Source organism: Lycium barbarum, chromosome 3 (assembly GCF_019175385.1).
Source record: "Lycium barbarum isolate Lr01 chromosome 3, ASM1917538v2, whole genome shotgun sequence".
Classification (NCBI taxonomy): Eukaryota; Viridiplantae; Streptophyta; class Magnoliopsida; order Solanales; family Solanaceae; genus Lycium; species Lycium barbarum.
In genome coordinates this window covers 137,800,690-137,863,834 of record NC_083339.1, presented here as the reverse complement: position 1 = coordinate 137,863,834, position 63,145 = coordinate 137,800,690, and the positions used below count along the sequence as shown (strand labels likewise).

The following is a 63,145-nucleotide window of genomic DNA, read 5'->3' as shown; positions in this document are numbered from 1 at the left end:
TGCTTCGGGGAATTGTTAAGCCTGATGGTATGTGGGCTATCACAAAATTCCGCGAAAGACACACTTGTGATATGGAAGAAAATCGAGCAGATCATTACAATTTAGATACAAACATGATTGCTCAAGTATTACTTAAAGACGTTGCTGAAACGCCAAGGTAACTTATCCTACCTAGTACATTATACGTCTTATATCGATTAAAAGATCATTACTAAATGTTGTTTGTTTAAACTTGTGCAGGATCCCCATCAAAGATTGTATTCGAAACGTTCAAACCGTATATAGTAAAACTATAAGCAACAGAAAGGGATTTCTCGGGCGTAGACGCGCTTTTGAGATGGTCTTTGGAAATTGGCATACTTCTTTTCAATCGCTGCCAAGGTATATGGCAGCTCTACAACATTTTAATAATGGTACTGTTATAGAGTGATGACTTATAGAGGAAAAAATCTTCAACTTCGTATTTTGGACATTCAAAGCATGCATTGATGGTTTTGCTCACTGCCAACTAGTGATATCCATAGATGGTACGCATGTATATGGTGCCTACGACATCAAGCTCCTAATTGCAATAGGAATGGATGCCAATGGGTCAATATTTCCTCTTGCTTTTGCAATTGCCGCTAACGAGAGCAACGACACATAGGGGATCTTTTTGACCCATTTGAAAACTCATGTTATTAAGGATAGTACCGGCATATGCGTGTTGTCTGATCGTCATAAAAGGCATATTTCACAATATGGCTAATTTACCGGGGTGGCAGCCTCCCTTTGTTTACCATCGCTATTGTTTAAGGCACTTGAAGGCAAATTTGCAATCAACGTTTCACAATGGCACTCTAAACAAATTGATGTGTGTGTGTGTGTGGGGGGGGGGGGCTGCGATGGAGCATCAACAACGAAAATGGGCTGCAAAGATGGATCTGATCAGGGCAGTGAGTGAACCCGCATATGTTTGGTTGATGAAGCTCGAAGTTGAAAAATGGACGCTTCATGCTGATGGAGGCAAAAGATGGGGCATGCTCACAACAAACAGCTCAGAATCTTTCAATGGCTTGCTGAAATCTGCTTGAGGACTACCTGTCACCGCAATGGTGAGAATGACTTTCAAGCAGGTTGTGGAGCGATTTGTTGTTAGGACAAGGCAGGCTAGAGCGATATTAGCCGACGGCGGGACATGGATGTCAAAGCCCTTCAAAAAGATGGAGCATTATAGAAAAAAATGTGAGCATCACCAAATGACCGAGTATGACCCAATTCAACATGTGTATGAAGTTAGGACGGGTTATCACAACGGTAAGGGTGGAAACGTGCATACCGTTTATGAGGCAACAAGAACATGCACTTGCGGTAAGTGGCAAATGTATCACATGCCGTGTTCTCATGTTGTCAAGTGCTTCGAGAGAATGAGAAAAACGGTAACAAGTTATGTGGCGGGGGAATACAAGGTCCACAGTTACCTTAGAGAATATTCCGGCCAATTCTACCCACTTGGTAATGAAGCTTATTGGTCAAACGAGCCGTTTTCGATGGTTGCTAACAAGGATTACATCAGGAAATTGGGCATCAACTCACGGAGTCGTAGACCCAATCAAATGGATGTTAGTGAAAGAACTTATTCTCGCAAGTACTCTACCTGTAAGCAATATGGCCATGACAAGCGTTCGTGTGGGCAACAAGGTCGTGGTAGTACAAGCACGTCTCGAAGTAATAGAGTCTCTAGAACTTGAAGATTGTATTATTATTGTAATTTATTATTGTATTACTTTGAATTAGTATTGTAATTAGATGGAATGAATTATTTTTTAATTAGTATAAACCTCTCATATTGGATGAATTATTATTAAATCAAATATTTATATTTGTACATTCAAATATAGTAAAACACTGAAATCAAAACCCTATAAATATGACAAGTTTCAAAACTTACTTCGGGGCACTTTAGAACCCCTAAAACGGCGATCCAAACGTTTAGGTGGACTTGATGTAATGAGCCGACATTATTGTACGCAAAAAAAGATATTAAGTTTTATATAAAATATTGATATTTTGGGGGTTTGAAACATGACTAATCTTTGCCCAAAGTATGGAAAAAAATGTGATTTGAAAGGTAACACCAAAAAAAAAAAAAAAACTTTGTTGCTTCACGCACGAATTTCGTGCGTGAAAGGCTCAGAGTGCATTTTTGCAGTTTGGTCCTTTCACGCATGAATTTCGTGCATGAAACCTATTAATGTGCTTTTTTTTTTGTACCGGTTTGGTTTAACTTTTCTTTTTTTGTGCTACTTAAGTCACAGATTCTCTTGGTTCTGATTTCGGTTTTTAATGTGCTCCCTTTGAGATAGGTTAAACAGTGATGGGATGTACTACTTACTCCGTTCTCTTTCTTCCATGGAAAACAAATGGAAATATCACTATGCAATTACATATCTGAAGTATAAGATAGACGCATAGAGAGAGAATTAGAAGGTAAATTTTTTCTAGAGTTGTAACTATATGGCGGTAACGGTGGCAGTGATGGTGAAGGGATGGTAATTTTAGTCATGGAAAAGGGGAGGAGTAAAATGGATTAGGGGTGATGAGGTGGCAATGCCACGTGGCATTCACCTCATCAAATGTTACTGCCACGTAGGATAGGATTTCCAAGATGAACCACTTTAAGGGAGGAAAGGTGTATTTGAGCCAATAGTATAACGACAGGGGTATATTTGGACCCAAAATATAACGAGGGGTATATTTGGCCCTTTTCCAATAGTACAAGAATATATTTGGCCCTTTTCCGTATTTTCAATCTAGTTATAACCTAAAAGTGCAAAAACATAAGTTTTTACAAGATAATAATACATAGTGTTTCTAACTAAGTTCCAAGTTCAAAATTAAATTATCCCTATAATTTTTTTTAAAGGAGTACAACATATTGCAATTAAACACATTAAAAGTAGAAAATCCTCAAAAAAATTCAACCACACATACATCATATCTAAGAGCCTGTTTGGATGGGCTTAAAATAAGCAGCTTATAAGTTGGAAACAACTTATAAGCCAAAAAAAAATAAGTTGGGGTAGGCTAACTTTTTTTTTTTTTTTGGCTTATAAGCTGTTTTCAGCTAATAAGCTGCTTTAAATAAGCTAAGCCAAACGGGTCCAATTATTTTTTTGGGCTTATTTTATGCACAAAATGACTTTAAGCTGGCCAGCCAAACACTCAAAAAAGCTTAAAACAGCTTATAAGCAACTTATAAGCCAATCCAAACGGGCTCTAATACTATTACATCATCTCCTACATGCACATTATATTTCACTTGTGGTAAGATTATCTTAACATCTTCATTTTTATGCGTGTTAATTAGTTAAATGCTGAGGAATAACTAAATAATAATATGATGGGTTATGTTAGTAGAATTTGAATTTGAGCTATTGCTTCTATTATGTTTAGTTCCTTAATTCCTTTCAATTTTTATGTATTTAATTTATCATTTCTTAGGGAAATTAAGTTGAATGTACATTGAGGCATTTAGTTTGCCAATTTTGGCCCACCTCTCCATTTCTTACCCCCACTAACCATTTCGCAATTTGGTTAGCAAGTCTCCCACGTGACCTCTGTTTTTTGGATCTATCTCTCCCATCATCTCGTCACGCCCTCTCATCTTCCTTCGCTTTTGCTTTTTACACCTTTCCCCCCGTTTTCTCCCATTATCTCTCTTTCTCAAAACCCTTTTTTTTTTCGAACCTCTCTGTCTCTTTTCCCACAAGATTCTCCATCAAAATTAGGAAAAAACTTCTAGAGTTTTCTCTTCTCCGAAGATTATTTTTTTTATATCCATAAACATCAAATAGAAATATTTATATCTGTCTTTCTACTTCTCTTACAATAACCCATTTTGGTTTTGTTAACTATAAGCTTAATCTTTATTTGCTTTGATTTTGGGCGGAATTTTTTAGGTGGAATTTTTTTCCTCTCTCCCTTTTGCGATGCAGTCTGATCTTTATCACCGTCTCATTTGATGATTACTTTTTTATTAGTTAATGGCTCTACCTCTATCTTTCTTCTTCATATTTCATTTATTAGTCAGGTAGTGCTTATGAAATTCTGCACAAGTAATAATACGTTAATTTAACATAATAAAAAGTTATCTTACACTATTATTTATACATTATGTATGGTGTGTAAGAATGTATATGTAATATATAGGGATAAAGTACTATTACTCCCTGAACTATACCCTATGTTCCTACGACACACCTTTCCTTTCACTGGTCCTATTACCCCTCTAATCTATTTTTTTCCCTTAATTCTTTGCACCTTTAACGCTGACGTGGACCAGTGCATGCGAACAAATATGTTAAGCGCGTAAGGAGTAAAAAAAAAAGAGGTTATAGCGAATGGGAAGTGACCACGTGTCACTCCCAAAGTCCATTTGAAGACTACTTCGCCCAAAACACACTTAATTTCATCAACTCCATTACAAATTTTCACCCATTTGCAAGAGCTGATTTTGGTGGCAAATTTTGCCATTTTCGATCAGGTAAGTTAATTATTGTGTAAATTCTTAATCTTTTCTCCCTCTCATGTCGAATTTCAAGTTTAGGGTTTGAAATTTCTTCCCTAATTTTTGTGTATGAAATGTTAGGTTAGGAATGGCGAATAGCTTGTTGAATAAGTTGTGTATGGACGAAGAAGATGCAAATGCTCAATGCCGAAGTGCGATGCAAACATGGCATTTTGCTGAAAATGCATACTTCTTGGTCTGACCGCAATCCCGGGAGGAGATTTTGGTCTTGTCCTCACTAAGAGTTTTGTGTTCATGTTCTAATTTGGTTGATAAATTTTAGTGTTAGTGTTAATTTGAAGTGATTGTATTCTTTAAATTTCAGGCCACCAATAACAAGTTTTTCAAATGGAGAGAGATAAGCAAAGTGTTGATGAAGGATCAAAGTTTATTATTCCAAGATTGGTAAAAAAAAAAAATCAAGGAGTTAGAAGAAAATTACGAGCGTGTTAGGTTGCATTTGGCTGAGCTTGAAAGTTTTAAGATGCAGTATGATAATCCCAACATGAATTCACTTGAACTTGAAGATTCAAAAGAGGATGAAATTCAATTGGATGAGCTTGAAAGTCTTACTCTTCAATATGATAATCTCAACATCAATTCGGTTGAGCTTGAAGATTCAAAAGAGATAGGTGATTTGAATGAGGTTGAAGTTTCAAAAGAGGATAAGAATGATTTGGCTGAGCTTGGAGATTCAAAAGAGAAGAGTAATTTGAAAGAGAATGATATGAATGAAAAAAGAAAAGCAACTCGTGTAGGTTTAATAGAACAATCCTTTGGTGTTTGATGGTTTATGTATTTGTTGTGTATCTTAGTGGTTTAATCCAAATAGGCAACTTGAAAAAAAATCAAATGAAGTTTCCATAGTACTAATAGAACCTCATTTTGGTTGTTGTAATGGAACTTCAATGATCTCGGATAGGCTAAAGTTAGATTTGTTTTGTTGTAAAGTACATTTTGGTATTATAATGAAGCATTAGTTTGGAATTTTAATGGTGGTGTTGTAGCTAAACTTGTTTGGCTTATCCTACTTTTCTTGTTGGTATTAATTGAGTAAATTTTGGCAACTTTCTTTTGTTATTGTTTGAGTAAATTTTGGCAATTTTCTTTTGTTATTGATTGAGTCAATTATGACAGAATAAGATTACATATTGCAACAGATATTGTTTCAAAATGTTGAGATTTTGTCCACGTATTTTACATTAGATTTTGAGTCAAACATGCACCAGATTTTGTTTCAAAATGGACCAGATTTTGTCCAAGTATTTTACACTAGATGTTGAGTCAAACAAGCACCAGATTCTGCCCAAAAACTGCACCAGTTTTATTTCAAAATGGACCAGATTTTGTCCAAGAATTTTACACCAGATTTTGAGTCATAATGCACCATATTTTGTTCAAAACTGCACCAGATTTTGTGTCAAAATGGATTAGATTTTGTTCAAATATTTTACACCAAATTTTGAGTCAAAACTACACCACATTTTGAGCCAAAATTGCACCTGTTTTTAGCTAAAATTGCACCAGTTTTTGAGCCAAAACTGCACCAGTTTTAACATCAACTTTTGAGTCAAAATCTGAACATAAGCAACACTTAAACATCAGCTTCAATCATCAAACAGCCAATACATAGAACTCACATTCAAGATCACATAAAACTGATGAAAACAGGAATTCAACATTGCATATAAATACCAGAATTCAGTACCATTTCTTACAAGAAAATATAGTTTCATAAATAAATAAAAAATGGTACATCTGAATACCTTTTACCAACATGAACAAAACAGTTGCTTAAAGTCTTAAGTAGCTTTGACATTAACAAAATACAGTACTTCTAAATTAACAAAATCAACATTTAATATCAACATTATAGCTTGTACGGGTCTCTTGGCAATGAAGGAGTGGTACTTTGACTTGCATTGTTTGAACCATTAGCCCTTGCTTGATCTCTAATCTCTTGAAGCTTTCTAGTTGTGATTGATTTAGTTCCTTTCCACTTCAGTCCACTTGTTGGTTTGAAACCAATATCACTAGTTACATCAGCAGATCTTATTATCTTTCTAGGTCCAGTAGATACAATTCTCTGACTTGGCAATACAGGCTACAAAATAAGATTTAATAAGTTGAATTTATTATAAGAGAACAGTATATATAATGTAATGTAATGTATATGTACTTACATTAAAAGTTGTGAGCCCATTCTCAGCTTGAAACACACCTATTCCCATCACTCATGGCCTTTATATGGGGTTGTTGTTGCCACAATTTTTTCTTTCCTCTGTTTGCAGTAGCTGAACTAGGTGCATTAGATGAACTAGGAACAACAGATGTTTGAGAACCTCTAGTTCAAAAACCAAGTCTAAGTATTTTTGTTTTCATATTCCACTACTGCCCAAGCAAGTGGAAGCATTTGGTTATTCCAATCTTAGCAATAGCAACTAGTAATTGTCCCCTACTTATTCCTTACAAGAAATAACCATCTATGCCTATGCATTTCCTAACATGCATGAATTATTGCTTGAGTGCACCAAAACAGATGTAAAAAGCTTCAAAAACTGGCTGACCAAGTTCATTAGCATCACCAAGCTTTACAACAAAAGTACTCCCAATGTTTGTCCTTAACAACTCATCCCTATAATTAAGAATTTTCCCAAACTCAAGAATATGATCACCCATAATCTCCTTCAACACTCTAGCTCTTGCTCTCCTGGTTGTGGTCTTGCCAACATGTACTTTAAACTTCTTCCTAACCAACTCTTGCAACTTAAACACTCTTATGTTTGGTTGTTCAACTATTCTTTTTCTAAAGACAACAGCCAGAAACTTAGAATTGCACAAGTAATTTCTGGTGGACTTCTCACACTTGTGTAATGGAATATAAGTCCTGATGACAAAGTTATTAGTTTCATTATCAAGGCTTGCATACAAAAGCCATTTGCAATTCTTTTTGCAACACCTCACGCTTACTCTAGTTGGCTCATTAACATACTTTTCAATCTGCACTCTTCTCTGAACTGCACACTTAGTAACTGCATCTCTAAACTCATTCACACTCCCAAAAATCATACCTAACTGCCACACTATTTTCTTACAAGTTTTATTAAATCTATCACCCTTTGTATCAGTTTTGTATCTAGATTTTGATAGTTTTAGCTTCCTCCTTTCCACTTCTTCAAAACACCATTCACCATCATCAGATCCTAAGCTAGAATCATCAGAACATGGGTAATATCATTCATCACCCCTAGCCTCCCTTCTAAACATTTTTTTCTTGTTTCAGTCTCATCAAATCCCAAATTTGGTCCAGTTACACCACATGACACTTCTTCAGTATCTGCAGGAATTCTCTCCCTTCTTTTCCTCCTCAGTGCTTCCCTTTTCTCAGTCCTAAGCTCTATGTACTCCTCATGTACATCACTGAAGTAATCATCTTCTCCAAGTATGTCACCATTTTCAGAAATTGGACTATCATCAGTTGATTCATCAGATCCCTTTACTGAAAAATCACTAATTTTAGAATCTGATGGATCTAGTGGATCTTGAGTATTTGGATATACTACTTCTAATGGAGAAATAATGTTTGGGATAGTATTGGTAGATGAAGTTGCAGCATTGAAAGCATCCTCACCAACTTCAATATTTTGACTATCACTTCTTTCAATGGTCCCTACCCCTTTATTAAAAGTTGCATTAGATTCCCCCTCAAGCATATGCACATATACATCCAAAATCTGCCACTTTGCAAAAGTCTGACAACACTAGAAAGAACCCTATCATTGTCAATATCTCCTAAAATGCCATTGTTAGGTGGCCGAATACTATATTTGCAACTTGAGCTGTACCCTAGTTCTTTAATATAGTCTTTCAACTCAAAATAGGAAAGTGTATCCACTACAACATTAACATATTCACTTATTACCCCACCAACATATTTTGGTTCATCATCATCTCCAAACACTAAGTCCCCACCATGATACAATCTAATAGTTATGAATGTAAACCCACTAATAACTAACTGCAAACAAAGATAAATAACAACAAACTAAGTAATCAAAAATTTTGAAAATTCTATTTTCGATTCGGCAAACTCGCAAACCTTAAAAACCCTAAATTAACAAAACCCCAATTAAATGTAGTAAAACTAACCTTTGGACTAAATGCAAACTTAGCCTTCCAACTGACCTTGAATTTACAAATTGTAACACTGAAGAAATCACAACATTATTCTTGTTTTGAACTGGAGCGAAATTGACCCTTTTGGAATGAAGAACTTAAGATGCTAGATGTTTTTTTCCACTCTATAAATGCTGAATTTTAAGATTTTGGGATATAATCTTCAATGATCGAAGAGGGTTTTTTATCAATTGATTTTTTGGTTCGGGTGAATTTTTGATCGGCTAATATTTTGGGAAAAGTATGGATACGATTTAACCAAGGTAAATAAATTAAAAGGGAAAAGAAAGCTGACTTGGGGGCCCACAACACGTGATCACACAGCTGCAAATATAATTGGGATAGTGTATAATAAGCCTCCACGTCAGCGTTAAAGGTGCAAAGAATTAAGGGAAAAAAAAGTTTAGGGGGGGTAATAGGACCCAGGGAAGGGAAAGGTGTGTCGTGGAAACTTAGGGTATAGTTCAGGGGGGGGGGTAATAGTGCCTTATCCCTAATATATATGTAATGTATAACGGTGTATAAAGATGTATATGTGATGTATAATTGTAGAAAAATGAAGAGGGTTTTATGGTAGCTCAGAAAAGAAGGTAAACCACATATACATTATGCATATAGAGTATATGTAATGTTTATATATAGCCATACAGAATAGATACGTTATCTATACTCCTATGTTCCTTTCATTACGGTATTTCTGAACAAGTTCCTGGATAACAAGCCTAAAGGTTTTCTTCTTAATGAGATCAATATTGATGATAGTGACGATATTGATGATAATGACAATCTTGATGCTAGTGATGATATCGATCGTGACGTTGATATGGAGTTGGAACTGCTAACTAGGATGAATGGGCTAACTATGGATATGATGCCGGAAATAGATCGATTTTATATCACCCTTCAATTCGAATTAGCAAAAGCAATGTCTCCTTGCATAATATGAATTCCAAACATTCATGATCTGGATGTGAATGAGTCGAATGACTTATCCCTCGGTCTATTAATGAACCATCTCTTCGGGGATTATGAAAGATGTTCTACTAGAAATATTCTTGTTATTGCTTCTACTCATATTCCCCAAAAAGTGGATCCCGCTCTAATAGTTCCGAATAAATTAAATACGTGCATTAAAATACGAAGGCTTCTTATTCCACATCAACGAAAGCACTTTTTCACTCTTTCATATACCAGGAGATTTCACTTGGATACATCGATGATACAGTAGGCTATATCAGCTACAACCTAAATGCGTGGACCGTATTATATATATACATTATCTATACGTCGATGATACAATGAGTTACGTTGACTATAAATTAGATGCGTGGGCTGTATATATGGGTTATTTCCCCTTTTTTTTTTTTGTAAAATTTGAACCTCAACGCAACCCAACTTCACTCAAGGCCCGAGGTTTAAAGGTCAGCGAACTAACTTGGATCGAGCAAAAAGTCTTCGACGAGTTTGGAAAGAAGTGATTACACGGTTTGCCCTTCAAATGGACTGGTCATTAATTTTTTGTCCTTCAAATGGGTCGGTCTTTAGTTTTTGTCCTTAAATTAGACAACTTTTATTGCAACACCTGCTCGATGTTTTCAGCAAATAGATATTACTGATCTTTTCATTATTTTCGTAATATATTTATTTTGCCTTTATTTGTTTAGTTTTTAGTCTTCTCATCTGTTTGTCCTTTTTAAGTTTTATATTGTTGAGCATGGGATGCTCATTTGATGTTGTTGAATTAATATAACTAAAAAGTTCGAATATCTAGAAACATTTCTAACTTCGAGTATTTCATAATTTATACTAAGAGCCCGTTTGGATTGGCTTACAGCTTAAAGCTGTTTGCAGCTTATAAGCTGAAAAAAATAAATTGGGGTAGTCCAACTTATTTTTTTTGGCTTATAAGCTGTTTTCAGCTTATAAGCTGCTTTAGATAAACTAAGTCAAATGAGTCCAATTATTTTTTTGAGCTTATTTTAAGCATAAAATGACTTTAAGCTGGCCAGCCAAACACTCAAAAAAGCTGAAAACAGCTTATAAGCCAACTTATAAGCCAATCCAAACGGGCTCTAACATCTTGAACAATTGAAGGCAATTAACAATTACAAAGAAATTGGCATGATTTGGCTCTCTCAGTTGAATTAAAGTATTAGAGACTTCCTAATTGAAATAATAATACAAGTGCTAATTCTTTGATATTTCACCAATACCCACAACTGTATATGTATCATTTTTTCTTTAATTCAATCATTCGATTGAAAAAAATAAAAATTAAGACAAGGCAAGTTCTTTTTCCTCTTAATTATATGAAAGTAAAATGAATTTCATGTAATCTCTTTACCAGAGGAATTTAGATGTCTTGGCCTCTTACAATTTGAATTGAAGAAAATGACATTTTCAGATCTCTTATGTATAACAAATGTTCAGATCTCTTATGGTAACAAACGATCTCTTGTGATTTTTTTTATAAAACTATATAAAAAAAAGGTTTAGAAAAGGCTAACAACCATATTCCCTTTTTCCACTGATATTGACAATCTTATGCAATCATACCTTAAGATGCTTTAGTTGACCTCCTCTTTTTGTTTTTTTGGTTTAATTAGTCGTAATCACATTTCTGTAAATGATCTGATTATATTAATTTACAATCAATTACGTTAAAGACCCAAGATTAGAAAAAGAAAAAAAAGAGAAAGCTAGCTACTTATAATGCTAACCAATTACTTAAAATTTCTACTTATCCTACCTTTCTCATTAAAATACAATACAAATCAAGTAATTAACTCACCCCCATTTGTTTTAGCAAATTAAAACTGATGCAAATTGCTTATTTATGGCACTTAAATGCAAATTATAACTAATTGGGAAGACTAGCTGGCTATAGTAGCAATCTACAACAATTGCAAATTATTTTATTTATTGCATTAATGAACCAAAAGTAATTTCCTTATCTCCAATTCCAAATCATAACTACAGTTCTATCATGAATGTAATTTTCCCTTTTTTTCATGGCCTTATTTATTTTCCCTCTTAAGAGAACATGTTCATATTTAGTTTCATCTTGGGGTGTGGGCTATAAATATGATGTCAAAGCAATGTATTATCCAGGCAAATCAGCTAGTTTAAAAGAATTTTTTTTTAAAGCCAAAATGGCCAAACACCAAAGTTTCTTCATTTTGTTAATCACCATAATTGTTATTTTTTTAGTTGTAGCATTTGAAACCAAACTGGTAGAGGGAGATTTGGATGGCAATGGATGGAAAAATGCCCATGCTACATTTTATGGAGACATGAAGGGTGGCGAAACCATGAGTAAGTTATACTTGTACCTTAATTCTTATACATGTTGTCCCTCAGGCATGATATCGAGTGTGTGTGCGTGTTGTCCCTGTGTGTGTAAAGTAATATTTTACCTATATATTTAATAAAATTTTATATATGCACCGTACAAATTTTCAATGAAGCATATTCAACTGACAACCCTTCATTTTATATGATTATGCCACAGTATTGAGATACGGTACACTATATAGACCAAAAATAAATTTACCATCACGGGCAATCTATTATAACCCTCCTCCTTTATCCAGAATTAGGACCAATAAAATGAGCAAGCTCACACTGACAGAGGTTTTATTTTCATTTTTTTTTCATTTTTACTTCTATTTTAGTTTGTATAATATTGGTATGAATTTAAATGGGAAATATGGCCAGTAGATTTTATATAACCGATCTTACCTTGTTTGAAATTGAAAAATAATTATTATTGTGGGAATAAATTTACCATCCAAAAGAAAATAGAGGATCACGAGTGCCTTTTATCTCCACTTCCGCTAGTAGCATAGTGGTTTGGGTGATTGAGTCACTCACGAGAAAGTGAAGAGTTGGGTTTTAAAAAGAGAACTCAAATATATGTATAAAATTATTTACAACTTTTAGTTTTCCATAACATACATATTAACATTTGTAACAAATTCATTTGGATATTATTGCAGAGGGAGCTTGTGGTTATGGAAATTTGTTCCACCAAGGTTATGGCCTGGAAACAGCAGCACTAAGCACAGCACTATTTAACAATGGTGCAACCTGTGGAGCTTGCTTTCAAATAATGTGTGCCAATGCTCCTCAATGGTGCAATAGAGGCGTAGTCATAACTATAACCGCCACCAATTTCTGCCCTCCAAATTACACAAAAACTGTAGACATTTGGTGCAATCCTCCACAAGAACACTTTGATTTATCAATGCCTATGTTCTTGAAAATTGCCAAATATAAAGCCGGGATTGTCCCTGTAGTTTACAGAAAGGTCAATTGTCACAAAAAAGGAGGGCTCAAGTTTGAGATCAAAGGAAATCGTTATTGGATTCTCGTTCTTGTGTACAATGTGGGTGGTGCTGGAGATGTTGTCAATGCCAAAATCAAAGGATCTAAAACTAGATGGTTACCAATGTCACGAAATTGGGGCCAAAATTGGGAGACTTCCGAGAAGTTGCTAGGACAGAGCTTGTCTTTCCAAGTACAAACTAGTGATGGTCGATGGGTTCAATCTGATAATGTTGTTCCAGATAGTTGGCAATTTGGTCAGACATTCGAAGCCAAGAATAATTTTATTTTATGATGTATTGTAGAAAATAAGTCTTCTTGAATCAATGTAGTCTAAATTTCTTTTCTCCAATTAATTCTCAACGTTATTCATACGGTTGGTAGGGGAAAGAGTCCACCCATCACATTTTAATAATCAATCGGCTCTTTATCCACAGACACAATTAAATTAATAATTAAGCCTTATATCAAAAGTTGTATAATCAGTGAAACAGAAGATAATGAGTAACTCTGGAAAAAGAAACCATCATTGCTTTTTTTGAGATACAAGAAAATCCAAGTTTTTGGTTGAAGATCCTCCTATTTTGATGCTATTTCTAGCCATTTCCTTCATTTAAGTGTATTTGCTCTAATGCTGTCATCGGATAACAAATCCTCCACTTTTCGCGTAATTTCATATCTGGAAATAATCTCCTTCTCGTCTGCATTCAACGATAGACCTATTCTGCAACCATCACGTATACAAGTAAGTCTGTGTATAAAATTGATTTCCAAAATAAGTCCAAAGGGACTCCCCTGCTGACACTCCCCATTGTCGAATTCCAACCAAAATGAGTCTTGAAACAGGCAATTGAAGGGTGATCCAACACCAATTTCTCGAGCAAATATCATTTTTGCACAATGGTTAAACTTAGGATAAAATACTGCTTCCCCAACAATGAATGAGAAATGAAGGAACAAAAAAAGGAAGCCAAAGGTGTGTTCTAGTGGTAAATGAAGCAAACGAACCATGAGGTCTCATGTTTAAATTCCAGCGAAAGCTAGAAGTCTAAGCAATCAGTACTTGAATTGGTGGAGGTAGCAGGCCCAAGAGCTAGCCCGGACACCACCATCATTAAAGAAAGGAACTAAAAAGGTTACTCATAACCAATAAACAAATCGTAACTAGGGACACATATCCAGAACAAAAATTCATATCATCTTGGTATCACAGCGGAATAGGAAAACTATTCTGCCGTCTATAACTACTATCATCCCTTGGATCTTCATATAACCTTAGTCGTTCAATAAAATAAACTCAAAACTTTCAGCCACTTGAACATTCTATCTATTTGATCTTCCTAATTCTGCGATTCTTCAGAACTGAGGCAAAAACTAGCTGCAAAACACAAAAGGAACATCATAACCCTTTTCTAGTCGGAATTAGAGATAAGCTTCACCGGTTATTGCCAAATGCTTGAGCATGACTTCTGGCAAGAATAACCATCAGAGCACCAATTCCAGCAGCCATACCAGCTCCAAAGCAGAAAGAGGGCATGTGAACAACCGATCTTCCTTTGTTTTGCATCATTTCCCAATGCAATTGAACATCATCTAGGTGCCATAAGCTCATGTGTACAGCCAATGTCATTCTCACATCAGAATCAATTTGAGTGCTGATAACTTGTAAACACGCTGGACAAGAAGCTTTCAAAACCATTACGTCTTTCTATATACCGACTCTTCCAGCAACTGTTATCGCTTTATCTCGCAATGGCTTTCTGAAGGGCCTAGAAATCCACACGAGAATTTTGGCTTCAGAAGAAGGATAAATTGCAATAGTGCTAAACCTGCTAATAGGCAAGACTTAATGGCAGATGAAATCTCAATTACGGTAACTGGCTTACCATCATAAGCCTACGGAGCCGCCGCCACGACATACTCAGCTGCTTCCTCATCTTCTTTCTTCTAGGACTGAACTACTGTAAATAATTAAAAGGAAAGTTGATGTTGTCCGCAATGATACTTCACAAAAAGAAATAAATAGAAGCGGAGGTCTCAGTGGGATGAGAATCACGAGGTTTCAGGTTCAAATTTCAGCGGAGGCAAAAATATTATGTGATCTTTTCTCATCTGTTCACACCTTGGTGGACAGAGTTACCTAGTATCTATGCTGGTGGAAGATATCAGGTACTCACGGAATTAGTTGAGGTGCGTGTAAGCCACTGGACATCACAATCATAATAAATAAATAAATAATTTGAAGTAACGTATCACGAAAAAATATTAATTTGTGTTTCCAGACAGTTAAAGATAGCCCGATTCGTGATTCTAGTTCTGATAAGAAAATTTTTACATAGTTAAACACAAACCATAGAGAATCCTAGTCATAACGATAAACTAAACCAATGTTTCACGGTTAAATAAGGTTAAGAAGGATTTCGAATAATTTATTCATCATTCTGAACAATATCAACAACAGCAAAATATTGAAGCATTGGGTAAAAATTAATTAAGGATATTATACATTGCTCTTTCACTAAACTACGTCACGATTCTTCTGATAGCAACCCGACCCAATCGTCCGACTTCAACTTAGAAGTCTAGTTTCTCCATATTTCTCTCTTTTTCCATTTCTTGAGCCGAAAGTCTATCGAAAACGGTATTTTTACCTCTCAAGGTAGGATGTAGGTCCTGTGTACACTCTACTCTCCCCAGACTCCACTTGTGAGATTAAAAAAAGAAAAAAAAAAGAGGAAGTCATTCTCTTCCATCAGTTTGTGCTAACCAATTACAAAAAATTTCTACTTATCCTACTTTTCTCATTAAAACATAATATAAATGAAGTAATTAACTCACCCCCATTTGTTTTAGCAAATTAAAACTTATGCAGATACTATTAGCACTTAAATGTAAATTATAACTAATTGGGAAAACCAGCTGATATAGTAGAAATCTACTCCAATTGCAAATTATTTAATTTATTGCTTTAACGAGCAAAAATTAAGTAATTCCCTTATCTCCAAATCACGAAAACTGTTCTTATCATGAATGGATTTCCCCCTTTTTCTTCATGGCCTTAATTATTTTCCCTCTTAAGAGAATATGTTCCTATTCAGTTTCATCTTGGGTTGTTGCTATAAACAGAGGCGAATTTATGTATAAAATTTGGGTCACGTGAACACATTGTCACTCAACTAAACTCGATATATTGCGTGTATAATTCTGAAAATATATTTAATATTAACTGAAGGAACACATGGTCAAACTTGGCCGAGTGGATATATATATATATATATATATATATATATATATATATACACACACACACTTCTGTGTTAAGACTGTTATGATATATACCAAAATAAAAAAAATTATCATACCAAAATCCTCCTCTTTTACCCGGACTTGCGACAGGTAACAAGAGCAAGCTCACACAGGGTAATTTATTTATTTTTATTCTTATTTTTGTTTCAATACCCCCCCCCCCCCCCCGCCCCGAACTATACCCAAAGTTCCAGTTATACACCTTTTCTTTTCGGGGGTCCTATTACCCCTGAACTTTTTTAAAACGGACTAGTTACAATCCTAAAACTGAATATCTAAACTCTTATGCGAGAGTAACATACACTCTCCTTGCCACATGTATATTTTTTTTTCTTTTTCTTTTTTTAATTCTTTTAGCAAACGTGGCAATTTTTTAATTTTTTTTTGAAAAAACTAAATTTGTGTAAAAAAAATGGATTTGAAAATTTGATTTTTATAAAACCCATTTAAAAAAAAAACTGAAAAACTAGATTTTTTAATTAAAATATATGGAAAATGGATTTTTTTTAAATATGGAAAAAATATTTTTTTTTAAATATTGAAAACTGGAATTTTTTAAAAATGTCCTAAAAAATCTAGATTTTCATGATTTCATTTTTTTAGGACAATTTTTTTTTTCAAAAAAAATCTGGATTATTTTTTAAAAAATCTGGATTTTTTTTAAATGTGAAAAACTGGATTTTTATAAAAATCTGGAAAAACAATTTTTTTTTAAAATGTGGCAAACCCGTTTTTAACTAAATATGGAAAACTTTTTTTTTCATATATAGGAAAAAATAATCAGTTTTCCAGATTTAAAAAAGTTCAGATTTTTTAATAAGAAAACTCAGTTTTCCAAATTTATTTACTAAAAATGAATTTTCCACATATTTTTAAAAAATTACAATTTTCCATATTTTAAGAAAATACAGATTTTTTAATTAAAAAAATTAAGTTTTCCACCTTTAGAAAAAAATAGTTTAGAAAAAAACTTTAAACTTTAATGATAATTAATTAGGTCTAATTAAATGTGAAGTACCCAATTAAAAAATGACACGTGTATAAGTTAATCAAATTTTATACTTCTTACTCTCCCAAAGAGAGTGAAATACACTCTCTTTGCCACGTCAGCGCTTAGGGTGGTATTTATTATGTTTTAAAAAAGTTTAAGGGGGTAATAGGACCCCCGAAAAGAAAAGGTGTGGCGTTGGAACTTTGGGTATAGTTCAAGTGGGTATTGATGCCTTATCCCTTTTTATTTTGTATAATGTGTTGACACTCAATTTTGTCCCTCCTTTATTTAATTTTATTTACTCGGGTTTCTAAATTTATTGACGAGCTAAATACTTTATTTTCACTTTTTTTTTTTACTGCTACTACTATTAATATCACTACTTTTATTTTCAACATTACGAGTATTACTTTATCACAAATTTCAAAAGAGTTCGTCATCACTTTATTTTCATTAAATTAATTTATACTTTATCAAGTCCTTTATTTTCTACATATAAATCATTATCATAATATATTTTGTACTAGTTATTAAATTAGAAACCCAAAAATAATTTAAATTAAAGGAGGAAAAAGGGGCCAAATTCGGATAAAATAATTCAGCCCATTATCCTAACAATCTACCTAGCCCAACAATTCAACTCATTGGTCCAGCCCAACCAAACTCACCCGCGACCCGACCCGACCAGCCCGACCCATTTCCCCTTCACTTATTCATCATAACCTAAAACCCTTCAGCCGCCTCCTTCTTTCTCCTCTTCTCTCCCTTCTCCCACGTTCCTCTCCACCTTCATCTCTTCACCCGCCTCTGCCATCTCCATGCCTCTGCCACCTCCACCTCTCCTTGTCCCCCATGCCTGTCCCCCACGCCTATCTCTCCCACGCTCCCTCCACTCGCTACACCCCGCTCCTCTTCCTCTTCCATTTAAAAACCTAATCACAATCCTATAAAAGAGGGGGGGATGAGCAAGAAACAAAAAGGAACAGGGATCTGGAACCACAAAACCCCCTACAAAACACAAGTTTTAGTTATAAAAGAGAGCCTTACCCAAAAAATAACAGCTAACATATCACTCTATTTTTAGTTTGGTCTGAAGCCTTAATTACTATAATCGGTTTCGAGCTCGTCGTGTTCGAGTAGATTCGTGACCGTCGACACCCACTTCACTGCACCCACAGGTGATTTTTCTTCCATTAAGTTATTTGGTGTTGTTAGTTCATCATTTGTTGTCCATTGTTTGTGTTTAGCTTAAGTTTTGTGTCATTAGTTTGTTCTGTTATTATTAGTAGCAGTTTAGCATATCTGTTTAGGTTCTGCCTGTTAGTTAAAAGAATATGTGCTAACGTAGCCGTTAATATGATTTAGGGCTAGCTCAGATCGGTTTGGATTAATATTGACATATAGACATTTAATTCAAGCTTATTAAGGAAATTTCCCTATTTGATATTGGCCTCATTGATTGGGATATCTGCTGATTTGAAACTGTATTTTGTGGACTCTGCCATGTATTTGATTTTCCCATATCTTCATTTTTGAGTTCGCGTTAGTCCTACAACCCGTGGTGAATGTCATTCATGTTCTTCTCTTTACTTAATTGTTCACGGTCTGTTGAAAAGAAACGGGAATTCATATGCTAGTCTGAGTAAAAAAGAACAAATTATCGTTTCTGTGATATTTAGGATGCCTTAGTTCTCAGCATTAGATCGAACCAAGCCAATGGTCCTTAAAAGTGTAAATGATAGGTTAATGATGGTACGAGCATGAATTTGGTTTGGTTGTATACAGTTGCCTTAAGTGTTTACTGGTTTTATTTCTCCTTCCATTGTGTACAGTTTGAATTGGTTTTTATTGTCGAATGGAAACAAACTCCAAATCTGCCCTGTTCTTTCCTTATACTTTCAACTTTAGCAGAGAGGATTTAACTACCCTAGCCTATATGTGTATCATTTGAGATATGTAAAGGAGTTAATTCTGCCTATAGTCAATATCATTCAAATCCTATCACTAATGTGCTGCATAGAACCATAGGAAGGTCTGAAGCAATTTGTTCTGTATTGTTGGCTTTGGTCTTAGCTAGTTGAATCTGTAATTTCCTTAATTCTAAACACTATGGTTTGAACTCATATATTGTCCCCTGCTTGCTATGGGTATGTAGTGTATTATACATAATTTTAAGAGGGTCTATCCCTATTTGTCTTATTTTGTGTTGAAATTAGTTATGGCTATGAAACCTGTCTGATTAAGTCCAATGATTATCTATTATTTAAACTGTTACTCTATGGTTAAGCGTTGTATGACAAGTCCTTTATTTGATCAAAAGCATGTGATTACAACTCCCTATGGCTAAATCTATATCTGTCTGAACCTCCCAAAAATGCCCTTTAAGACCTTAAAGTAATATCCCCCCCCCCCCCCCCCCCCCCCCCCATGTTTAAAGTGATAGTTTGGCATGTAAGTGATGAGGAAGGCCAGAAACTTATGTGCATATGCTGTTACCCTTTATACCTGCTTTGATATTGCATGATTATGGTTATGTATGGCCTTGCATAAAAATAACATTGAAATAAACCTAGTGAACCAGACCTTTAATGTACCCCTGATGTCTGTTCTAAGTTGAAGGATTTGCATTCTATTGATGGTTCAATATCTAGAGTTTCGAAGTAAAAATGGTATGCATGAAAGGTTTGAGAAATCCTGAATTTAGCAACTGTGGATTTGGTAAATGATTTGGGAATCCTACTAGTTTCTTTGGAGTGCCGTATAGCGAAAATTTGCATTTTGTGCCTTACCTGACTCTGTTGTACATGCCTATTTCGTTTTTCATGACCTTAAATGACTGCTTGTCTATGTTAAAAAAATGTCAAAGTAGACCTAAGTATAATGTAAACTAGCAATGAATAAAGACCTAGATTGAAAGTGAGTGTGCTCTAGGACTTATGTGATTCATAATATTTTAACATGTCAAGCTATCTCTTTATGAATGCGTACACCTAAGATATACCAAAATATACATAGTATATACATAATCTATTAATTTATCTTGCGTTATATTTTGCATATTTAAACTTGTTTATTGTTCGTATACTAATCCTTTTCCTTCGTTTTTATGCATGATTACCGCATACGAGTCTGAGGGACTCGTTTTCTTCCACCTTTGGTGTTGGGCTAAAAGCCCAACATGATCTCCACCACATCAGCCCAATCCGCAGCCGTATATGAACAAAATTTGTTGGGCTGAAGCCCAACAGTCAACAGATCACAGCAATCCCGAATGAGCTGAACCCATTTGCATTATATCTACTCTACTTTTATTTTTGTGCGTATCCAATGTGTATTGTATGACTAACATTTTAACTTAGATGAACCTTAGCGTCATTAAGGGGTTTAGTTTAGTAAAGGGTAGTTAATTCCACAAACTATATTCACTTCTATTTATGTTCCAAACTATTTATAGTACCCATAACATTTATTTGAATGATTGATTTTTCAAAGTAGCACGACCACATCGAGTTAAAAGAATCAAGTTTTACTCTTTTTATCTTAGAACACTTGAAATACATATTTGTTAAAACATTAATATTAATCTTGCAATAACTTTACAAATACATTTTAATTTGCTAATTGGCGTAATTCATATTCCGAATACATATAAACATTACTCATTCTGTTTCTTTTGGTCTATTTATAACTAAATTCTTTTTTATTCAATCACTACTTTTCTACAAGTTTTACTTTAAACAACATTTTATTTCTATCTATAACTTTAGCAATACTTTCAGGATATTTTCTTAAATATTTAAAAATACTATATTTACACTTAAGTCTAACTAATCATAAGTCCGGTCGGTTAACCATTGTTAATGGGTCTTAAAGGATGCCTAATACCTTCCCTTTAGACTAATTGAACCCTTACCTAGAATCTTAAGTTTCGCAGACCTTAAACAGAGATAACTTTAGAAAATAACTTTGATAAACTTTAGGTGTCCTAATTCACCATAAATAATTAGGTGGTGACTCCTTAAAATAAAAAAAAATAGGAATCACCAATATGTTGTACTCTACTTTAATCCGGTTAAAATGGGGTATGACATAATGTAGCCTTTGATTATTTTAAACGGGAACATGGTCACATAATCGATCTCAACTTGTTTGGAATTGAGTACTAGTTATTGTTGTTGGAATAAATTTACCATCCCAAAGTAAATAGAGGATCACGGAACTTCCAGAGTTGATGAAATGTTTTTTATTTCAATTGGTTTTTACCACCGATTGGAAGGATTTTCCACTTTAAAATGTGTGATATGTTATAAAATAATAAAAACAAGAACAAGAATATTGTAGAGAAAGAGAGAAGAGAGGGGAATTCTTATTTCTTTTGATAGGGATTGATTTACAATGAAGGAGAACATCTATATTTATAGGGGAAAAGTGACTTGATTCCAAAGTCACTAACCCTAATATTTCTCCTAAAGATAGACATCCATAATTAAATAATATTTATAACACTCCCCCTTCGATGTCTATTTGGTAGATAATGTGCCTCGTTAAAACCTTATTAGAAAAAACCCAGTGGGAAAAAATCTAGTGAATGAAAAAGAGTATGCATTTCTAATAATACGCTATTTGGTTGCCTCATTAAAAACCTTATCAGGAAAACCCAATTGGGACAAAACCTTGGCTAAGGAAAAAAGAGTACAACGTGTATTAACTCCCCCTAATGGGTACATCACTCCAAAACTTGAATCTTCACATTCCAATCTTGTGCACCATCTTCTTGAAAGTTGTAGTTTGTAGAGACTTGGTGAATAAATCAGTCATATTATCGCTAGAACAAATCTCTTGCACGTTGATATCACCATTCTTCTGGAGCTTGTGTGTGAAGAACAACTTTTGTGAAATAAGCTTTGTGCTTTTATGAATCCTCTCTTTAGTTGGGTTATGTATGCTACTGCATCTTCAGTCTTTGAATAGAGTTGTATTGTTGAAATCACTCCAAGTGCATTCCTGACTTGCTTTATGAATAGATGTTGTCTTTATATAATTTGACTGTCATGTAGAACGACATCGTATGACTATAATCCCTCACAGTCATAGCAAAATATATAAATGCATCAATTGCATAAAGATATGGCACTTCAGGACCCAAAAATTCTGCAAGTTTCTCATTTCAACTTCTTTCAGCAGATAATCTATTTCTTTAGAAAACTCTTCAAGGGTTTCAATAATTCTCAAGTAATCAACTTGCACCAACAATATGACAGATTTTGATTTCCACAATGACGTAAGGATAAATAGAGTTATTTGTGCCCTTAGTCAGTAAATATTCATTAAGGTGATAAAATCGCGTTCACCTTGCTTAATTTAATTCATATAAGAATTATGAACAAAATTTTGCAACTTGTATATGCTTCAGGCATTTAAAATTCTTCAGGAATTTTCATATAATTTTGTCAAGTAATTCATATAGGATGTGACAACATCTATTTCTATTTAAATGATATGACATCTTCTGGTGTCTGGACAGCAGGTCAAATAAGTTTTATGCTAACCAAGATACGTCATTTCACTTGATAATAATTTCTACGTCAGCATACTTTAATAAACGTAGAATTTAGATCCTCACAATCTTTTACAATATTGCGCTATATTGTACCAAAGATATCGTCGACGATATATCATTTGTATCAGTTCTCAATGTGACATAACTTATTGAGATCTCATCACTTCCATTATTTTTAGGTACCTAGATCTCTCATGAGATTTCATGAAGTATTATGTCGTAGGCTCTTCAAGAGCACATTGCCTCCTTAGAATGATCATTGATCATTTGCTCCTTCTTCTTTTCAATGATTAATGCTTTTGGAATCGATTAGTCTACCACGCTTCATGCATGCTTTAGACTCTGTCCTTCAGGGACATGAATTTAATAGGAGCCTTTTGCAGCTGAAGTTAGAAATTAATTTTGGGTCAGCAAATGCTTCTAGAATTTGAGTTGAATTATCTTTTGAATGAGGATCATACTAATGACATATAATTCATAACATATTCCTCAGCTGCTTATTCTCTCCCCCTTATGTTAGAAGAACTAACATACATCCCATTTTCCTTGGGGGAATCCATCTTTATGCATCATGGTAGATTAATTAATCATATACCCAGTGGCGGATCCAGGATTTTCAATCAGGGTGTTCGAAAAAACAAATGAACCAATTTTTGCATTTGTTCAGGGTGTTCAAAAGTCAATATATGTAAATGAACACATAAAATTGACCCTAAATATACACTGTAATTTTTTGCCGAGGGTGTTCGGGTGAACACCCTGGGCCTTGACTGCATCCGCCCCTGCATATACCACACATAAAAAACTGTTAGATGGAAATATTTGGTTCCTAACCTTGAACCAATTATGAGGGGAGAATTTATCATAATTTATTGGTCTGAAACATACAAGTGGTGTTGTATGCAATATATCATATCTCAAACTAGCACATGAAACTTTGTTCTCATAAGCAATGGTTTAGCTATTTAGGGAGGCATTTAACGCCAAACCAGCTTGGATATAAACCAGCATTATAAAGATGGATTGTCTTGATTACATAATCTAAAAATTGTGCTCTTAACTCAATTATTTTAAGCAAGTAATTTTGTAAATGTCAAACTGCAGGTTGACTATAAATGCACATATGACCGTCTTTTCGATGCATCTATTTAAGACATCACATAACAGGTGAACGGCCCATATTCACCTTTTATATTTTTTTCAGAATTTAGGAAATTCAATCTCAACATTAGCCAGTGCAATCAACTTATCATGAGAACAAGCAACAAAAATAAATTCTTGAAGAATCTTCTAGTTCTTCAATATATGTCCAAATACTCAATCTACACATCATATTTGAATCGGGATGGCCAAAACGCTCATGCCGACTAATAAAATTTATTTGTACTGGTAAACTTTAAGTTTACCATGCCATGTTTGTTTTAGTAAACTTCTGGTTTACTATGACATGAACTCTTGTTTTGTATCAATAAACTTCTGGTTTATCATGGCATATGATTTCATCATGCTTATATTTGTGTAGTACAATTTAGAGAATAGAGAGGGTAACTTTTCACATACATATGGCTTACACACTATGATTTTGAAGATATTTAGTCCTCCAATCATTTATAGCTTCAATATAATAGCCATTTACTTTAGTAAACTTCGGGTTTACTACTTGTATTTCGATCATAAGAACTTTGTATATTACAATCTACAACGAATGACATAATACTATATAAGCTCATCAGGAGCCTTTAATTTATTCTCCATAATCACATATATTGGACACTACTAGTACCATGATCTTCTAGATAAATAACTACCTCTTCTGGAGCCCTTAATTAATTTTGTACGATCAAATATTGCTTAGACACTGCTGGTGCCATGAAAGAAAATTTGATTAGATCTTTCTGATGTCATATAAGAAATTAGTAAACGAATTTACATTTAAATATAATAAATTCATAAATAATGAAAAGTAAACATTATGTTCTAAACTTCAGTTTTTCAAACATCCCCTTCAGGAAGATTCGCTGTTAACATATGAATATTTTGTATCTTAGCAGTGACCACATAAATATTACATCCTTGGTCAAGAAAAATATATGAATTTGTTATTTCCTTCAGGGGAATCAATAACAATCAATCATGCTATATCAATGTGATTATAATAGACATTTTTCTACAAGATGTATTTTTATCTGCCTTGGAATGATTCATATTAAAAATATTTAATATATTTCGACATATGACAATAAAGTGCGGCAATGTCTTCATACCACAAAATAACATGTATATCTCTTGTGATTTGCTCTTAACAAAGTATGTGGGATAGTGGACTATTCAAGTAGGAATGCAGTTAATTTTTATGCATGACGGAACAACAAATATCAAAATATTTAGTGAAAAGCATAGTCCACTTTTAATTCATCTAAGATAAATTTTTATCCATTACAACAAAGACATAATAATCCGACTACAATTAGATGTAACTAGTAATTTATTAGAAAATTAATTGCAATTTGATCTGATCTATCATATTCGCTTACTAAACTAATAAAGATGTTAAATGCTACATGAATAGATGATTACTCAAACTATACTTTCAAAACCCATTCCAATTCGATATAGGTAAACATAATGCAAAGTCCTTCATCGAAAAGTAAAAGACCATATTAACATGCAGATATACCTATATAATATCATAAAGCAATTTGTAATGTTATCACCATAAGAGGACAAATCAATATACAACTACTCATTATATACCCATAATACTCAAAGAGATCATCGGCTCAAATTCGCATACTTTAAGGATATATTATCACTTGGGTCGTATAATGTTTTTCATTTCAACAGGATCAAGCTACTTGTTGTATGAAAAATGTCTTAATTGAAATACGGAACTGTTGGTTAATGACTTGAAAAGATATGCATCTTTTAATGATGTTGACAAATAGGTGCAAAAAAAATTAATGCTGATAACTGGTAAATATTTTCTCTTTTCACTTGGCAGAATGAAACTAGTAAAGTTCAAAACCTTACTACTTCGGGAGTAAAGTTTAAGGACTTACTACAAGAATAATTTCTAAAGTTTTACTACGGCAGGAGTGAATTTTAAAATTCTACTACATCAGGAGTAAACTTTAATCTTTTACTACTTCATGAGTAAATTTCAAATTCTTACTACTTCGGGAGTAAATTTTGATTATTACTACTTCAGGAGTAAATTTCAAAATTTACCTCTTCGGGAGAAAATGTAAAGGTTTACGTAAAATTCAAAAATTTACCTCTTCGGGAGAAAACGTAAAGGTTTACCTCTTCGGGAGTAAATCTCAAAGGTTACTACTTCAACAGTAAAGAATAACATATTCAGAATATTTCTTCTGAATTATTCTACCTCTTCTGGAGGTGAGACGTGATATTTTCACAACCAAGAGCACGTCTGTATTTATAATCTTTACTAAATATCATCACATTCACTTCAGGGAATGGATCTGTATTTGTAACGTTTATCAAACGTTCTCATTCTTCAAGAATGGAACATAATCATCAAAGTGTGCCTTAACCTTATAAAATTATGATTGCTTAAAACTTCTTTTAAGATATTGCTACTTCAGGAGCAAATTAAGGCACATATATAATGTAGAAATTTTTTTCTCCAACATATTTTTAATTGCAATCACAAGCCTATAAAAATATTACCACTTCCACGTGATTAACAAATTTGATTACAATAAAGCACATGTAATATGATCACTTCTGGTGTCATATTATTCTTTCAAATTTGAATTTACAAAATTCAAGATCTAATCCCTCCAGGATTTTTTTTGTCCTTTTCAAGTAATAGTTAATCCAATTTCCATAACAGTGGGTTGAAACCTATTTTGTAGAAACAGTAAACACGTTTGTCGGATAAAAGTTCATCCAAAACAACCACACAATTAAATAATTCTGTGTTGTACAGCTATTCTAAAATTGATAGTGTAATTTCATCGACCTAAAGTTACTAATGATTACTTATTTTCATATTTGATGCAAATCAATTAAGAAACAATTGGATGTAACCATCACATGCTTGCTCGTGTAAACATAGAAATTGTAGTGATTAGATGATATATGAACGTACCTACTGTTTTTTCAGCAAAACTAAAAGGAACTTAAAAAATCTAGCGAATCATGTTATTATTTTCGTAACAGAGAATCTGTTCATACCTGGGTCTGAAAGAACATTGACTAACTCTATTAGTAAGAACATACCTGATTGAAGTGGATATCTCAATTGGTTAGAGGCTTGTGCTGATAACGTGTTATAAAATAATAAAACAAGAACAAGAATATTGTAGAGAAAGAGAGAAGAGAGTGGAATTCTTTATTTCTCTTGATAGGGATTGATTTACAATGAAGGAGAACTTCTATATTTATAGGGAAAAAGTGACTTGATCCCAAAGTCACTAACCCTAATATTTCTCATAAAGATAGACATCCATAATTAAATAATATTTATAACATGATCTTCATTTTCTCTATTTTCGGGTTTGCTTCTTTTTAACCTAACATAAGGTTGGAGATAAAGAAAGAAAGAAAGAGTAACTATAGTGTTATAGGAACATTTCACCTGTGCATAAAAAAGTACTTGCAACTTTTAAGTTTTTGGATTCTGTACATAACATACACATTAGTAACATTCTGTAACAAATTCATTTGAATACTTTGCAGAGGGAGCTTGTGGTTATGGAAATTTATTCCAGCAAGGTTATGGCCTGGAAACAGCAGCACTAAGCACAACACTCTTTAACAGTAGATGGACCTGTGGAGCTTGCTTTCAAATATGTGTGCCAATGACCCTCAATGGTGCAATAGAGGCGAGGTCATAACTATAACCGCCACCGATTTCTGCGCTCCAAATTACACAAAAACTGTAGATATTTGGTGCAATCCTCCACAAAAGCACTTTGATTTATCAATGCCTATGTTCTTGAAAATCACCAGATATAAAGCAGGCGTTGTCCCTGTGGAGAAAAATAGCAGAAGAAAAGTAAATCGGAGAAACTTTCTGCTAGCCCAAGATCGTTACTAAGATTGGAAGATTCAACTAAAGAAGAGGAAGCTTTGGAAAGGAGAAAGAAAATTTTAGATAGGAGAATTTGGTTATGGAAGAAAGACTTTCTTGAATTACTTGGTTACAAATGATCAAGTCCACTCCTATTTATACTTGTCTAAGGATGGTTCTAGACATTCTTCTAGATACATCTATAAGAAAAATCTAGCAAACTTTATCTTCTTACAATACTCTAGACTATCTAGAAATCTCTTCAAGATATTTATCCAAGATACTATACTAGACTATTCTAGAATCATTACTAAATATCTAGGATTTTTTGTAGTTCCAAAAAATCTACTTTATAATTTCACAGTCCCGGTTGTTTACAGACAAGTCAATTGTCACAAAAAAGGAGGGCTCAAGTTTGAGATTAAAGGGAATCCTAATTGGATTCTTGTTCTTGTGTTCAATGTGGGAGGTGCGGGAGATGTTGCCAATTTCAAAGTCAAAGGATCTAAGACTAGATGGTTACCGTTGTCGCGAAATTGGGGCCAAAATTGGCTGACTTCTCAGAAGTTGCTAGGATAGAGCTTGTCTTTTAAAGTACAAACTAGTGATAGTCGATGGGTTCAATCTAATAACGTTGTTCCTGCTAATTGGAAATTTGGCAGACATTCGAAGCGAAAAATAATTTTATCTGATGATGTATTGTGAAAAATAAGTCTTCTTGAATCAATGTAGTCTAAATTTCTTTTGTCCAATTAATTCTCAATACTTTGAGTCGAGATTGAGCGACAAATATACTCAGATGGAATATGCTCAGTGTTATTCTTATGATAATTTGGGAAGAGACCACCTATAACACATCACTATTCAATTTGCTTCACTTATCCACACACATAATTAAATTAATAATTAAGCCTTATAGCAATAGTTGTATAATCATAAGAAGCTGAAGATAACGAGTAACTCTGGAAAAAGAAACCATCATTACTTCATTTGAGATACAAGAAATTCCAAGTTTTTGGCTTAAAATCCTCTGACACTTGTGCTGTTTCTAGCCATTTCCTTCAATTTAACTGTACTTTAAAACAAATCCTCCACTTTCCGCGTGATTTCATATTTGGAAATGATTCCCTTCTCGTCTGCATTCAACAATAGACCTATTTCCGAACCATCATGTATACTAGCCTGTGTATAAAATTGATTTCCAAAATAAGGCCAACATAGAAAAAGCGACTCCCATGCCTACACTCTCAATTGTCGAATTCCAACCACAATGATTCGTGAAACATGCAATTGAAGGGTGATCCAACACCATTTCTTGAGCAAATATCATTTTTGCACAATGGTTAAAATTTAGGATAAAATACTGCTTACTCGATAATGAATGAGAAAGGAAGGGAAAGGTGTGGCCTAGAGGTAAATGAAGCAGGAGAACCATGATGTCTTACGTTCAAATTCTAGCGAAAGCTAGATCACTAAGCAATCAGTACTTGAATAGGTGGAAATACTAGGAGATCTCTTCTCATATGTCAAACCTTGGTGGACAGAGTTACCTATTTTCTATGCTGGTGAGTGATAGTAGGTACTCATGGAATTAGTTGAGGTGCGTGTAAGCTAGCTGGACACCACACTCATAATAAATAAATCGAAGCAATGTATAACGAGAAAAGATCAATTTGTGTTTCCAGGCTGTTAAAGATAACGCGATTCGTGATTCTAGTTCTGATAAATAAATTTTTACCTTGTGAAACACAAACCACAGAGAATCCTAGACAGAACAGCCATCAAAACCTATGTTCCACACTAAAATAATGTTAAGCAGGATTTGAAACAATTTATTCATCATTCTAAAAAATATCAACAACAACAAAATATTGAAGCATTGAGTAAAAATTAACTAAGGGATATTACACACTGCTCTTTTACTAAACTACTTCAGGATTCTTCTAATAGCAACCTGACCCAATCGTCCGACTCAAACTTAGAAGTCAATTTTTTTCCATATTTTTCTCATTTCCTTCTCTTGAGCCGAGGGTTTATCGGAAACAGCCTCGCTACCTCTCAAGGTAGGAGTAAGGTTTGGTACACTCTATCCTCCCCAGACTCCACTTGTGGAATTAGAAAAAAAAAAAAAAAAAAAAAAAGAGAAAGTCATCGTCTTCCATAAATTAATGCTAACCAATTACTAAAAATTTCTACTTATCCTACTTTTCTCGGTAAAATATAATAATGAAGTAATTAACGCACCCCCATTTGTTTTGGCAAATTAAAACTGATGCAGATTGCTTACTTAAGCACTTAAATGTACTTATAAGCACTTAAATGGAAATATAACTAATTGGGAAGACCAGCTGATTTAGTAGCAATCTACTACAATTGCAAATTATTTAATTTCTTGCATTAACGAGCCAAAATTAAGTAATTCCTTTATCTCCAAATCAGAAAAACAGTTCTTACCATGAATGGATTTCCCCCTTCTTTTTTATGGCCTTAATTATTTTCCCTCTTAAGAGAATATGTGCCTATTTAGCTTCATCTTGGGTTGTGGCTATAAATATCATTTCAGAGCAATGTATTATCCAGGCAAATCAACCACAGGGTTGAAACTAGTTTTAAAGAAATTCTTTTTAAGTCAAAATGGTCAAACACCGAAGTTTCTTCATTTTATTCATCACCATAGCTGTTATTTTTTTAGTTGTAGCATTTGAAACTAAACGGGTAGAAGGAGATTTGGATGGCAATGGATGGAATAATGCCCATGCTACATTTTATGGAGACATGAAGGGTGGCGATACCATGCGTAGGTTATAAACCTTAATTCCTTGTATATGTTGTCTCTCCACCGTGGTGTCCAGACAGTGCCCAAGTTAGAAATTTCGTTAAAGATTTCCGAATATATATATATATATATGTGTGTGTGGGGGGGGGGGGGGGGGTATAAATTTTCAATGAATGTTGTTCAATTGACCACCCTTCTATGTTAAGACTGTTATGATATATAGCATAAAATAAATTTATCATACCAACATGCTCCTCTTTTATCCAGACTTGCGACTGGCAATGAGAGCAAGCTCACACAGTGTATAATTTTTATTTTTATTCTTATATCTATTTCTACTTTTATTTTTATTTTGTATAATGTAGCCTTTAATTTGATGATTTTAAACGGGAAAATGGTCACATAATCGATCTCAACTTTTTGGACTTGAGTACTAGTTATTGTTGTTGGAACAAAATTACCATCTCAAAGTAAATAAAGGGTAACGAAACATGCTCAATTGGTGAAATGTTTTTTATTTCAATTGGTTTTTACCATCAATTTGAAGAATTTTCCACTTTAAAGTATGTCTTCTCCATTTTCTCTATTTTTGGGTTTTCCTCTTTTTAACCTAACCTAAGGTTGTAGATAAAGTAAGTAAAACTGAAATATGGTGTTATAGGAACATTTCACCTGTGCATAAAAAAATATTTGCAACTTTAAGTTTTTGGTTTCTGTTCATAACATACACATTAGTAACATTCTGTAACAAATTCATTTGAATACTTTGCAGAGGGAGCTTGTGGTTATGGAAATTTATTCCGCCAAGGTTATGGCCTGGAAACAGCAGCACTAAGCACAGCACTCTTTAATAATGGATCAACCTGTGGAGCTTGCTTTCAAATAATGTGTGCCAATGACCCTCAATGGTGCAATAAAGGCGCAGTCATAACTATAACCGCCACCAATTTTTGCCCTCCAAATTACACAAAAACTGTAGATATTTGGTGCAATCCTCCACAGAAGCACTTTGATTTATCAATGCCTATGTTCTTAAAAATCGCTAAATATAAAGCAGGTGTTGTCCCAATTGTTTACAGAAAAGTCAATTGTCACAAAAAAGGAGGGCTCAAGTTTGAGATTAAAGGGAATCCCAATTGGATTCTTGTTCTTGTGTTCAATGTGGGAGGTGCTGGAGATGTTGCTAATGTCAAAATCAAAGGATCTAAGACTGGATGGTTACCGATGTCGCGAAACTGGGGCCAAAATTGGCAGACTTCTCAGCAGTTACTAGGACAGAGCTTGTCTTTCAAAGTACAAACTAGTGATGGCCGATGGGTTCAATCTGATAATGTTGTTCCTGCTAACTGGAAATTTGGTCAGACATTCGAAGCGAAAAATAATTTTATCTGATGATGTATTGTGGAAAATAAGTCTTCTTGAATCAATGTAGGCTAAATTTCTTTTGTCCAATTAATTCTCAATACTTTGAGTCGAGATTGAGCGACAAATATACTCGGATGGAATATGCTCAGTGTTATTCTTATGATAATTTGGGAAGAGACCACCTATCACACATAACTATTCAATTTGCTTCACTTATCCACACACATAATTAAATTAATAATTAAGCCTTATAGCAATAGTTGTATAATCATAAGAAGCTGAGGATAACGAGTAACTCTGGAAAAAGAAACCATCATTACTTCATTTGAGATACAAGAAATTCCAAGTTTTTGGCTTAAAATCCTCCGACACTTGTGCTGTTTCTAGCCATTTCCTTCAATTTAACTGTACTTTAAAACAAATCCTCCACTTTCCGCGTGATTTCATATCTGGAAATGATTCCCTTCTCATCTGCATTCAACAATAGACCTATTTCCGAACCATCACGTATACTAACCTGTGTATAAAATTGATTTCCAAAATAAGGCCAACATAGAAAAAGCGACTCCCATGCCTACACTCTCAATTGTCGAATTCCAACAACAATGATTCGTGAAACATGCAATTGAAGGGTGATCCAACACCATTTCTTGAGCAAATATCATTTTTGCACAATGGTTAAAACTTAGGATAAAATACTGCTTAGTCGACAATGAATGAGAAAGGAAGGCAAAGGTGTGGCCTAGATGTAAATGAAGCAGGAGAACCATGATGTCTCATGTTCAAATTCCAGCGAAAGCTAGAACACTAAGCAATCATTACTTGAATAGATGGAAATACTAGGAGATTCTTCTCATATGTCCAAACCTTGGCGGACAGAGTTACCTAGTATCTGTGCTGGTGGGTGATAGTAGGTACTCATGAAATTAGTTGAGGTGCGTGCAAGCTAGCCGGACACCACACTCATAATAAATAAATCGAAGCAATGTATAACGAGAAAAGATCAATTTGTGTTTCCAGACTGTTAAAGATAGCCCGATTCGTGATTCTAGTTTCGATAAGTAAATTTTTACCTTGTTAAACACAAACCACAGAGAATCCTAGACAGAACGATAATCTAAACCAATGTTTCACGCTAAAACAAGGTTAAGAAGGATTTCAAATAATTCATTCATCATTCTAAAAAAAAAAAACAACAACAAAATATTGTAGCATTGAGTAAAAATTAATTAAAGGATATTATACATTGCTCTCACTAAACTACTTCAAGATTCTTCTGATAGTAACCCGACCCAATCGTCCGACTCAAAGTTAAAAGTTATTTTTTTCCTTTTCTCTTTCCCTTTTCTTGAGCCAAGGGTTTATCGGAAACAACCTCTCTACCGCTCAAGGTAGGAGTAACGTCTGGTACACTCTACTGTCCCCAGACTCCACTTATGGGATTAGAAAAAGAAAAAAAGGGAAAGTCATTATCTTCCATCAGTTAATGCTAACCAATTACTAAAAAGTTCTACTTATCCTACCTTTCTCGGTAAAATATAATAATTAAGTAATTAACTCAACCCCATTTGTTTTAGCAAATTAAAACTGATGCAGATTTGCTTACTTACAAGCACTTCAATGAAAATTATAACTAATTGGGATGACCAGTTGATATAGTAGCAATCTACTACAATTGCAAATTATTTAATTTATTGCATTAACAAGCCAAAATTAAGTAATTTCTTTGTCTCCAAATCACAAAAACACTTGCGACTGGCAATGAGAGCAAGCTCACGCAGAGTATAATTTTTATTTTTATTCTTTTTTCTATTTCTACTTTTATTTTTATTTTGTATAATGTATCCTTTGATGACTTTATATGGGAACATGGTCACATAATCGATCTCAATTTTTTTGGAATTGAGTACTAGATTTTGTTGTTGGAACAAATTTACCATCTCAAAGTAAATAGAGGCTCACGAAACTTGCTCAATTGGTGAAATGTCTTTTTATTTCAATTGGTTTTTACCATCGATTTGAAGGATTTTCCACTTTAAAATGTGTTCTTCATTTTTTCTATTTTCGGGTTTGCCTCTTTTTAACCTAAGGTTGGAGATAAAGAAAGAAAGAAAGAAAGAAAGAAAGAAAGAAAGAGTGAAATATGGTGCTATAGGAACATTTCACCTGTGCATAAAATAATATTTGCAACTTTAAGTTTTTGGTTTCTGTTCATAACATAAACATTAGTAACATTTTGTAACAAAATACTTTGCAGAGGGAGCTTGTGGTTATGGAAATTTATTCCAGCAAGGTTATGGCCTGGAAACAGCAGCACAAAGCACAACACTCTTTAACAATGGATCAACCTGTGGAGCTTACTTTCAAATAATGTGTGCCAATGACCCTCAATGGTGCAATAAAGGCGCAGTCATAACTATAACCGCCACCAATTTCTGCCCTCCAAATTACACAAAAACTGTAGACATTTGGTGCAATCCTCCATAAAAGCACTTTGATTTATCAATGCCTATGTTCTTAAAAATCGCCAAATATAAAGCAGGTGTTGTCCCTGTTGTTTACAGAAAAGTCGGCTCAAGTTTGAGATGAAAGGGAATCCTAATTGAATTCTTGTTCTTGTGTTCAATGTCGGAGGTGCTGGAGATGTTGGCAATGTCAAAATCAAAGGATCTAAGACTGGATGGTTACCTATGATGCTAAATTGGGCAGCTGGTAGGGAAGAGCTTGTCTTTGCAAGTACAAACTAGCGATGGTCGATGGGTTCAATATGATGATGTTGTTCCTGCTAACTGAAAAGTCGGTCAGACATTCAAAGCAAAAAGTAATTTTATCTGATGATGTATTGTGGAAAATAAGTCTTCTTGAATTAATGTAGTCTAAATTTCTTTTGTCCAATTAATTCTCCAACACTTCGAGTTGAGAAATTGGTGTAGGATCACATGTTAATAATCAATTGGCTTCACTTATGCACACACATAATTAAACTAACAACTACTAATTAAGCCTTACATCAAAAGCTGTCTAATCATACGAAGCTTACGATAACGAGTAACTCTGGAAAAAGAAACCATTATTATTTCATCTACGATACGATAAATTCGAAGTTTTTGGTTGAAAATCCTCCTAGAGCCTGTTTGGATGGGCTTATGCTTATAAGCTGCAAACAGCTTATAAGCTAAAAAAATAAGTTGGATAGTCTAACTTATTTTTTTTTAGCTTATAAGCTGCTTTAGATAAACTAAGTCAAATGGACCCAATTATTTTTTTGAGCTTATTTTAAGCACAAAATGACTTTAAGCTGGCTAGCCAAACACTCAAAAAAACTTAAAACAGCTTATAAGCAACTTATAAGCCAATCCAAACGGGTATTCTTATGCTATTTCTAGCCTTTTCCTTCAACCTAACTGTGTTCTCTTATACTATCATGTGATAACAAATGCCCCACTTTTCGCCTAATTTCATATCTGGAAATGACTCCCTTCTCGTCTGCATTCAACGATAGACCTATTTCCCAACCATCACGTATACAAGTCTGTGTATAAGTTTGATTTCCAAAATAAGGCCAACATAGAAAAGGGACTCCCGAACTTGCACTCCATTGTTGAATTCCAACCACAATGAGTCATGAACCAGATAATTGAAGGGTGATCCACCACCAATTTCTTGAGCAAGTATCATTTTTGCAGAATGGTTAATACTTAGGATAAAATAATGCTTCCTCAACAATGAATGAGAAAGGAAGGAGCAAAAAAAGGAAGATAAAGGTGTCTCCTAGTGGTAAAATGAAGCAGGAGAACCATGAGGTCTCATGTTCAAATTTCAGCGAAAGCTAGATCACTATCAGTACTTGAATTGTTGGAGGTAGCAGGCGCAAGAGCTAGCCCGGACACCACTGTCATTAAAGAAACAAAGGAACTAAAAGTAACTCGGGACACATATCCAGAACAAAAATTCACATCATCTTGGTATCACAGAGAAATAGGAAAACTATTTTTGCCGTAACTACTATCATCCCATGGATCTTCATATAACCTTAGTCGTTCAATAATATGAACTCATAACATTTAGCCACTTGAAAACTCTATCTACTTGATCTTCGTAATTCTACAATTCTCCAGAACTGAGGCAAAACTAGCGGCAAAACACAAAGATCATCATAACCCTTTCTAGTCGGAATTAGAGATAAGCTTCACCTTTTGTTGCCAAATGCTTGAGCATGACTTCTGGCAAGAATAACCATCAGAGCACCAATCCCAGCAGCCATTCCAGCTCCAAAGCAGAAAGAGGGCATGTGAACAACCGATCTTCCTTTGTTTTGCATTATTTCCCACTGAAATTGAACATCATCTGGGTGCCATAAGCTCATGTGTACTGCCACTGTCATTCTCACATCAGAATCAACTGGAGTGCTGATAACTTGTAAACACACTGGACAAGAAGCTTTCAAAGTCATTCCTTCTTCCTTTACAGCGACTCTTCCAGCAACTACTATCGCCTTATCTCTCAATGGCTTTCCAAATGGCCTAGAAATCTACACAAGGATTTTGGCTTCAGACGAAGATGAATTGCAAGATTTGCTAATAGGCATGACTTAGTGGCGATCAAATTGAAGTTGGAGTAATTGGCTTACCATTATAAGCCTACAAAACCGCTGCCACGACATCCTCAGCTGATTCTTCATCTTCCGTCTTCTAGGACTGAACTACTGTGAATAATTATAAGGAAAGTTGATATTCTCTACAATGATACTTCATACAAAGAAATAAATAGAATTGGAGGTCTCAAGTTCAAATTCCAGCGGAGTCAAAAATACTACTTCCTCTGTCCCAATTTATGTGATACACTTTCCTTTTTAGTTTGTCCCAAAAAGAATGATACACTTCTATAATGTGAAATAATTTAACTTAAAATTTCCCCTTTACCCTTAATGAAATGATTTAAGGGCACACAAATATCTATGACTTGTTTCACACTACAAGTTTCAAAAGTCTTCATTTCTTTCTTAAACTCCGTGCCTAGTCAACTATATCATATAAATTGGGATGGAGGGAGTAAGTGATTGCTTCTCATTTGTCCAAGCCTTGGTGGATAGAGTTATATGGTACCTGTGTTGGTGAGGTAACAGACACCTCATGGAATTAATCGACATGCGCGCAAGCTCCCAGACACCACAATTATCAAACAATAATAATAATAATAATAATAATAAATTGAAGCAATGTATCACGACAAAAAGATCAATTTGTGTTTACGGCTGTTAAATATAGCCCGATTCGTTATTCTAATAAATAAATTTTCACCTAGTTAAACACAAACCCCAGAGAATCCCACACAGAACGATAATCTAAACCTATGTTTCACGCTTAAAATAAGGCTAAGTATTTCAAATAATCTATTCATTATTCTTAAAAATATCAACAAAAAGAAAAAAAAGGCATCGAGTAAAAATTAATTTAAGGATATTATACATTGCCTCTTCCACTAAACGACTTCACGATTCTTTTGATAGCAACCCAACCCATTCGTAGGACTCCAACTTAGAAGTCAATTTTCTCCATATTTCTCTCTTTTCCTTAGCCTACATTACGCCAAAATTGAGCAATTCAACTGTAAAAACCCACATTAGGCACCCACGGGTGTAGCCTAGTTGTCAATGAAGTAGGTTGGTCTCAGGTTTAAATCCCAGTAGAGACAAAACACTAGGTGAACAGACACATATATCTGTTCGTGAAAGACCATGACTATTCATGAAAAGTCATCTCTTAAGTTCTATAAATATAAGGACACTCTTGAAGTAGAATAGAAAAATTTACAGGAATAAACATGGGCTTTGTTGCATCCTAAAGGAAATTGCTTGTATTTTCCCCAATTTGTATACGGCCAATATCTCTCTGAGGAAAGTCGATTCTTTCACACCTCAAAGTCATTTCTTCTTCGATTATATATTCCTATTTTTCTAACAGTATCCCGTGAAATTAGTCGAGATGACACAAGCTGGCTCGGACACCAGGTTACCAAACCACCCCTCCCCACATTAGCACTACAATGAGCAAAAGTACTGCAACAGATTTAAGCAGTTAGAGAGTAATTTCTTCCGTTACTTTCTGTAAAAATTAAATTGCAATTTTTTCAAAAACAGTTGGAGAATGTACAATGCACATAGCAAGTTCAAAGGAATGCACATATATGTACTTTCGTGTGTGTTAGAGCTAAAAGGAAATAAGGACAGAAGGGTACCAGGTTGAAGCAGCTTAGCCGGAAAAACCTCGTTGACGATATTTGAGTTTACCGTTTTTGTCGAATGGAATTTAATTTTTTTATATGGAGAGAAGAATTCTTTCCAAAGTAAAATTGGGAAAGTTGTCTTGGTGACGAAGGAAATCAACCAGGTCAATATGGGCTATAAACACCTTTTGACTTATGTAAAGTTTGGTTACAATCAAAAAGTTATAAATTGTGTTAAATTTCACGCGGGTCACTTAACTATCACTTTTTTCACAAAAGTCACTTTAAGGTGCCATTTGACTATAAATACCAAAAATAAATTCACATTTTTTAGAATTTTTGAAGTTGGAGTTGGAGTTGTGTTTGACCATAGTTTTTGAAATTGTAGTTTTTGGTGAAATGTAGTTGTAAAAAAGTGAAAAAAGGGAAAAAAAAAAAAAAACAAGTTTTTCTTATTTTTGGTATTCCGGAATACAACTTCAAGTTGTATTCGAAATATTTATAGCCAAACACCCAAAAGTAAAAAAAGTGGAAAAAAAATCCGGAAAAAAGTGAATAATTTTTATGGCCAAACGGCTACTAACTATCATTTTCAACTCAAAGTCACTTAACTTTGAGTATACTAACACAAAGGTCACTAAACCACTTCGCGAAAAGCCACTTAACTATCGTAAAGTGATTTAGTGACACCGAAAAGTGATTTAGTGACTACTCATAGTTAAGTAACTTTTGTGTTAGAAACGATAGTTAAGTGACTTCTATGAAAAAAGTGTGAGTGGTCATCTGTGAAATTTACCCTATAAATTGGCTAATCTCAATTTATGAGTAGTTTCTAACTACTTTAAGTTTAATCAAGATTTTTAAATATATTTTTCAAAACACAACTACTAACTTCCTCTTCGTTTTGTGTACGTCGTCCATCCTTTTCCGTACCATAATACTTGTAAATTTATAAATAAAAGAAATTAAAGAAAAAAGATTAAAGAGTATTTTAGTTATTTTATTGAAGAATAGCTTATCAACACTTTTTACCAAACTTATTAACTACTTAGGAATGCTAATTTCAACAGTTATATATATCCAAGAACATAATTGATTCTTTTATTAAAGTGATTTCAACATTTAATGCTTATCAAAAAATATACAATCAGCTAACTCAAATGGGCTCTAGAAAAGATTAATGCAGGTTTGAGGGCAACGTCAAACCTCTTTTATAAAAACGTTGTTTATTCAAATATTTTTTAACTATTATAGCGAAATGCTGCTATAATTAAAACATACTATAATATAACATATCTTGAAAGATCGATTCCAAAAATAATTAGTTGTTCTAATGAAATGCAGCGAATGAGGGTTTATAGAAATCCTACTGTATAACTACAAAGAACTTGCCATTAGTAAAGAAAAATTCTGGAGTGCCCTTCTTTTATTTTATTTTTAACCATATATGATATTATAAATCTATGCTCTATTAAATTACACCATTCCATTAGGATAACATGTCAGAAATTTCTCCATTTACAGAGTTAGAACCAAAAATATCAAAATATCTGATTAAATATAAAAGGTCAATATAAAAGGTCTCACTCATCTCACAGTATTGCATTCGATATATGCTTTTCTACTACTTTAATCAATTGACTACAGTTAATTAGTAAACTACTCAGCGGTCACCATGTGTTGTTTATATGGCAATAGATCGGTTTCAAAATATTTAACTTGTCTCTTATACTAGTAAAAAATATTGAAAATAAAATTACAATATTAGCTGAACACTTAATTTGACAAAGAAAGTATCAAATTAAATTTTCGAACAAACTTACTCAAACTATTGCACGTTTGCAAAACAAATAAAGGCATAACATTTATCTTATATTTTACAAATTTATTACTACTTAACAATAGTTAATATTTTTCAGAAAAAAAAAAAACAATAGTTAATATTTGTTTTGTAGAGAAAACCCAAAATGATCCTTGAGTTGGGCTCAAAATCAAAACTGTCCACTAAATATGATCGTAGAACACCATTACTTCCAAGATGGATTTTTTGTGTTGTGTCCATGTAAGAAAGCATTTCCTTTAATGGGGACATTATAATCTCTCAAGTCAAGGGGAAAACATGTGTACTTTAGTTCTACTAAAAAAAATAGTGTATGCATCCTTCTCATATCATAACAAATAAGTAAATGTGTTAAACGTTACTAGTCGGCCGTGCCTTGGTAATCCATTTTCAAGGGAGTGAGCAAGTGTAAGATGCAAGAACTACAACATTATTCTGAGCTGTTAAAATTTCTGCTCGTCTTCCTTTTTTCACATGCAACTATATTCTGTTGCAGCTTAAGAGTTTTTGGCTCTCACCGTCACATTGATTAAAGGACACTGAGGTGGTTCATTTATCTAGGGCATATGCCTCTCAAAAAGTAACTAAAATGTGCGAAAACAAACTCAAGCTGAAATTCTGATAGTGAGCGTAATAGAAAGTCTGACTGTATGAACGACTGGTCAAACATAGACAAAAATTGTTCCGAGAATTCGGTATGAAAGGACTCTGGCTCACCAAATCAAAGGTACGACAAAGACAAGAAGATAATGATTCCGACGAACTCTTCTCAACTGTCATTAAACACCTCGACAATCACATCATGGGTTGAACTTGAAGGTCATGAGGGGGGGTTTGTTATCCAACATAAGATAATTCATAAATACTCAATTTAATGCAGGTAATATTTAGCACCGTCGACCATAAGCATTAACTATTTTGGTCATACAACAAACTAAACATTGCATTAGTTATGTCTGAATTAATTTTTCAAATTCTTCCTCTGTACAATTTTATGCCAGATTTATGCCTATTATTCTCCCCATTCCCTCTAACCAAACCACAACTTAAGACCTACATTAGTAAACTTACGAACAGTTTACATTGGTAAACTTACACAAACGTTGTAAAATTCTGCACGAATTTCTTTATTAACCGTTTACAGTAATATTTATACCAACATAACATAGTAATCTCAAGTAGATGAAAGGAAAAGATCCCATGCTATTTCAGTGCTAAGTTGTTATTCCAAAACTTGCTTTTTGAGAGTTTAATCATACATTACCAAGGCACCAACACGGCATGGAAGATGCAATGATGCAGCAACCTGAATTCTAGTAAATCCAACAGTTGATCACGTTATAAACATTTCACAGAACTCACATGGCCTGAATGCAAAATGAGCAAACTGCTTTCCAGAAGTCATTTTAAGTAAAATGGATTATTTTATACACTTCTCACCTTCCGTAAGCAACCATACAGAACAAAACGTTAGGTCAAACCCATCAAAAATTTGTTCCCATTCATACAATGTAAATTTCAGAGCCTGGCTCGATGTGCAACCATTCCCTGCCTGAAGCAGAACTGACCAGAGAAAACCAGGACATTGACATTGCTACCAGCTGTTACGGGTTCTATTAGTACAAAGAAATCCTTCTTTGTGGGGTCTGCAGGAAAAGAGGAGGGGATTTTTTTTTTGTTGGGGGGGGGGGGGGGGGGGGGGGGGGGGGGTTGTTCTGAGTATTAAAAAGGTACAAATAGCCAACACAACAACTTCGCAAATGTTGACATTCACATTTACCTACTAAGATGAGCCTAGGCATCATATATTTACCTAGAAGATAAGAAATTGTAGTACACTACACCTGACTTAATTACCATTACATTCACAACACTGAACTAACTACATATGGACATCTCTCTATCTCTAACTATGGAGAGACACATGGAACGAACCACATTCTTGACAATTGACATAATTGGCCTACATGCAAAATGGACTGCCTATATTGCATTGAGGGACCAATTAGAGACTGTTCTTTCTGCAATTGCGCCGTGCTCTTTGTGCTGCTGCTAGTGCCAGTACATAATTAGCAACAAAACTTCCAAGGGATTTGGAGCTATTGGATTGATGGCGAAAAAATATTAACTAAACTAATGATCATAGTGAAAGACATTGCACCCTAGTTGGGAGATTTTTAGGCATTGGGAGTGCATTAACGTATCTTTGCAGAAAAGGTTTATGGCTATGTGCAGCAGCATCTGTTGAAGATGACTCAGCACCACTAGATTGCCCCCGACCATGAAACTTTGCAAATCGATAGAAGACTGAGAACTTCTCCAGATCTTGTCCTTCCACTATCACGTCTAATACTGACGCTCTCTTGCTCAAACTGCACCATAGTGGCAGCAAAATCAGAACCATGTGAATTGACAAATGTCTTTGTCAGGTAAGCTTAGCAAGCCCATTTTGTTTGGAAGAGGGGGGGGGGGGGGGGGGGGGGGTGTTGTTGGAGAGAGAGAGAAGCAAATATATAAATCTCAACACACGAGTAACACAAATCAAAGATGAAATGAACTCCTAATATTTATAGGGAAGCATTATGGGAGCAAATATAAGGACAACTGCAGTCACTGAGGAAAAAAATAGCAGTATTGATTTTCTCAGAATAGACTAGATGGCTTCATGCACATGCTCAATGGTGGCAATTTTGACAGATGAAACTATCAATGTAGCCAAAGTGAAATGAACTCATAATATTACTCCCTCAGTTTCATTTTATGTCTTAGTTAGACTGGACCAAGTTTCAGAATATAAAGACTCTTGAATTTTGTGGTCTTAAAGTAACGGTGTGTATAATATACCAAAAATACCATTTGAATCTTATGGTCGTAGATATGCCATGTCATTCCATTATAATACGGGAATCTCACTAATGGTAAAACGCGAATGTTGAAACTAAAAAATTACTAAATATAGAAAGTGACATTCTTTTTTAGACAAACTAAAAACGGAAGCAAGACAAATTGAAATGGAGTAGTACAAAAGCATTGTGGAGCTTTTTTAAAATATAACAAAGAAAATCTTTGAAGGCCAATGGCGCACAGTTAAACTCAGTGAATAATGTACCCACTCTCTACCCCTCTCCACTTAAATACCAGACCTATGTTTGCCACAGGGTTTGAACTAGTGGCATGCGCCTAACCCACACATCACGCCCTTTGCACTTACTACTGGACCAAAGCCCAGGGGAGCAAATATTAGGATAATAGCAGTGTTGATTTCCTACTAAAAAGTGACACTATTCATTTATGAACCGGCAAACAAATATGCACTTTCTGGAAGATTTAGTCCAAATTAGCACTATTTCTTCATTTGATGGAGTGGGAAATAACGTCAATGGTGATAAAAATAACTATTACTGATCATCTTTCCATTTTCGAAGATGTGCTAAATCATTAGAGAAGATGTGATTTCCAAGTAAACAAACCTCCATGTGTCCTTGAAATTTAGATCTAGTTGATAATCTATCTATACATAAACAGGGGCGGATTTAGAGGGCGGCAAAAAATCGCATTGTATATATAGGGTAGATTTTCTGTGTTTATGTACATATATCAACTTTTGAATACCCTGACAAATGCAAAAGGTTAGCTCAAGCAGTCCAGGGTGTTTAAAATTGTCTCTAGAGTCCTAGGTTCGATTCCCAGGGGCAACATTACTTTTTATATTTAGCTTTTCTTGTTTTGCCTGAACCCCCTAAGTGAAAATTCTAGATTCGCCACTGTACATAAAAGCACGAAGCCACTTAGCGAAATGTGGTTAGCTTTTTTTACCCATTAAAAGTAGCTTTCACACTAGACAAAATAGTCATTTAATTATTTCATTAATGTTGAGGTCTTTAAAATCAACTAAGTTTTAGATATTAAATTTTTCCTTAATTGAACTACTTAATAGAAAATTCCTAAATTTAGGACCTCAATATTAAATAAGACTTTACCTTATAAAAATTATTTCCTTATAACATAATTATATTATTATTTGTGAAAATTAAATGGTATAGCCTTCTTGCCCATGTTCTTCCATGAAGTATTTGTTTTCACTCCCATGTAGTACAACTCCCTCCGATCCATATTTACATGATGCTTTTATGATTAGTCCAAAATAATTATTTTTTACATAATCAAGAAGGTATTAATTATTACATATTATTTTATCAAATTTACCCTTATTTTAGATGAGTGAATTTTTACATAACCAAGAAACCATATTAAATAGGTACTATTTAATTAAGGGTAACGTGGAGAGAACACCTCTTACTTTACTACTTTCTAGGCGTGAGTGGATTTCTTAAGAGGTGTGCCCAAGCTAAAAGAACTATATAATATGGACTGGAAGGAGTAATTATCTAAGTTACAAGTTTAATCTGGTTGGTATTTGATGTTCTCCAATAAGGACGTCGATATCAGGAAACTGAACGACAATACAAAGAATATTGAAGGAAAGTGGTTTATGACAAGGAAATTCCAACACAAATTAATTCTGCATAATTTTGATTTTCTACATCAGTTTTTATCATTGTATTTTAATCACATAAGAACAAAATAGAAGGAAAGTTTATTTATGACTATTCGCTATTCACAAAGTTCAATCTGTATGTGTTTCTTTAAAAGCTTGATTGTTATTCTAAAATTTTGATTCCATAAGTATTTCTACAATATTTTTCTACAAATAGTATCTATTAATAGGTTTTAGAAATAGTAGTTATTTGTTTAATAAGGATTCTTAAAATATTTGAATTATTATTATTAATCTAATTTAAGTGTATTATTTTATTGCATAATATATGATGATTATATAATATGATACTAGCTTGGTTTTCATATTATTTCTTGTATTTGCTAGACTACACAAATTTAAATGCATAAATGGTTTAACTGTCCATCCCAAAGTAGAAAAATAACAAATACAGATATATGTTGACCAATATATCTTGATTTAGAAGACCGATAACCACAAGACTGAAGAATCTCTGCGACCAATATAAAACGTCTTAAAATTAAAAATCTTACTAAGTTCCTTTATTATTTGAATAATGTAACATAACAATTTGTAGAAGACAAGTAATACCGAAAAAAGGAAAAATCCTATAAGTAAAAATGTAGCTTAGTATCAAAAAAAGAAAATTTCATTAACAAAACAAGTAAAACTTTATCTATTACCTGTTGCATACTTAAAAAGGAAAAGGGTCAAATTTACCCTCCAAGTATGGTTTATAGTTTAAATTTGCCCTCCGTCAAAGTTTGGGATCAAATTTGCCCTCGCCGTTAGGATACTTGATAAATTTGCCCTTATATGGATGGAAGTTTGACTCGGACTCCACAACACAAAAATATTAGCTACGTCAGATCCATGTAGGCTCCACGTCGGATCCCATACCCAACTCCAATTAATTCCACTGTCTTCGCTTTGAATAATGAACGTAAAAGACTATGCAGTCTTAGTATTGATGATGAAGAAAAAGAGTGGAAATCAAGAACACAACAATGGAGAAGAAGCAAAGGATGAAACAGAGCTACTATGTGACGAGTCATTCTGTGAAATTGTGAAGAAGAAGTTATCTTGGATGCTTCTTCCACTTATTGCACGGTATTCGCATTGGATGGACGTAAAAGATTAAGCAGTCCTAGTACTGATGAAGGAAATGGAATAGAGGCTGTTTCTGATGTGACTAAATTACACAGAATCAATGACGCAGAAGGGCAAAAAGAGCATCATGGGCAGAATGGAAATCAAGAATCTAAACTAGATGAAGCAAGAGAGAATGGAAATCAAGAAAACAACAATGGTGAAGAAGCTATTAAAAAAAAAAAATGAAACCAAAGAAACAGAGGAAGCAGAAACAGGGGAAGGTGAAAATCACAAACACGAAGAAAATAGAGAGAATGCAGGAGGAGAAGATAGTGGAAATCATCAAAATTCTGAACAAAATGATCAAAGTGTAAATCAAGAATCAGGACAAGTTGATCAAAGTGGAAATCAAGAATCAAAAGAAAATGATCAAAGTGGAAATCAAGATGATGATGGCGAAGAACAGAACAGAGAAAATGAAGACTACGACGAAGAAGAAGTTGTTGATGATCATCTGGATTTGGCGATTTTAGAGTCCATCTATGAATACAAGTGGCGATTTACGAAATCCACGCTCCGTAACTCTACACCGCCACATCAAGGACGCAGTTCCCGACTTAAATATCCTCCGATTGAAATTGGCGAAAAAGATCGAATCATTTCAGGAAAATTTCAATCTTGGGGAAATGGAAGGAGATAATCCAGATATGGACCGACCCATTGATAAAGAAATCTTCAACTGGTGTAATCAAATATGGGGTAACTAGGGTTATGGGTTAATTGAGTTGGGTATGAAATCCTACGCGGATCCGACGTGGAGCTTACGTGGAATTGAAGTGGCTCATTTTTTTCTGTTGTGGAGTCCAAGTCAAACTTCCCATCCATATAAGGGCAAATTTATCAAGTATCCTAACGGGGAGGGAAAATTTGATCCCAAACTTTGACAGAAGGCAAATTTAAACTATAAACCATACTTGGAGGGTAAATTTGACCCTTAGCCCTACTTAAAATTATTATTTGACATAGAATTATAACCACTTAATTCTATATAATTTAATTATCTTAGTAAAAATAAAAAAGAAAAATAGATAAAGACTAAGAAGAAAATCATAACTGAAGTCGATAAATGTCGGTAGGCACTCCTTTGAGTTTCCTTATTCTTAATTATAAATTTATAATCAGTCATATAATTAAAATCAACTAGTTTATATAATTCAATTATCTTAGTATAACAAAAAAAGATAAATACACTTTCTGTGAAAAAATATGTTTGATTATAGGTGTACAATAGTATGTTCATTATGCTTTAATCAAACACTCCTATAAAATTATGTACCAAAATGTAAATACACGCATTAATAAATACTATAATTAGATATAAATTATTTCAATGTCCACAATTTTTTTTTTTTGAGACATGGGAACCCGCAGCCGCTAACCTTCGGGTTCGGGTGCGCACAGGGTAAACCCAGCTCTTGTACAATAGCTCGCAAACCACACAGGAGAGATAACCCGCACTAGGCTTTTCAATGTCCACAACTGGTATTATATTCTTTAGCACCACATCAAATTATGGATATACTTTTGAACTGATACTTAAACGATAGCATACAACTTAGTAATAAAGTATACATAATTTATTACAGTAATATTTATATAATTTTTAAAGTCTTCTACTTATTAATACAGGTAGACACGCAAAGAGCGACTACTTAAACTAGTAAAGCTGAAATCTGTATGCCAGAATTTAGCATTTTGTGCAGTTCTGCTTTAACTAGACAGACTATTTCTATTCATATTACAGAGACCGCCAAATACAGAAGTGAACATCAGCGTAAAGAAAATGTCCAGGCTCAAATGTAATTAACTTATGAAATATCTCCTGAAACCTGAACCTATCTTCTATTCAAATGCCACAAGTAAAGACATCCCCGATTTCTTAGATGGCTTGATTCCTTCAACTATTTTTCTCCCCCCCCCCCCCCCCCCCCCCACCATCACTAAAAATAAATGACTAGGTGTGTGTGTAGTATAATAATTCAGACAAACTCGAATCTTTTTAGTGATGGAAGCTGAGCGGGAGAAGGAGAAGACGAAGGGCTTGGAACGTGGTTCCACTTGCGTTAATGTGGATTGTTTGGAGAGAGACAAATAGGAGAGCTTTTGAAGGAGTAGAGTCGAGTTTCTCTCAGTCGAGGAGTAGTCTCCGTTCCCTTATTTTCTTTTGGTGCTCTCAATAAGTTCCTTGGTGTATAGATGATTGGGTGGAGTTTGTAGAGAATCATATCTCCTTCTAGATTCTTTACCTTTTGGAATACCGCTCATATACGGCCAGTTTGGCCTTGTTTATGAATGAAAATACATTAACTTGATCAAAAAAACATTAGAATCAAATAAAGACAAAAGCATAAGCGAGATATGAACCATTTACCTCACAAAGTCACTTTCTAACTTCCTTGCTCTTCCCATTAACTCGTCCACAACTCTGGAGAAGTGAGGTCTATCATCTCTCTCAGATGCTTTCCGCTTGTCAGGAAGACTACTAATACATCAAACAAATTATTAGGACCTCAACAACAAATTGTAGATGCAAACTAATCAATCTCAAGTAATAAGTAGAGCATCAAAAAAAAGCAGCTCAAATGTGGACTTCTCAAGGCTGGGAACTTGTATTAAGGAGAATGTTGAATGATTGGAAGGTAGCTAGGTTGACTGAATTCTACAAGCAGCTGGAAGACTTTAAAGGTTAACAGATGGAGGTGGATACATTGTGGTGAGTGGTGACAGGGGCATAACAGTGGCAGTTATAAGGTGAATGCAGCATACAAAATTTTGAATCAATCTTCTCAGCAGATTATTAATTGGCCATGGAAGCATATTTGGAAAATCAAGATACCCTACAAAGTAGCTTGTTGTACTTGGATGCTAGGAAAAGATACTGTCTTGACCCAAGATAATCTCATTCAGAGAAGAATTTCACTTTGCTCAAGGTGCTATCTATGTGGGAAGAATCTGAGACAGTTAGCAATTTATTCTTACACTGCAAGATAACAGATTAGCTATGGAAGACCTTTATTAATCTCAGAGGTATATCCTTGAAAATGCTCAATAAGATTATTGAAGCTCTTTTATGTTGAGATGAGGCTGGTGCTGGAGCAAGAGACAGAGGTAGATGGAGAATTATCCCAGCATGTGTTTGGTGGATCATCTGGATGAGAGGAATTCCAGATGTTTTGAGGATAGTGGTAGCTCAGTGCAAAAGATCAAACCAAATGGTATCTTGCTTTTCTGTTTTTTGTGTAAACAGAACTACACAGAAGACACTGAATCAATCCTTGAAATTATAGAATCTTGCTAGGACTACAGAACAGTTTTCTCTTCTAATTTTGCTCATTGTAAATATGGTTGCAGTACAACCTTTGTACTGATATTATGTAACAATCTCCCAAAAAAAAGGTAATAACTAGAACTTACAGTTCTTTGCCATCTTGAGGCATATTGGTATCAGCATCCGAGCAAGAGACCATGCTGCATGCATCCCCTAATGCCAATCTGGAAATGGAGTAAGCCACACTCTCATACTCCGATTTAGCATCTGCAGAAAGAACTGCTGCAGGCGGAGGGTAAAATAGTTGCTGCATAAGCTGAGTGGTCAACAGAAGCCTTCTTCTAGCTTTAAGCCTTGGTGGCCCATCATCAATAGAATCAATTTCTTTAACCTGTTATCAGAAGAATAAAGGATATCAGAAATGCAACGGCAACCAAATTACAAATAACAGGATTATAGTCGACAACTCAAGCGACCTTTTCAGGAAGCCTATTAACTGCTTTGGCCCACTCTATATCCGCCAGGCTGCCAAAGGAAAAATTAACATGCATCAACAAACATGCTGTTAGAAATAACATAACCACCAAAGTGAAAACAACAGATGGAATAACAGAAGCAGCCAAATAGCTTAAAAGCAAAGGGATTTATCAAAGTTGTTGCACAATAAGAACCTGATTGTCTGATCGCTACATAAATCCAGAGAAATTTCTTTGTACCAAGGAGTGAATTCAGATGTAGTACGTTTCCGCTTTTTCGGTTTCATGATTGGGTGCTGCTGATCAACGTTCATTGGCAACGTTTGTAGAGAAGAAAAATGTTCAGTTGCAGCAGAGTTGGCAATTGAACTTTGCCCAACATTACCAATTTGACTTCTATCAGCAGTTGCATGTATTACTTTCTGAATAGAGTTAAAAGCATACAAACCACTGGTAGACTTTGCAGGAATGAAAGGCTGTTCTGCTGCCTTCATGGCGGCAGCAGCTCTGTGTGCATCATACATCTGTAACATCTGCCCATTTTTGAAGCTTCCGTACTGATTGAACCATGATGGTGGCATATGTGGACTAATCTGAGTTTGCTCAGGCTTAACACTACTAGTATTGCTGTTAAGAGAGCCAGTCTGAGAATCATCCTGACAAAATGCAACATCCTGAGGAGTCATCCTTCCTCCATGTTGAAATGATACACTTCTCTGCAAATCATCTGGCCCAGAGAATTTCAGCATTCTAGAATCACCAGAAGGAACTTGCTGAGTAGCTGCACTGCTGTCTGGTACCCTCATTCTTTTGAGGGCCATATTGCTTGGGTCGGTCTCCACGTTTTTCATGGTCCACATTTGGTTTAATAAGGAATAACTTTGATTAGGAAAGCTATTTGGTTTCAGTGATCGGCCAAAGGCTTCAATATCTCTCTGCATAGAGGAATTTGCAGGAGATCCTTCGCGGAGATTCTTGACAATAGATTCTCTACCCTGTGAATCGTTCATCTCCTGCACTAAGTCCACATTTTCCGTAGGTACTGGCTCAGAAGTATTCTCCTTATCTTGCAGTTCTTCCCCCTCGATAGAATGCAGAGAATTCACTGAACTACTACCAAGCTCAGACATGAAAGTCCCTCCTTTGTTGGCATCTTGATCACCTTGCCTCTCTGGAGCAGATAATGATGACTCCATAATATTCATCTGATTCTGCTGGAGAATATGGGAAGGATTCTTGCTATACTGACCACTAAAAAGGTGCGGTGGTGGTGGAAAATTGGTGTGCATATTAGTGAACTTGGAAGATGCACCCTGCAGAGATATCCCAGGCATTAAAAAAGAAGGGGAAGCTGACATTGGCTCCTTGGATGAAGCTCGATCAGTGGAGACGCTTCCATGGGGACCATTAGCATTACTTAACTGAGAATTGCCCATAGAGAGCGGGGGGCTATATGGTACATTGCTAGCACCATCCGGCAAGGGTCCTCTGCCAGAATCTCCTTTTTCTATTGAATGGGGTTCATCAAAAGATACACCAATAGACTGATTTGTTGAGTCTTGCCCATTTGCCCTAACCATGTGGGGATTTTGAAGCTGATTTCTAGAGTAAGTATGACCAGAAGCTGATTCAAATGCTGAAGAAAAGTTCCCAGACATGGTGTGCATATCAGTTCCATTAATTGTACTTCCTGAAACTCTTGTGTTATGCTTAGACTCTTGCTGTAAGAGGCCAGAAGGGGCAGGGAATTGAGCCTGATGGGGACGGAGCATCTGCCCCCGACTTCTCTCTCTAATCTCAGCAGCAGCATGGCTTGAATGTGAAGAGCTAACTGCTCCAGCAAGACCTTGAGATGACAAGAGATGGGTTTGGACTGAGATCTGCTGCGATGGAGGGCCAAGTTGAAGACCAAAACCTTGAGAGGCCGAAGACCGACTTCGCCGGAGGTGTCCAGCAGACCCATCAGAATTTTCGGCTTCAGGCGCATCAGATGATGCTTTATGTTCATAATTGCTGAAGTGAGCTGTAGAGCCACGCTCTCTCAACGGGTCCACCTTCTGAAGAAGCTGCAGCATGTCTGGACTGAAATGAGAAAACCAATCAAAGCATCAGATCTATACAGCATGAAGAGATTAAAAGATTGCAGCTGAAATGTTCCGAAGAATCATCTAAAGTTATGACAAATAATTTCTTAGTGATTTAAGATATCTCTGTGTACCTAGGAGATTAACTAAGCATTTTGGGAAACATTTGAGTCGAAATTGGAAAAATAGCGGTTGGAGTTCAAGTTGGAAAAAGGTTTGTGGAAGTCAAAGTTCTATTTGGACATAGTTTCATTTAGAAAAAGAAAAATTTGTGAAACTCAGATTTCTGAGAGGAAGCAAAGACTTTAGAAACATTACTTGAAATACAACTTCAAACTATTATTTCAGATTTCATGTTAGTTCAAATAACATTCAACTTGAAACCCAAAACTTCTAGCCAAACTTCAACTTGGAAATAATCATTTCAGTATTTGAATACTGAAATAATTGTTTCCTGGCCAGACAGGCCTTTGTAAGTTATGACAATACTGAATTGACAACCTAGATTTTGGAGCCGAATTTGGTGATAGCCCAAAAGATCTGTTTATCAGTGTAGACATATTAGATCCACCACCAGGAAAGCTGCCACCAGAGTGCACCTGGCCATAGCCTTTTCCATCAGCCAGCTCATCAGATAAACCCACCTGTAATGTACGAAACATTCCCCTTTTATTACTGACCAAAGGTTTACAGAACTTAATAGAATTATACTATCATATATCAGATATAACACCTTTTCCAATTCTGCCTGAATATTAGGAACCTGAGCCAACAAAGACTGGCCATGGTGGGGATTCTGCTGCAACATAGGCTGAGAATGAGTAGGGTGTTTCATTCCACACGTAGGATCTGCATCCTTATCCACGTTTCCCATAGGATGATACTGAAACTTGTTAGCCCGAGAATTTCTCCGACCAACATCATTAGACAACTTATGCTTCCCAGTGGGCAGAAACCTTGAATCCTTAGCATCTGTTAATACATTATCCCTAACACCACCAGCAGAAGAATGAGGGGATAAGTTAGAGCGATGGCTGTCATTCGAATTCTCCTGTTTATCACTGTTCTCCATCTCATGCATTTTACCCTCTTTGTCGCCAATATCCAGAGATGAGTGCAAAAGCTGGTTGTCCTCAGAAACATGATGTTGTAAGACCTCCCCTTTGCTGACACTAGATTTTACCAATGGATCAGCATTCTTCCAATAACTAGATTGATGATTATTTTGGAAAAATTGACTGGTTTCCTCGCCACTCCTCATGGTACTTGAGTTTGGTGTTGCGGCAGAACTATGCAAGCTAAAGACCTCCGAATTTGCCTGGGGACTACCCACAGATGATTCTGTGCGTGCCATAGTAACTGTAGTATTACGGCCAGGATCAGAATTCCACCCAGCACCCCTATGAACAACTTCACCTTGAATGAATTTCTTCTGATTGTAATCTTGGGAACGTTTAAATGGATTCTCTCTTGAGACACTCACTGCATCTCCAGAGGGCATTGCTGATTCAAGAACACTCCAGCCAGCTGATTTGTTGTGTTGTTCCCTAGCTCCACCAAGCTCGGGTGCCAAAGAAGTAGAAATGTTTTTTAAAATCATTTCCCTGTCAAGAGGATTTGAAGTCTTCTCAACCATCTCGCAACCTTCAGCTCCTAACATCTGTGTTTGGCCTAAATTAGACAACTTATTTCTTCCATCTGATGACGTCAAAAGTCTCTGAGAAGAATTTGATTGCAGACTCTTGCCTGGCTCAAATGGAAACCTCTGACCCTGAACATTGTGATAGCTATTTCTCATATCGGGGCTACCAGAGGGATGAACAGAAACAGAATTTAAGGATGAGGCTTGGGGCAAGTTGTCTTCGGCATAAGTTGTTTTATGTCTCTCACTGTTGTATGTCAAGTTCGGACTCCCGCAAGGAATTTCAGTACTATGAAAATTCACACCAGTCCACTGCTCCTGTAGACCAACATCACTGCTAGAAATTTCTGCAACAGCAGACTGCATAAGAGCACTCCAAGTACCACCTTGGATAGAAGGAGTCCCATCTAGCAATTCAGCACCATCAAAAGGATTACCACCTTCACCGCTCATAGGGCTCTTGCCAAAGGCGGCCCATATATTATCATCTGAACCAAATAAAATTCTTTCTTCTGTAGGATCCAATCCAACTTCGTTCTGTGAGGAAGAAGCTCCCCCGGCCGCTTCGTTCTGTGAGGAAGAAGCTCCCCCGGCTGCTTCCTCCTGTGAGGTATCTGAAGGAACAGCTATATCCTGTCTGCCACAGAATTCCTGTAGAACTGACGCTTTTTGCATAGCATCAGCTTGCTGAAGGTTACCCACATCCACTGCATTAGATAGGGTTTGGCTTGGAGCATCTCCAAATACATTTTCAACTTGGAGTCTCTGTCTAGAGAGGAAAATCCCATCCTGCGCACTGACTTGATCTGCTAATGGAGCATATTGATTAACTGGAAATGAACTATTAAAAGTTGGCATTGGCTGCACTGCTTGCTTATCTGTCACCCCTTGTGAAAATTGGTTTAGAGATGGTCTTGAACTAGGAACAGGAACTCCATATAGAGATTGATCAATCTGTTGAGGAATCAAACCCATTAAGCGCTGTGCTTGGCCATTATTGGTGGGAATGAGTCCACTGGAGGACCCTTGAAGTACTGGAGAACCACGCTGTGACCAGTTTGTGTTGCCAAGCTCATTTGCCCAGGTATGATTTAATGCACCAGAATCCGCAGTACCATTAACTAATGCAGAGGAATGTACACCAGATGCTAACTTAGGACTGGAAGAAACTTGATTTAAAGTATTTTGTTGCCTTGCTTCTAGTTGATGAAGTTGCTGCTGTCTCTGAAGTTCTTGCATCTTCATGAACATAACCTGCTGTTGAAATTGTTGCATGTCATTAATCCCAGACTGCTGCCGCTGCAAAGAATGCAGCATGTTTGATTGCTGATGAGAGATTTGCTGACCACCAAAAAGATCGCCACTCAAAGGACTATCCGAAGGTTCTGATCTAACAGATACTCTTGCGTGCTGCTCAGGACCCAACCATTGCTGCGACTCAAAAAAAGATGAGCCTCCTGAGGCTATATTACGTTGATCAGAACTAGTATCCACAGCAGGAAAGTTTGTTTCATCCTGCCTTGTCTGGTAAAACTGATTACCATACATGTAGCCATTCAAATTTGGCTGCTGGCTTTGTGACTGATTTTTAGCAAGCTCAGGCCTCTGAATTGGCTGCGTAAAATTTAAACCATGCTGCCCATTGAATGGGTAACTGCTTATTCCTCTTCCAGCGTCTGCATGCAGGAAAAGTAAGATATCAATCACAGCCATTCACCAAGCTATTAATAGTTTTGAGAGCACATGACATATTAAATTACCAGAATTCTGCAAATTGTAATTTTTCGTGTTGGAACTCAGTACACCTATCTGTCTCTGACTTCCAGCCCACATATTGCCCCTTGAAGTTGGCCAATTGACGTCCGCTACTGGGGAATTATGCTGTACTTGTGACAAGCTGTCTTGTGCAAAAAAATTGTGAACACTATCTCCAAATTCATTGCCAGGCATAGATGATTTTCCAGAACCTTTGCGTGTATAATTTTGCAACTGAATCTTCTACGGTTTGGCATTACAATCAATGTACTATCAGAACATATACATATTCACTTTGGATAACTATTCTCAGCTGTCTGTCTTGAAACTCCTGCAAGATCATTCTAGTTTTCATTAAAAGTTGCAAAATCATGCTGTAAGTGCCACATTGTCAGGTTCTTCATGATATTATTTGAGATGAAAAAGGTAGTCTGGTGTAAGAATTGAACATTAACATTAATGAACTACTTCCATGCACCATCTATATAAACTACAAGAAGATAAATAAGTGCAGGCATTGAAGCTCAACGCTATCCTTCCGCACAAATCAAAGAAACGACCTAAATGGAGGACCAAGAAGACATGACATAAACAAAAGAAAGAGAAGAATCGGAAACGATCCAAGATTGGATCAATATAAAGCGTCTAAATGAGACTAACAAGCTCAATACACCATCTAAATTTTAAGGCAGTCCACTTTTCAAAAAAAAAAAAAAAATCTCCCCGATTGTACCACACAAAGGGAAGAGGCGGAAATATGTGCCTTTTTTTTTTTTTTTTGTGTGTGTGTGTGGGAGGGGGGTGATAATTTTGCAATCAGATGATGTGAGTTATTTGGAGAGGAAGAAATAGGAGAGCTTTTGAAGGGATAGAGGATGAATTTTGAACAATAGAAAAGTAATTTTTTTTTTTTTTAGTAAATAGAAAAGTAGCATTTCATCCCTTATTTCTTTTTGGTGCACCCATGTGGTTCCTCTTTGTATAGAATATTGCATATGTCAGGACACCTACAGAACGCAGCACAGGTCAAGTTGAAAATGAATCCTTATGATTAGTTTGTGATGCTTGTTCTTATTTACCAAGGTCATGTAGTCCCAGCAAAGTTAATGATATAGCACTATAAAATTATTGCTCAAAAAAAAAAATATTGCTCATGTGACCGCTTTGTTTTGCATTATAAGGAACTCAAACCTCTAACCACAATAGTAACATCACACCATATGGCACTACCCTCTCATGGAGACCCTACAGCTCATTCCTTGCTTCCCTCTCCAACTATCTTCACTTTTGTTTACCCTCACAACAAAAGATACTGACTTTAGAAATTAAATCTACCAGTGCCACCACATTTAAGAGCAACACTACTTTTCTAACTATTAAATGAAGATAATATCTTAAACTCTGTTCTTACAATATATCCTATTCCAAGAGCTCCTTTTCTTGTTTTTACTTTTGATAGATTCCAACAGTTAATCATAATTATTACCTCAGAAGAAAACTAACCCTAAAGTATCACAAATTTTTCATAACGTAACTAACTTTAAACTATCACAGAAGTTGCAAAGATGATTCCATACTTAATGTGCTAACCATCGGCTCACATTGCACTTTGCCACTACCTTACTCATCACAGTCAATACAAAGAACATATATAAATTCCAAATTGTGCGTTAGAGAGTCTAATTCTAAAAAGAGGTATCATTTTTAAACAACTCTGTGTATTATCTAAAAAAAAAAACTCTCAGTTAGCATCATAATACAGAGATTTACTAAACCAAGAACAAAACTGATAGGACAAACTAATAAAGTCACTAACTTTAAACTATCACAGAAGTTGCAAAGATGGATTTTATACTAAATTCCCACTTAAACCTACAGATTTGTGCTAACCAACCGCTCACATTGCACTTTAGCACAGCCTTCCTCATCGGCTCATCACAGTCAATACAAAGAACATATATAATTCTAAATTGTGGGTTAGAGAGTCTAATTATAAAAAGGCATCATTTTTAAACAACTCCGTGTGTTATCTGAAAAACACTCAGCCAGCATCATAATACAGAGATTTACTCAATCAAGAACAAAACTGATAGGATAAGCTGTTAAATTCACTGTACCCAGGCCGGTAAAACCAAGGACAGTAAAAAAATAAAAATCGAGTCCATCCAATTAAAAACAGTGCATTCCACATAAATTAGGGCTCATCATAAGATTTTTGATAAAGTCACTAACTTTAAACTATCACATAAGTTGCAAAGATGGATTTCACTTAATTCCCACTTCAACCTACGGATTAGTGCTAACCATCTGCTCACATTGCACTTTGGCATAACCTTGCTCATCACAGTCAATACAAAGAACATATATAAATTACTCCCTCCGGATCAGAAAAAGAGTCCACTTAGCCATTTGCACACCCCTTAAGAAACTACTCACTCCAAGAAGAAAAAAAAACATGTAAATTGACTAAACTACCCCTAATTAAATAGACATTGGGATTTGATCATATAACAATTAATAGGGGCAAATCTGGAAAGATAAGGTTAATTGTTTCTTGATTTAATAAGTGGACACTTTTTTTGACCAAAAAAAAAGGCTAAGTGGACACTTTTTTTTGATCTGGAGGGAGTATAAATTATAAAAAGGCATCATTTTTAAACAACTCCGTATGTTATCTTAAAAACACTCAGCTAGCATCATAATACAGAGACTTACTCAACCAAGAACAAAACTGATAGGACAAACTGATAAAGTAACTAACTTTAAACTATCACAGAGATTTCATACTTAATTCCTTCTTTTTCTTGAAATGGTAAAAGTTTTACTTAATTCTCACTTAAACATACATATTAGTGCTAATCATCTGCTCACATTACACTTTAGCACAACCTTAATCATCACAGTCAATACAACGAACATATATCAATTCCAAAATTTTAGGTTAGAGAATCTAATTATAAAAAGGTTTCATTTTTAAACAACTCACACTCAGCTAGCATCATAATACAGAGATTTACTCAATCAAGAACAAAACTGATATCACGAGCTGTTAAATTCACTGTACCCAGGCCGTCAAAACCAATAACGGTAAAAAAAATTAAGTCCATCCAATTAAAAACAGTACATTTCATAGAGATGTATAAAATTAGGGCTTATATAAGATATAGAACAAAAATGTTAAGCAAACATACCCAAATGTTGAGTTTGATAACAATGGAGCTCCGAACCGACCCGTTAATTATCGGAATTCTAGGGTTTTGAATCGGCGATAGAAATTGCGGTGCTGTTGAGAGAGAAGAAAGAGCGAGAGAGAAATTGAAGTGTCCCTAGAGAGAGATAAAGTAATCGAAATGAGATTTTAACTGAAACAGTCCCTAAACTTTGGAGGAAAAGTTTCATTTGGTCCTTGAATATTCACATTGAGCATACATATGCTTTTAAGTTTACTATTTTGGTGCACTTTGGTCCCTTGAGTAACTGCCAAAGCCAAACGGAAGTTGATATGCTTAACGGAAATTAGGTCACGTGCGGGCATATCTAACAAAGTTCCAGAGCATTGTAATATTGATGTTTATATCAATAAAAAATAATAGTGATAAATATTAAGATAAATAAAGGTGTGATATGTATTTGCATATAATTTTTTTTACTAATTATGGTTAACTGATATAGATTTCTATAATATTAAATTACTTAATTATGATGAATTGATAAAATTTGATGTAGACATGCGATGGAGGTAAATTTACGTGACTCTTTATCTAAATATATGAGTGTTTGTCTTTATTTTCAACATACATAAATATATATATATATATATATATATATATATATATATATATATATATATATATATATATATATATATTATATGCACTACCAAGTAAACTTTCTTTTGCATCAAGGCTATTGCAACTCTCATACATGATAAGACATGAACGAGTGAATCATAATTATTGAAAATTAGTGAAATGTTGTATTTGTTAGGCGTTCTTAGACTAAATTTAAGAGGCATTCTGGAGTTAATTTTTTGTGTTACACACAGCGCCAAAAAAGTTGATAAATTGATTGTTGCATTTTGATAAGAATATTTTTAAGTGAGTTGTAAAAAAATACCTTGAAATGCAAGCAGCAATAAAATGCAAAAGAATGTTTGTTTTAAGAACAATGGGCCAATAGAGTAGTTGACGATGAACTCTATGACTGAATTGCAAACACAATTTAATTGATAATGAATCGGTGTAGTAAACTAAGTATAGCTATCGCACGTGCGTAAGCTAACTACATTAAGTTTACATTTAACAAATATTATTTGAGTCGTGCACACAATAATGTTTGTTTTTAAGAACAATAGGTCAAACTTGAAGTTATTTAAACAACTTAAGGAGTTATTTAAACAATTTAGATAATTGTCTAAACAAATTGGGAATTTACTTAAACAACTCAAAAAGTTATTTCAACAACTTATACAGTTGTTTAAATAATGAACTAATCAGGGAAGTTGTTTAAATAAAACATGGTAGCCGTTTAAGCAACTCGAATTGTCATTTGAGAGTTGTTTAAACAAAGTAAGAAGTAAATAGCTACGTATAATTGTTTGCAAGCAGTATCATCATTTTAATAAGTAAACAAAACAACAAATCTGTGTATCAATATCATTAAAATATATATATATATATTACTATATAATATAAGAGGGAATGTGAGGACTTTTGTAGTCCTCACAAGAGTTTCCCAAATTTTAAAAAAAAAAATAATTAATTACTTTTATGTCCTAATTTTATTTATTTAAGTAAATTTTTTGATTTTTTATTTTTAAGGTCTACTTTTCAAAAGCTATCGAACCTGGGGACTTTTGTAGTCCTCACAATAATTTCTAATTCTTTTAAAAAAAATTAATTAATTAATTACTTTTAGGTCCTAATCTTATTTATTTAAGTCAATTTTTTTATTTTTTATTTTTAAGGTCTACTTTTCAAAAGCTATCGAACCTTCTACCTCATTTTTCATGTTCTTTGATTTTCTGGTTCGTGCTCGATATCCGCATTTAAGCCCAATTAATCTAGATAATTAGCACTGTATCGCGCCTATTCGGAGGGAACACTTCCTCCAAAGATTTTTTCCATATCCATGTTCGAACCCCTAATCCCTAATTAAGAGAGGAGCAGCTCCATCCGCTGCACAAGTTAAATTATGTATTTGTCTTAAACGTTCATTAACTATGTATAGATTATTTATTCAGAACTAAATAACTTCAGAAAATTAGGATACATAAGTTATAAATGTCAAATTCTGGCTCCGCATTTGATTTGAAGTAAATAATTTTATCAAAATGGAAGTTAAAATATTAAAGCAGTGGAATGAAAATTTTGCTTTTATATAATTACCCACTTGTGGGACTACAATGGGTATATGGTTGTTGTTGTTGTTGTTGTTGTTATTGTACACTTGTACTAACACAGATTATATTTTTTTAGTTAAAATATCTACTTTTATATCTTGAGTTTGGGCCCGGGCTTAGCACGGGCCTCACATAACTAGTATGTATATATATATATATATATATATATATATATATATATATATATATATATAATGTATATCGTATTAATAAAACAAACTCCAGCATTTATATCCTTAAAAATATTAAATGTAGTCAGAGTAGCTTCATTAAAAACAATACTAAATGTCACGCCCCGAACCATGGCCTGGCGTAACACAGCACTCGATGCCTTGCTGCATGTGACTTAGCGAACTACTTGATTTGTTGAATCAACGTGAGGCATGTACTGATGTGGAATATAATATAAATATGCATGGTGTGAGTAAAACATGAGATTAAATAATCATAAGTTCTGAAAATACTATTATATCTGACATGACATAATTGACTAGTCTATGAACCCTCTAAACGTGAGTCTGACTGCTTAACTATTTACCGGGACAAGGCCCCCGGCATACTGTGACTACATAACCAACATGAACATGAAATATAAATAATTACAAAACCCGAATGAGATAGGGCTCACCAAAAGCTGATACGAGTTGTGTCCTAACGAGTAGTTCTATTGTCCTGTAAATCACTACCTGCATCGTGAAATGCAGGCCCCGAGCAATAAAATGGGACGTCGGTACATTTGAATTGTACTAGTATGTAAAACAACTGAATGAAATTAACATGGCACGTGAAATAATAGAACTGAAACTGTAAGCTGAACGTGAGCATCATCTGACATGAATAAATTTATAACATGTACATATGTATATTTATATCTTGTGGGAGAGCCGTAGTATAACCGACAACGTGGAATCACCACATGAGTAAATGGAGTCTGGTACCTGGTCTGACCAGTACAGCAGCCCCACACCTTGCCAGGGTATGAGACATAAGCATGACATAAAAGAATCAAATTCAATTGTCTAAATGTGTCATCCTAATCTGGGTGGATCGACCCTCACCCTACGTTGGCATATGTAGTTTCAGGCTGTTTGAGTCTTCTCGGTAAACCTATGCTACTCCCAAAAACATGAATATGGATATAGGTGGCATCTGAAGCAATGGTTTGTATAGCATAGCTTGTAAGTATGACTTGTAGACATGATTCGTAAACATGGCTTGTAAACATGATTCGTGAGTATAACATAGAATGAATATAAGTATATAGTATAACTTGTATGAAAACATGGAAAGCATATAGATTTTCATGAAAATAAGCACTACCAAAAAATGGATAATTTGCGGAGGTTGAAAGTTGCAATTAGTTGCTAAAAGAGGCTAAAACCTCCGCGAATTGCAACTTTCAACCTCCACAAATTACCCAATTTTTTGTAGTGATAATAGTTCATATCTTGCATTTAAGAACCCATGGAATGCAAAGCATGGGTGTTCATGGATTACGGGCGGATTCCCAATAACCAAAATGGAATATCAAGAATACGATAATAAATTATTAATACGAACATGGTATGTCATGGTACATGTAACTTAGGGTCATCATGAATTAGAGTAGAGACCCTAGGTTTATGGAGCTTCGTATTTTCATGGATGAACGTAAAGTGGAGAAGAACAATGATATTCCCACACGTGGATAGAAACCCTACATACCTTAATCGCTCAAAAAACTTGAGAAAAGTCTATATCTTGAAGAACAATTTCAAAAGCTTGAATCTTGAACCTTGAGATGGGTTTTCTTGGAAATCCTAAGATTATAGTGTAGAATCTTGTTAAGAATCCATGTATAAGTGTTAGAATTACTTAGGGATACATGAGAGAGACTTGCCTTGATGTGGGAGGATGAAGAGAGGAGAGAAAAGTTGTGCTAGGGCTCGGAGAACTGAAAATGGAATAAAAATTTGGAAAAACGCGACTTTAATGAACCTCGGGGCTGTCAACGTTGGCATTTGCGCCGCAGATGCTAAAGCGTATCGAAAACAGAATGCCGGAAACTTCGAGACTGAATTTTTGGCTCAAATGCATTGGGAAATGCATCACAGATGGCCATCTGCATCGCATTTCGCGTGCTGCATCGCAGACGCTTATCCGGCGGACTGCTCTGCGACCCTTCAGTAAAACGGCCATAACTTTTTGTAAAGATGTCCATTTGACCTCCATAATATATCGTTGGAAAGGTATTTCAAAGATCTAAAACTTTATGAGAAGTTTTCCCAAATTCCTTATAGATTTTCCCTAATACTCTCTTAAAGTGAGACGTTGTGCAAACTCACTTGCAAACAGAGCTAGGGTAGCGTCCGACTTTACTTTGCCCAAGGACTCTTCTTTTGACTTGATTGATTTTCAAAACACTTCCTATACTCCTCATCTTGGTTCCATTATGTTCCCATCATAAGGGTCATACCTTAGCCCGAAGATACGAGGTGTTACACTAAATACCTTTTTTATATATGAGACACCAAATAATTATTCAGAACTCATTGAAAGTTACAACGGAAGCAACAATATTGTTGTTTGTTATATGAATTAAGTTTTGACTCGTGACCCCTACTATAAATTTGAGGTGTTTGACCAAAAGATCTCCTCACCTCTTTTGTGTTAAGTGTTGTCATTCTATGATTTTTATCTTCATATTCGTTTATGAT

At 34.8% G+C, this 63,145-nt stretch overlaps 5 protein-coding genes, 1 long non-coding RNA gene and 1 pseudogene across 9 annotated transcripts; 4 read left to right on the top strand and 3 right to left on the bottom strand.

The window, feature by feature from the left end:
• Positions 1–3,627: 3,627 nt before the first annotated feature.
• On the top strand, positions 3,628–5,567 carry LOC132632876 (uncharacterized). The gene is made up of 3 exons (XR_009579484.1): positions 3,628–4,525; positions 4,631–4,775; positions 4,875–5,567. It is a non-coding gene; the product is annotated as an uncharacterized LOC132632876 (long non-coding RNA).
• Positions 5,568–6,239: 672 nt separating this feature from the next.
• LOC132632875 (uncharacterized) lies at positions 6,240–8,213 on the bottom strand. Of its 2 annotated transcripts, none has more exons than XM_060348998.1 (2): positions 6,733–8,213; positions 6,240–6,653 (listed from the first exon to the last, which is right to left on the bottom strand). In XM_060348998.1, exons 1-2 carry the CDS (start codon positions 6,778–6,780, stop codon positions 6,420–6,422), a joined length of 282 nt encoding a protein of 93 aa, XP_060204981.1. In that variant the 5' UTR covers positions 6,781–8,213; the 3' UTR covers positions 6,240–6,419. Both variants share the same exon structure in this region; 1 of them encodes a protein (XP_060204981.1).
• Positions 8,214–11,784: 3,571 nt separating this feature from the next.
• On the top strand, positions 11,785–13,403 carry LOC132632874 (expansin-A9-like). Its single transcript, XM_060348997.1, has 2 exons — positions 11,785–12,040; positions 12,724–13,403. Exons 1-2 carry the CDS (start codon positions 11,824–11,826, stop codon positions 13,344–13,346), a joined length of 840 nt encoding a protein of 279 aa, XP_060204980.1. The 5' UTR covers positions 11,785–11,823; the 3' UTR covers positions 13,347–13,403.
• Positions 13,404–30,255: 16,852 nt separating this feature from the next.
• On the top strand, positions 30,256–32,269 carry LOC132634274 (expansin-A22-like). The gene is made up of 2 exons (XM_060350550.1): positions 30,256–30,743; positions 31,495–32,269. Exons 1-2 carry the CDS (start codon positions 30,581–30,583, stop codon positions 32,112–32,114), a joined length of 783 nt encoding a protein of 260 aa, XP_060206533.1. The 5' UTR covers positions 30,256–30,580; the 3' UTR covers positions 32,115–32,269.
• A 648-nt stretch (positions 32,270–32,917) lies between these two features.
• LOC132631452 (expansin-A23-like) lies at positions 32,918–34,880 on the top strand (annotated as a pseudogene).
• A 1,085-nt stretch (positions 34,881–35,965) lies between these two features.
• On the bottom strand, positions 35,966–38,487 carry LOC132632873 (uncharacterized). 2 transcript variants are annotated; one of them, XM_060348996.1, is made up of 3 exons: positions 38,325–38,487; positions 36,718–36,789; positions 35,966–36,618 (listed from the first exon to the last, which is right to left on the bottom strand). In XM_060348996.1, exons 2-3 carry the CDS (start codon positions 36,766–36,768, stop codon positions 36,277–36,279), a joined length of 393 nt encoding a protein of 130 aa, XP_060204979.1. In that variant the 5' UTR covers positions 36,769–36,789; positions 38,325–38,487; the 3' UTR covers positions 35,966–36,276. The 2 variants fall into 2 exon arrangements, with proteins under 2 accessions (XP_060204979.1, XP_060204977.1); XM_060348994.1 differs by having other exon boundaries at positions 36,718–36,792; positions 38,325–38,484.
• Positions 38,488–41,848: 3,361 nt separating this feature from the next.
• LOC132632872 (uncharacterized) lies at positions 41,849–58,395 on the bottom strand. Of its 2 annotated transcripts, none has more exons than XM_060348992.1 (9): positions 58,240–58,395; positions 55,054–55,379; positions 52,385–54,969; positions 52,153–52,295; positions 49,763–51,649; positions 49,568–49,616; positions 49,238–49,482; positions 48,195–48,305; positions 41,849–42,524 (listed from the first exon to the last, which is right to left on the bottom strand). In XM_060348992.1, exons 2-9 carry the CDS (start codon positions 55,241–55,243, stop codon positions 42,293–42,295), a joined length of 5,442 nt encoding a protein of 1,813 aa, XP_060204975.1. In that variant the 5' UTR covers positions 55,244–55,379; positions 58,240–58,395; the 3' UTR covers positions 41,849–42,292. The 2 variants fall into 2 exon arrangements, with proteins under 2 accessions (XP_060204975.1, XP_060204976.1); XM_060348993.1 differs by having other exon boundaries at positions 48,195–48,302.
• Between the last annotated feature and the right edge of the window lie 4,750 nt (positions 58,396–63,145).

Excerpts from the sequence above, each read along its gene's own strand:
- LOC132632875 (XM_060348998.1), bottom strand. The coding sequence starts at position 6,780 with ATGGGAATAGGTGTGTTTCAAGCTGAGAATGGGCTCACAACTTTTAAT. Across the intron at positions 6,654-6,732 it reads ATGGGCTCACAACTTTTAAT|CCTGTATTGCCAAGTCAGAG; the intron begins GTAAGTACATAT and ends CTTATTTTGTAG.
- LOC132632874 (XM_060348997.1), top strand. The coding sequence starts at position 11,824 with ATGTATTATCCAGGCAAATCAGCTAGTTTAAAAGAATTTTTTTTTAAA. Across the intron at positions 12,041-12,723 it reads GAAGGGTGGCGAAACCATGA|AGGGAGCTTGTGGTTATGGA; the intron begins GTAAGTTATACT and ends ATATTATTGCAG.
- LOC132634274 (XM_060350550.1), top strand. The coding sequence starts at position 30,581 with ATGGTCAAACACCGAAGTTTCTTCATTTTATTCATCACCATAGCTGTT. Across the intron at positions 30,744-31,494 it reads GAAGGGTGGCGATACCATGC|AGGGAGCTTGTGGTTATGGA; the intron begins GTAGGTTATAAA and ends AATACTTTGCAG.
- LOC132632873 (XM_060348996.1), bottom strand. The coding sequence starts at position 36,768 with ATGAAGAATCAGCTGAGGATGTCGTGGCAGCGGTTTTGTAGGCTTATA. Across the intron at positions 36,619-36,717 it reads GGTTTTGTAGGCTTATAATG|ATTTCTAGGCCATTTGGAAA; the intron begins GTAAGCCAATTA and ends ATCCTTGTGTAG.
- LOC132632872 (XM_060348992.1), bottom strand. The coding sequence starts at position 55,243 with ATGCCTGGCAATGAATTTGGAGATAGTGTTCACAATTTTTTTGCACAA. Across the intron at positions 49,483-49,567 it reads TTAATAGGCTTCCTGAAAAG|GTTAAAGAAATTGATTCTAT; the intron begins GTCGCTTGAGTT and ends TTCTGATAACAG. Across the intron at positions 42,525-48,194 it reads TTAGAAAGTGACTTTGTGAG|TTTGAGCAAGAGAGCGTCAG; the intron begins GTAAATGGTTCA and ends ACTATGGTGCAG.